The sequence below is a fragment of the Entelurus aequoreus genome, linkage group LG17 (assembly GCF_033978785.1).
Source record: "Entelurus aequoreus isolate RoL-2023_Sb linkage group LG17, RoL_Eaeq_v1.1, whole genome shotgun sequence".
Classification (NCBI taxonomy): domain Eukaryota; kingdom Metazoa; phylum Chordata; class Actinopteri; order Syngnathiformes; family Syngnathidae; genus Entelurus; species Entelurus aequoreus.
The window spans coordinates 36,136,917-36,209,005 of NC_084747.1; the positions used below are offsets into that span (position 1 = coordinate 36,136,917).

The 72,089-nt window shown below is 41.6% G+C and overlaps 2 protein-coding genes across 2 annotated transcripts; both read left to right on the forward strand.

Moving 5' to 3' along the window:
• The first annotated feature begins 10,980 nt into the window (after positions 1–10,980).
• letm2 (leucine zipper-EF-hand containing transmembrane protein 2) lies at positions 10,981–42,662 on the forward strand. Its single transcript, XM_062025607.1, has 11 exons — positions 10,981–11,233; positions 11,738–11,805; positions 24,191–24,686; positions 25,455–25,598; positions 28,731–28,865; positions 30,623–30,826; positions 31,114–31,233; positions 31,369–31,488; positions 31,674–31,751; positions 33,216–33,284; positions 40,565–42,662. The coding sequence occupies exons 2-11, from the start codon at positions 11,759–11,761 to the stop codon at positions 40,619–40,621; spliced, it is 1,470 nt and encodes a 489-aa protein (XP_061881591.1). The 5' UTR covers positions 10,981–11,233; positions 11,738–11,758; the 3' UTR covers positions 40,622–42,662.
• Positions 42,663–50,084: 7,422 nt separating this feature from the next.
• LOC133631801 (major prion protein homolog) lies at positions 50,085–51,263 on the forward strand. The gene has a single exon (XM_062023961.1). The coding sequence runs from the start codon at positions 50,085–50,087 to the stop codon at positions 51,261–51,263; it is 1,179 nt and encodes a 392-aa protein (XP_061879945.1).
• The last annotated feature ends 20,826 nt before the right edge of the window (positions 51,264–72,089 follow it).

A 72,089-nucleotide genomic window follows, 5' to 3' on the forward strand; every position in this document is an offset into this window, starting at 1 on the left:
TTTACTTCAAGAGTTCTTAGGTATACTTTGTAAACACCATCTGCTTTTACTGTTTCTTAAACTGTCTCATACTAGCGTGTTGTTTAAGTTCTTTACTCAATCCATTCCATAGTTTAATCTCACATTACAGATACACTAAATGCGTTCAAAATCGTGCGCGTATATAAATGCTTCAGGTTTCGTTTATTCCTGAGATTTTATTTCTCTTCATTTGTTGAGAAATACTGTTGTATATTTCTGGGTTATTATCTGGGTATATTCTGTTATTTGCTTTGTACATGATTTTTTCAGTTTGAAAATGTACGAGATCAGTTCATTTCAGTATTTTAGAATTAATGAACAGAGCATTTGTGTGTTCTCCATATGCAGCAACGGTGGAATGGTTCGAATCTGATGAGAAATGTGGGATACCAAGAGGTTCGTATATTACCCATTCATTTCCAATGGGAAAATTTTTTCATGGAAACCAGGCAACAGGTTGGCTTGAATTTCCAGGATGGGTGGAGTGTGTGGATCGTGGAACAGTTCGAATCGGGTATGAAATGTTGGAATTGTAGACCTTACATCATTTTTTAAATCGGAAATGTTTGAATTTCTGGAAAGACAGAAATTTTGTGGAATATGCGTCATAGCAAAATTGCCCTTATTGTACTGAGTGGGTTGGCGTTGGAAATTTTTCAAATCGGTTGAGAAATGTAGATGTAGCAACTATTTTTATGAGACAATAGGAGTTACGGAAAAACGGGAATACCAGGAAAACTGAGAATTGTTCTTCCTCTCAAAAATAGATAGCTTGACTGTTCTGACAAAGTGGAACGCTCTGGTGGTGAAAAGGTTGAAATCGGATGAAAAATGTGGGAGAAGTAGTAAAAACAGTGGTGTTTAAAATAAGTAATTCCTCGTAATCAGGGACATTTTTAAAACATGTTGGCTTGACTGTCCAGGGTGGGTGGAGTAAGTGGATAGTATAACGGTTTAAATCGGCTAAAAAAATTAGGAATTGTGCAAGTTTGAAAATCGGCACATTCATTTTCAAAGAAAAAACTGTCCTGGAAAATCTAGAATTCCTGGTAATCTGTGTGTTTTGTGACGATAAAAAATATGGTTGCTACGATGTCCCGGCCGAGCCGAACATTGTGATACTCAAACGGTTCAGATCAAATAAAACCTGGGGGAGAGGAAGGACGTCAAAGGTAAACACGCAGCAACGTCCAAACACACCCAACACAGAAATGAAAAAATACCATAAAACATGTGCCAATGGAAACAAGTGCTGGAATCACAAAAATGCTTCAAAATCAAAATAATGCAAATAAAAATACTGCAAATGTTAATAACACACACAGCCCCCCCCCCCCCCCCCCCAAAAAAAAAAAATATGCATGGAACAAATGTTGCATGTTCACAGAAAGAAAACAGAAGTTATCAAATATATCCGACTTGTTTTTAAAGACTGATGATTGATGCCCAGAAGAAAGTTAGCAGAGCATGGAAGACAACTGAAAAATATAAATCTCATCAAATGGGTATTGTCCGATACTTGATACTATTGGTATTTGGCTCGATTCACCCACACCCTACTCTAAATACTTAATTTAGTTTCTGTTTCAGTCCCTGTTTTTCTTTCCAGCTTCCTAAAGCTGAAGCCCAGCCCAATTTGACTCCCCAGCTCGTTAAGACTCAGGCTCCTGCACATCCTTAATTAATCTCCTCTGCAAACTCCTGTTCCTGTTTTCTCGCCTAGACCAACAAGAGCCCCCCTCCAGACTTCCCTCCTCCCACCCGTGACTGTTCCAAGGTGGTTGACAGCGTCTTTAGTCAGCTCCAGCGTCGCCTCCGCGACCTCCTGTCCTGCAGTCGCCTCCACAACCTCCAGCTTGCCTGCCTCGTCGGCCAAGAGTGTGACCATTTCACGGACGCCCTACGCGCTATCAGCAGCAATGCCCAGGACCTGGGCATGGACTATTACAGCTGATGGTGCGTCGCGGCCTCTCACGTCCACCTCCTTGTCGGCCACGAATGTGTCCTGTGCTCTTATTTTGGTGGCAATTCCTGTGTGTTTGTGTTTTTCCGTAACTGCTTCACATCTTTCTCTGAGCACTGATCCACCCACTTGCTTTCTGTTAGCAATTAGGTCTATTTCAGTTGAGTCTGAGTCACCTTTCTTTGTTGGCACTTTGTTTTGTACAAATGTACTTCCAACGCAGTAAGTTTGTTCTTTGCTCCAGCATTCCGTTTATTATTTTTGCAGTCTCCTTATGCTTCCAGAGCATTTCCCAGCTCTCGCTTTTTGTTATTGTTATTGTAAATCTCCACATTAAATACTTGAACTTGAACCTCCTCTGTCTTCTGCATCCTGGGAACACGGCAGTAATCGTCATGCGAGTGTCACATGAGCGGGTGCTAACTACTGAGCTAAAAGCTTTAGTCACCACCCCGATAGCTCTTGTGGTTGTCAGGTAGTAAAAGTTTACCAACGAACACATGGCCCAGCCACATTGGCTGGCCTCCGTTATATTTCCCCGCGACCCCGAAGGGAATAAGCGGTAGAAAATGGATGGATGGATGGATATCCACAGTATATACATTATTATTTGATGATCCAACACATAATGAAAAGTAATGCTTGTCCCACAAAAAAAAATATTGTGCATATTTTGCTAATACATGTAAAGCTGCAAATGAATGGGATTAAAATGAAAAAATACATGATTGCTGACCAGTATTATCCATGCACCCATCCATCCATCTTCTTCCACTTATCTGAGGTCAGGAGCGAAGTGGCAGCCTAAGCAGAGAATCCCAGAATTTCCTCTCTGCAGCCACTTCGTTGTGTCGGGACATCCCAAGGCGTTCGGCCAGCTGGGAGACATACCGTATTTTCCGCACCATAAGGCGCCCCGTGTTATTAGCCGCACGTTTAATGAACGGCATATTTCAAAACTTTGTTTACCTATTAGCCGCCCTGTGCTATTAGCCGCACCTACGCTACGCTAAAGGGAATGTCAACAAAACAGTCAGATAGGTCAGTCAAACTTTAATAATATATTACAAACCAGCGTTCTAACAACTCTGTTCACTCCCAAAATGTAATGTGCAAATGTGCAATCACAAAAATAGTAACACTCAAAATAGTGCAGAGCAATAGCAACATCAATAACTCAACGTTGCTCATACGTTAGTGTCACACAACACACAAAATAAACATTTAAAGCTTAATTTCTTAAGTTATTACTCATCTACAAATCCCTCGAATTATTCTTCTTCGGTGTGCTTCACTTGTTTTTTGACACCATCGATGATGTGGACGCGCATGCAGTCGTAGATCAACAGGGACGGCGCTGCGTGAAAAAAGTCACCCGGTGTCTTCGCGTAAACGTCTATCAACCACTCGCTCATTTTTTCTTCATCCATCCATCCCTTCGAGTTAGCTTTTATGATGACGCCGGCTGGAAAGTTCTCTTTTGGCAAGGTCTTCCTTTTGAATATCACCGTGGGCGGAAGTTTCTGGCCGTTAGCATGGCAAGCTACAACCACAGTAGGACGACTTCTCATTCCCTGTGGTGCGAATATTCACCGTACGTGTTCCCCTTTGTATCCACAGTGCGGTTCACATGAATATCAAAAGTCAGTGGAACCTTGTACGCGTGTCTCTTAGGAGGAGACATTTTTTTGTCTTTACAGAAACACACAAATGAAATTAAATATCCGCGAGCTTCTTCTTCTACGGGGCGGGTGCTCACCTTGGCGGTTGCTTACAGTAGAATAAGAAGCGCTTCCCCTTCTATGGGGGCGGTTGCTTACCGTAGAAGAAGAAGCGCTTCCTCTTTTACGGGGAAAAAAGATGGCGGCTGTTTACCGTAGTTGCGAGACCTAAACCTTATGAAAATAAATATGAATATTAATCCATATATAAGGCGCACCGGGTTATTAGCCGCACTGTCTGCTTTTGACAAAAATTGTGGTTTTTAGGTGCGGCTTATGGTGCGGAAAATACGGTAGTCTCTCCAATGTGTCCTGGGTTTTCCTCGTGACCTCCTGCCAGTTGGACGTACCCTAAACACCTTCCCAAGGAGGTGTCCAGGTGGCATCCTGACCAAATGCCCGAACCACCTCATCTGGGTCCTCTTGATGTTGAGGAGCAGCACCTTTGCCCTGAGCTCCTCCCAAATGACAGAGCTTCTCACCTGATCTCCAAGAGAGAGCCCCGCCACCTGACGGAGGAAACTAATTTCAGCTACTTGTCGTTTTGGTCACAACCCAAAGCTCATGACCATAGGATCGTAGCTTGACCGTTAAATTGAGAGCTTTGCCTTTCAGCTTAGCTTCTTCATCACCACGACGGATCGGTACAATGTCTGCATCACTGCAGACGCCTACTGATCTGCTTGTTGATCTTGTTTTGATACTTAAAGGGTTCTGATCGGATGAAAACTGGGGGAATAAAAGAGTGTCAAAGGGCTGCAAGAATATTAATAAATAGATGAATTTTTGTTGTAAAATTTTATATGTGTGAATGCTTCTCAGCATTTACACAATGGAACCTCTGATATTAAAATCTGTTTAGCTTACAAGGTCGGCAAAACAAACGGCCAACAAGTTATCTACAGTGGCAGACGAACAAAATTATTGGCCACAACCATCGAGTGACGGCAGGGACAGCCAATCACACGTTAGCACAACAAGTCAGAGCCAATCAACTGATAGAGGGTCCGCATCACTGCAGATGCCACATCGATTTGCTAGTAGATCTCACAAGGAACTCTTCCCTCACTTGTGAACAAAACCCCAAAGTACTTGAACTCCTCCACTTGAGGCAGGATCTTGTCCCCAACCCAGAGAGGGCACTCCACCCTTTTCTGGGAAACAACCATGGACTTGGACTTGGAGGTGCTGATTTTCATGCCAGTCACTTCACACTCAGCTGCGAACTGGTCCAGTGAGAGCTGAAGATCCTGGCCAGATGAAGCCAACAGGACAACATCATCTCCAAAAAGCTGGGACCTAATCCTGCAGCCGCCAATCCGGATCTTCTCAATGCTCTAACTACCCATAGAAATTCTGTCCATAAGAGTTATGAACTGAATCGGTGACCAAGAACAGGCCTAGCAAAGTTCAACCCTCACTGGGAACGGGTCCAACTTAATGCCGGCAATGCGGATCAAGGTTTGACACCGATCATACAAGGAGCAGACCGGCACAATCAGGCATTCTGATACCCCATCTTCTCTGAGCACTCCCCACAGGATTACCTGATGGACACGAGAGTATAGAACTTCTCCTCCTGAATCGGAAGTTTGACTATCCGCGTAGCCTCCTCTCTAGTAAACCTGAATAGACCTTACCAAGAAGGCTGAGGAATGTGATCCCACAATAATTGGAACACACCCTCTGGTTCCCCTTCTTAGAGAGAGTAACCACCATCCTTGTATGCCAATCCAGAGGCACTGTCCCTAATGTCCACGCAATGCTGCAAAGTTTTGTCAACCAAGACAGCCCCACAGCATCCAGAGCCTAAAGAAACTCTGGGCGGGTCTCATTCACTCCCGAGGCCCTGCCTCCGAGGACCTTTTTGACTGCCTCGGCAACCTCAGCCCAAGAAATAGGAGAGCCTACCAAAGAGTTTCCAGGCACTGAATTATCATAGGAAGATATTTCGGTGGGATTGAGGAAGTCTTCAAAGTATTCCCTTCACCGATCCACAACATTCCAAGTTGTGGTCAGCAGCACACCGTCCCCAATATTCAGGGTGTTGACAGTGGACTGCTTCCCCCTCCTGAGGCAGTGGATGGTGGTCCAGAATCGCTTCAAAGCCATCTGAAAGTTGTTCTCCATGGCTTCCCGGAACTCTTCCCATGTCCTCATTTTTGCCTCGGCGACCGCCAAAGTCGCATTCCGCTTGGCCTGTCGGTACCTGTCCACTGTCTTCGGAGTCCTATGAGCCAAAAGGACCCGATAGGACTCCCTATTCAGCTTGATAGCATCCCTTACTGCTTGTGTCCACCAGCAGGTCCTGGGATTACCACCAAAACCTGCATTAACCACCTTGCGGCCACAGCTCTGATTGGCTGCCTCGACAAAAGAGGCATGGAACACGGTCCATTTTGACTCAATATCCAGCGCCTCCTTCGTAGCATGTTTAAAGTTCATCCGGAGGTCAGAATTTAGACTCTCTCTGACGGGAAACTTTGCTAGACGTCACAGTGCGTTTGGGCCTGCCGGGTCTAACCGGCATCCTCTCCCTCCATCGGAACCAATTCACCACTAGGTGGTGATTGGTTGAAATCTCTGCCCCTCACTTCACACCGCAGTGTCCAAAACATAAGAACGCAAGTCTGATTATACAACCACAAAGTCAATCATCAAACTGCGGTCTAAGTGGTCCTGGTGTCAAGTGCATATATGGTCACCCTTATGTTTGAACATGGTGTTCATTATGGACAATCTGGGTTGAGCACAATATTTTAGTAACAAAACACCACTCGGGTTCAGATCCATGCGGCCGTTCTTCCCAATCATGCCTGTCCAGGTTTCACTCTTTGCCAATGTGAGCGTTGAAGTCCCCCAGCTGAGCAAGGTAATCAACTGAGGGAGCACTCTCCAGTACTCTCTATAGGGAATCCAAAAATGATAAATGAGTTATACTTGTATGGCGCTTTTCTACCTTCAAGGTACTCAAAGCGCTTTGACAGTATTTCCACATTCACCCATTCACACACACATTCACACACTGATGGCGGGAGCTGCCATGCAAGGCGCTAACCAGCACCCATCAGGAGCAAGGGTGAAGTGTCTTGCCCAAGGACACAACGGACGTGACTAGGATGGTAGAAGGTGGGGATTGAACCCCAGTAACCAGCAACCCTCCTATTGAAAAAGGGTGAGTACTCTGAACTACTGTTTGGTGCGTAAGCGCAAACAACAGTCTGAACCCGTCCCCCCACCTGGGGGTGGAGGGAAGCTACCCTCTCATCTACTGGGTTCAACTCCAACAACTCCAACATATAGGCTCTGAGCCCCCGGGGCAACAAGTATCCTTAGGCAAAACACTTCACCCACCTTGCTTCCAGTGCCACCCACACAGTGTAAATGTAGCTCAAATGTAGATAATGGGTTTCTCAATGTATAAAAGCACTTTGAGTTACTAAAGAAATAGCGCTGTCACTGTTTGCAATGCCAGAGTGTAAGAGAGTCCAGCCCCTCTCAAGAGGACTGGTTGCAGAGCCCTTGTTGTGCGTTGAAGTGAGTCAGACTATACCCAGCCGGTACTTCTCCACCTCACGCCCCAGCTCAGGCTCCTTCCCCTCGAGCAAAGTGACATTCTACGTCCAAGAGCTAGCTTCTGTAGCAGAGGATTGGACCACCCAGCTCACAATGCTTTATGGCGCCTTCTATAAGCGGTGAGCCCATTGGAGGGAGGACCCATATTGCCCCCTCGGGCTGTGCCTGGCAAGGCCCCTTGGGGACAGGTCCGGCCACCAGGTACTCGCCATCTAGTCCTACCTCTAGGCCTGGCTCCAGAGGGGCGCCTTGGTGACCCACGTCCAGGCAAAAGAAATCTGTGTCCCTGTTTTTGTTTCTTCATCGTGGTCTTTGAGCTGATCTTTGTCCGGTCCCTCACCTCGGACCTGTTTGTCTTGGCAGACCCTACCAAGGGCATAGAAGCCCCAGACAACATAGCTCCTAAGATCATTGGGACATGCAAACTCCCCTCCCATGATTAGGTGGCAGCTCAGAAAGGAGGACATAATTAATGGAAGGAAAATACCTTTTGACAAATACCAGGCATAATTAGGTGCAAGTGGTGCATCTGCTGCAGGCTTTATAGCAGTGGTGGAGGCCTTATAGCAGTGGTGTCCAAAAGCCGTCTATGTGGCCATTTACGGAACACGTCTTGTTTTTTATTGTTCTGCAGTGTATTTCAAACATATAATTAAATATGGCCTGCAGCAGAACATAACAAAGCATTGGTGATTAGGGCCACTCAAAAAATGCAAACATTGAAATTACCAAATGTTATGAAAAAATGTTTAGATAGTGAATGTTATGACTTTTTAAAATGTATGCCATTTATTTAGCATGTTATTTAGCATTTATTTAGCATAGCACTACATAAACTTTAGTGGTTGTTTTATTATTTATTACAACGTTGTAATACAACGTTGTAATGTTTACACAGCTGTTTTTACACCCAATTGCCGATCGCAATTCTTTAAGCCTACATATTAATTTTACACCGAATTGAACAGGGAAGTTTGCCAAACATGTAAAAATACAGTACAAACTGCGGTAAAATCCATATTTTTGAGGGTAATTGCAAATACTCTGTTACCTGGATGACCGTGTGCACGCACATATATTGACACTCCTTAACAAATACACACATCACAACACTTTTTTTTTGCCGCACAGCAGAGCGTTGATTGTGATGTAACAACAATCTTTTGTACTAAAATAATGCTTTAGTTGGCATCGATTAAAGCATACTATAACAGACTTATCCCTTTCGGGGTTGCGGGGGGTGTACTACTTAAACAGTTTATTTTCTGTCCTGTAAATACTCATCTTGACTAACTGGGTTAATACAAGTGCCACTGACTGTTTACAGAACAGTTGTCATTCACTTCAATTTCACTAAATATTGCTCAAAAATGAATATCTTTATATGGTATGTATAATTTCACAGAAATAATATATTGAGATGTATATCGAATATCGAGTTTAAGCAAAAATATATCGAGATATATAGTTTTTTGTCCTTATCGCCCAGCCCTTGTTGAAATAATTTGCAAATGAAATTGATGGTTATTGACCAGATTCTGTCTTTGCCCACAAAACAGTGGCAATATCACTCCAGTCCGTGGGGGACTGAATTTAGGCAAAATCACACCTCTGGCCAATCTTCTTGTTAAATTTTTGTGATGTCTCGCGGGCCGCACTGAAGACTCCTGTGGGCCGCATTTGGCTCGCGGGTCGTAGTTTGGACACCCCTGTTCTATGTAGTTTTGGTAATGACACCTTTCTCACTGACACTCATCGAGGGTGGACGCTCCCCTTTCCTCTCCCTTATCTCTCCTGCTTGCTTCTTTGTCTTTTCTTGTTTTGCCTTTTTTTGCACTGCTCTCCAAATCTAAACATTGGAACTATTTAACTGGCCTCAACGAAATTGACAAGATCTTGGTTTTGGGGGAACCTGCTTGTCGTGACGAAGCGGTTGTTACTGGACACACGACGTACTCTTGGGAAAAGAAGGAGTGCCGCGTGCCTGGCGACCCTTTCAGTCGAGGACGTGAAGATATCCACCTATTCGGAATTATGACAACAGGACATCTGCTGATTGGAGTAAGCGTTGCTCTGGTTTGTTGACAAATTGGAAGTTGCTGGCAGTCTTCAAAGTACTCCAAAGCTGCCACAAATGATTGGAGGATGTGGGAAGAACTGTGGACACTTTGTGATTTGGATAACATCGGACTGTCTGCCCCACAGGATGAATTTTGAGGACCAGTCACAGACAATTTTAGAGTGAAAAGCAAATTTTATTTTCACTCGCATACAAAACATTCTAACTTGGTGTGGAGGGGGTCGTGGTCGGCGCGCCTCCTGCAGGAATGGGGTGTGTATGGACCGGCCTCGAAGCACAGCTGGCAGGTGATTGTATTACGCAGCTGGGGCTGATCATCCAATCACCTGCCCTGCTTATCAGCAGCAGCCGGGCCGACACACGGGGGAAGGTTGGAGTTGCTGATGGGTAGACACACGCGCACGAGAGTCGGAGAAGAAGAAGACCAGAGAGACTGAAAAGTCACGGAGCAGGAACTGAAAAGTTGTGTGCTATCATAGCGTGTGTGAGCTGCCAATAAAGGACATTGTTGATAACACCAGACATCCGGACTAGCGTGAAGCTTTGTCAGCATCAGGAGGACCCACTAGGGAGAGAGACTTCCACACTTGGATTATTTCCCTGGCTTCGAGACTCTCCTGAAGGACAGTGCGGTGAAGACACAACAAACTCCCTTCTTGTCTCTCATGGACACACACCTGTTGTTGTTGACTTTGGACTGACTAGCGACTGCACGACACCAAGGCCGCGGAACAGAGACACGCGGCAGGCTTACACACACACATGCATCTACAAAAAATATACGCCACACACACATACCCCCAACCCCCATCCAACACCCTTGAAGTGAATCCCTTAGGGGTGATGGACGGATGGGCAGCGCCTGAAGAGCTGCAGCCTACCACCGTGGCCCCCACTCCCTCCCCTCTGTTGCTAGATATCTCTAGATGTATGTTGTAATGTGTATATGTGCTTTGCTATGGAGGTTTGTTCCCACTCCAGACTGGGCCCCCTTAGGAGCCCAGTCTAGATTGTATTTTTTTACTCATCCTTCCACAGCGTTGACCTTTTTCCCATCTTTTACGAGGCGCCATGTAGCGACCCATCAGCGTTCCTCTTCTGTAACCTTGTACACTGTTTGTTTATCTAATCTTGAATGGGTTGGTGCTGAAAACAAAGTTTTGTTGTACTTGTGCAATGACAATAAAGACCTATAAATGATAGCCTTTAGGTAGGTCGGTACCTACTTAAAGGGTATCATTTATGGAATAAAAACATCATTTTCGTTCTAAACAGTCTTTTTTTTAATGTACTTTATTTTGTGCCAAATGAAAAAAATCATGCTTCATTTGCAGAATGGAAATATGCCAGCTTTTTAAAAAAAACAACCTGTAGTGTAGTTCTCTACCTAACTGCTACGATTGTAAGTTTTTTGTCAGAAGAGTAAATTATTACAATACTTTATTGTTATTTTTAATCTACGCCCTAAAACGATATAAATGTCACACAATTTTGAGCTAATTAAAGAAATCTTCCCCTTCTTGGAGAATATGAAGCCTCCCTGAGTTCTAAAGGAGTGGTGAGCATCATACGCAACGCCAACGATCTTCGGCTCGTAAACGCACAACATTGACGCATGGTCAGAAGAGCTCAGCTCACAGCCAATGAATGCGATGCAGTAGCTTGCGTCGACCGCAACGATTCACACGACGACGGTGGAGGAAAACACGACGACTGTAAAGCGATTAATGGATTTATCACTACTTCGGCTGATGAATTTGTGGTCCCTGTGTACAATGGATGTGTGTTGAAGATGGATTATATGTTTCACGCCTCACCAAGAAGCCTTTTAACGCCCAGTCAGCAGCCATCGCTCGGTCATTGACGCTGGAGGTTAGTGGGCTCGCCATTTCTATCGCTAGCTTAGCAAAGCTAGCAAGACTAGCTGCCGGCTAAAGACTGTCACTGGCCATTACCATTTGATGATAGACTATGCGTTTTAAAGATAGTTGAAAATGCCGAAAACAGTTAAAATTGTATTCGACGTTGTACAAATGTCAGGTGGCCGCCGCGTAAAAATAACCAAAATGTTTAAAAAATGATTTCCTGGCAACTTCACCGTTGAGTCCAAGTTATTAGCGTAACAAGACTCAATAGCCTGCTATATTGTACGTTTACACTATTTATTTATTGTAACGTTAAAAACTTTTACTGTCAACTCCATACTGAGTGGCAACGTGGCTTGCTATTTGTACTGTTATGCCAATCACGCTTATCACCAGGTAATGTTAAGTCAACATGCCATAACAATCAGCAGTAAATGTGAAATACAGTCACTGGTTTTACGTTTAAAGCAGTTGTAATAAGAGACCCTCTCATGCTCCTGACCCCGTACAGTGACCGTCAACCACCCCTGCAATGGCAGTCTTCAGCCACCAGGTGCTCTTTGCGGTGACAAGATCCAGGTAAGTTTGCACCCTTTTGCACCACAAGTCAACGCGGAACGTGTCCCAACATTCAACAAATATCATATGTTGAAAAGTAAACTAAACTATTGTCAATGTTTGAGAGTCCTCATGCTTGTTTTTGTTTACATAGACAGTTATTTATTAACATTTCAAAACGTTTCACAATTGAATCAATTTAATGTATAGACTATATTGCCAAAAGTATTTGGCCACCCATCCAAATGATGAGATTCAAGTGTCCTAATCACTTGGCCCTGCCACTGGTGTAATTTAATTTGTGAAAGAATGGGCCACTCTCAGGAGCTCAGTGATTTCTAGCGTGGAACTGTCATAGGATGCCACCTGTGCAACAAATCGTGAAATTTCCTCGCTCCTAAATATTCCAATGTCAACTGGCTTTATTATAAGAAAAATGGAAGAGTTTGGGAACAACAGCAACTCAGCCACGAAATGGTAGGCCATGTAAACTGACAGAGAGGGGTCAGCGGATGCTGAAGCGCAAAGTGCAAAGAGGTCGCTGACTTTCTGCACAGTCAGTTGGTAAAGAGCTCCAGACTTCATGTGACCTTCCAATTAGCCCACGTACAGTACGCAGAGAGCTTCATGGAATGGGTTTCCATGGCCATACATCACCAAGTCCAATGCAAAGCGTCGGATGCAGTGGTGTAAAGCACGTCGCCACTGGACTCTAGAGCAGTGGAGACACGTTCTCTGGAGTGATGAATCACGCTTTTCGATCTGGCAATCTGATGGACGAGTCTGGGTTTAGAGGTTGCCAGGAGAACGGTACCTTTTCGGACTGCATTGTGCCGAGTGTGAAATTTGGTGGAGGAGGAATTATGCTTTGGGGTTGTTTTTCAGGAGTTGGGCTTGGCCCCTTAGTTCCAGTGAAAGGAACTTTGAATGCTCCAGGATACCAAAACATTTTGGACAATTCCATGCTCCCAACCTTGTGGGAACAGTTTGGCACAGCCCTCTTCCAACATGACTGTGCACCAGTGCATAAAGCAAGGTCCATAAAGACATGGATGACAGAGTCCGGTGTGGATGAACTTGACTGGCCTGAGACTGAGAGCCAGGCCTTCTCGACCAACATCAGTGTGTGACCTCACCAATGCGCTATTGGAAGAATGGTCAACAATTCCTATAAGGCTGAAACGACGCGTCGACGTAGTCGACGTCATCGGTTACGTAAATACGTCGACGCCGTTTTTGTGCGTCGACGCGTCGCATAATGACGTCACACTACCGTCATGGCGAAGCGCAAAGCAGACGATCAAAGAAGACGATGCGAGCGGTGCGAGCGAGGGGGGAAAAGTATGCCAAAAGTGGTCAAAAGTGTGGGAGTATTTCAATAAACGGCCTAATAATGTTGTTGTATGCACACTGTGTCGAGCGGAAATGGCCTATCATAGCAGCACAACGGCTATGAACGAACATTTGAAAAGAAAACCATCAACTAGTCAATCGTCCGCGCGAGCATACGTTGTCATCATTACACAAAAACATGAATGTGTCATTTGTATCTGCTAGGGGTGTAACTGTACGTGTTTTGTATTGAACCGTTTCGGTACGGGGCTTTCGGTTCGGTACGGGGGTGTACCGAACGAGTTCTAAGCTAAAGCTAAAGTCTTAACAAGCTGCTTTGCTCCGTCTGCCTCTGTCTCAGCACGCAGCATTGTCCCACCCACACAACCATCTGATTGGTACACACGCAGCATTGTCCCACCCACACAACCATCTGATTGGTACACACGCAGCATTGTCCCACCCACACAACCATCTGATTGGTACACACGAAGCATTATCAGCCAATCAGCAGTGCGTATTCAGAGCGCATGTAGTCAGCGCTTCAGCGTGGAGCAGATAGGTGTTTAGCAGGTGAGCATCAGGCAGCGGACTGAATGATAATAAACACCTCCCAGTCAACTACTAGTAACATCACTATGAGCCCGTTGACCTTCTAGAAACTTAAACTGTAGCTCAGCTCACTCGCAATCCTGGCTTGAGGTGAAGGCTAATTAGCTCTCAGTTCCAGCCACATCGACCCCTTCTGAGCGCCTATTTTCAGCTGCTGGGAATATTGTAAACAAGAAAAGAACCAAAGCATGTAGACATGCTAACCTTTCTTCATTACAACTGTTAGTCACTCACTGGAATGAGTAGAATTGGTTATTGTGTACTGTGTTGGACTGGATGTTTTTTTTGCACATTTTAAAAGCAATACTTAATGTTTACAGTGCTCCAGAATATTTAGATTGGCACTTTTTTGTATTGGATGTTTATCTTTATTTTTGCACATTTTAGCAAATAAGCAATACTTTCACTTTTGTTGAAATGTTTACACTGTTGTTACAGAATATTTCGTTTTACACTTTTTTGTATTGGATGTTTATCTTTAGTTTTGCACATTTTAAAGCAAAATAAGCAACTTACTTTTGAAATGCTTATACTATTGCAGAATATTAAGATTTGCACTGGATGTTGACTTTTATATTTGCACATTAAAAAGCAAATAAGCTACTTTTAATTTTGTTAAATGTTAAAAGTTTTAAATGTTTACATTGTTACAGAATATTTAGTCATGTTGTTGTCAATGTTGACTGAGTGGCCATACTTCTTTTTTTTTGTAAATAAAAGCCATGCCTTTTGAAAAAACGGGCCTACATTTATTTTTTTATCTTCATTTTGAATAAAAAAATAATCGGTAAAAGGAAAAATAATCTATAGATTAATCGAAAAAAATAATCTATAGATTAACCGATTAATCGAAAAAATAATCTATAGATTAATCGATAGAAAAATAATCGTTAGCTGCAGCCTTAAATTCCTATAAACACTCCGCAACCTTGTGGACAGCCTTCCCAGAAGAGATGAAGCTGTAATAGCTGCAAACGGTGGACAGACATCATTTTGAACCCTATGGGTTAGGAATTTGATGGCACTTCAAATTCATATGTGAGTCAAGGCAGGTGGCCAAATACGTTTGCCTCCTAATTATAAGTCTCAGCTGTCACAAGTGTAAAAAGAAGTTAACCTTCAAATGTAATGCAAAAAAGCCTTGTAAACACTCTACTGGCTCTTGTGTTGTATGTTGGCAATAACTACTGTGCTGCTCACTATGTAGTACTAATTGCTAACATTAGCAATTGACTGTAGTGCCTGGGCTTCAGTCTCTTCAGTTTCCCATTTTTGACTTGCTGCTCCTGCTGCGTAAACATATAGTTTACATGTTTCTTCTGCGCAAAAAAAAAAATCACTATATTAATTATGGTTGCATTTATATTTGTTGTGTTCAAGCAGTTACTTTAATTATAAATTGCTGTACATGTGTGTAAAACTTACATATACAATAAAACCAGGGACAGCTTTTTTGAAAGGTGCAGGTGTGGTTCAGGAGTAAAGTTTGAGAGATGCAGGGAGGTAGATATTATATAACTAATTTTACTTCTATAATGTTGCTCAATAACATAGAGTTAAGATTTAAATGATTGTGTCTATGTTTGAAAGCAAAGCTTACGTTTGTACTAGAGCAGGGGTGTCCAAACCTTTTCCACTGAGGGCCGCACACTGAAAAATCAAAGAACATTTTTTATTTCAAAAACCAATACAATATATGTATAAAAAATATACATTTAGGCCTCCACTCAGGCTTGATCCCGGGGACCCCAAAGGGTTTTGGTAAAAAAAATATTAAAAATATGTCATTATTTAGTAATATTATTATTATTATTATTATTATTATTCAAGGTTTAAATCTCTAGATCAGGGGCCGGGAACCTTTTTGTCTGAGAGAGCCATGAAAGCCAAATATTTAAAAATGTATTTCCGTGAGAGCCATATAATATTTTTTTAACACTGAATACAACTAAATGCGTGGATTTTTAAGTACAGTAAGACCAACATTTTTAGAGTATAATAAGTCTGTTATTCTTTTTAATAACATTGTTATTCTGAAGCTAACCAATTATTAATAAAAGACATCTTATCATTAATGCGACTTCTTGAAAAGGTGCGATAGAAAACGGATGGATGGATTAAAAAATGCATGAGAATGTTTTATATTTTGAACGTTATTTTTAACACTGTGATTGCCAGCGGAATTATTTATTACTTATTGTGTTAAGTAATGTCAGCTAAGATTTATCTGAGAGCCAGATGCATTCATCAAAAGAGCCACATCTGGCTCGAGAGCCATAGGTTCCCTACCCCTGCTCTAGATCAACATTAGGTCTATCTGTCAATATAAGGTTTTTAAAGATTTAAGTTGTATGCCCTTTTTGTCAAAGAAAATCCGTTTTTTTCTAATGGAAAAAAACACAAAATATGCAATATTTTCACCCAACAAAAAATTTAAGTGGGATATTTGAGATTATATAATAATTGGAGCCTTAAAAAGGTCAATAACTCATAATAACATTGATTTTAATTATTATTAAAAAAAAGTCCCACTAAAATTATTGGGATCCAAAAGGGTCCTACTCATTAAAGTGTTAAAAAATAAATTATATATATTTTTTTACTTTTAACACAATAATCTCGAGATCAACTTCAGATCTATCCGTCAATTATAAGTTTTATTGTTGTTTGTTTTTTGTTTGTTCGTTTTAGGCCCTTCTTTAAAAAAAAAACAGCTTAGTTTTTTTATATGGCAACACAAAATATGCAACATTTTACCCCAAAAATATCTTAAAGTGGAATATTTAATGTGACGTAATTGGAGCCTTGAATAGGTCAATAATTCATAATGACATTGATTTTGATTCATTATTATTTTTTAAAGAAAGAAACAGCCTGCATGGCAGCTTTGTGTTACTAGAGTCAACATTGCAATATTTTCTTGTTACATTTAACCTGTTTGCACTTTTATACCACTTTTTTTGTTTTTTATTGTATTTTTAGAATGTACCGTGGTGCCGTGAAAAAAATTACCTGCGGGCTGCAAATGGCCCCCGGGCCGCACTTTGGACACCCCTGTACTAGAGCAACAGCTCCATTTTCAAGAGGCTGTGTTTGGCTTGCAAATCTATAAAGATTTTTTGGGAGAATACTAGCATCTAGAGCAGGGGTCTCTACACTACGGCCAGCCAGCATCCCAAAAAATATATATATATTATTAAATAATCATTTTAAAAAAATCTTTTTTTTGTAATGCATATTCTACCGCTTGTTACTCTCGATGTCTCCTAGCTGCTCAGGCAAATCATATTGTCTAAAAATGCATTTTCCCATCGATAACGTTAAATCATCGCGCTCCCTGGCCAAATTTTTTAACCCAATGCGGCTCCTGAGTCAAAAAGTTTGGGGACCCCTGAACCGGACAGGCAACCACCGTTTGACCTTTTATCATTAAGACAATTAATATTCAATGTTTCTATTGCCAAGGAAAGTATGTTGTGTCTACCGTTAATTTATTGAGAATAATTCTATAAAACTCGGTTAAAAGATTTCAGCCTGTGTGGAAGTAATTTTTAGCACATTCAGCAATATTGTGATGATAATGATAACCATTCTGATTTTGGTCACAATAACCGTCATATGACATTTTTATATCATTACATCCCTTGTGTAAATGTATATTCAATAGATGGGGAAAAAAATGGCTTTTGACATATGTGGTAACTAGGGATGTCACGGTTATCATTATCGTGGTATTTTTAAATTAGCTAAAAAAAATTAAAAAGTACTTAAAATTAAATCCTTTTACCAAGTTTTATTTAAAAAACAACAACCCACAAACACATTCAAAATGATTCTTTTGAAGAATAAACATTATTGTATATTAGAACACTGTTTCATGTACCTTAAGTAGAAATTGAATGTGCATGCATATGAAAGCAACACAAACAATATAAACAAAGTAATATGGCAGAAACAAACAAATGTTATGAACATATATTATGAAGGTTGAAAAGTTACTTAGTGATGCTTTAATTGTAAAAAAAAAGTTATGTATTAATGGTGAGTGCTATTGACATTTTAACAATATCACACAATATTTTAACAAGTATCTTATTGTCATTTATTGCATACAATTGTTTTAGCAAAACAAAGTCAATAGAACTAAATGTTATGCATTGAAATCCCTTTTGCCCTCAGTCCATCCTGTGTCCAATGAATTATTACTTAAATCTGTAAACATTACAAAACAAAAACAATATTTTAAGGACATAAAAATATTGACTTAATCACTGTAGTATAGTATCTGTCATATACTTATATTACCCTTGGTGTTGACACCAACAATTTATCAATGGATCCGCTCTCCTTACGTGTTGTGCACTTCTGGCTGTGACAATGCAGACACATTAACAGTTAACAGCTGTTATATCATTCTTTCTGTAACTCTTATTAATCTAACTGTTAATTTTCTGTTAATAGCTGCTTGCTTTCTGCTGTTGTAAGACAGTTCCATCTACACTTATTTGTACTGGGGACGGCGTGGCGCAGTTAGGAAAGTGGCCGTGCCAGCAACCTGAGGGTTACTGGTTCAATATCCACCTTCTACCAACCTCGTCACAATCCGTGTGTCCTTGAGCAAGACACATCACCCTTGCTCCTGATGGGTCGTGGTTAGGGCCTTGCATGGCAGCTCCCGCTATCAGTGTGTGAATGTGTGTGTGAATGGGTGAATGTGGAAATAGTGTCAAAGCGCTTTGAGTACCTTGAAGGTAGAAAAGCGCTATACAAGTATAACCCATTTACCATTTACTTATTTCTTCTGTTGTTTCAATCTAGTTTAGCAGCTAGCTAGCTTGGCTAGCACGCCTGCTTCTGCTTGCGCTCTGTGTGTAACTTGTTCAGCATCGTTCTAATACTTGATAATGATACCTGATAATGATACTTAAAGCAGGAGTACTTGAATCTTGTGTCACCAGGCAGAATTCCAACTGTAAATCACGACTGTGCACCTTGCTGATAGTCCCTCCCAGTCTTCTCCCCTCTGAAATTGCACTAAATCAGTGGTCCCCAACCACCGAGCCACGGCTCGGTACCGGTCCGTGGATCGATTGGTACCGGGCCGCACAAAAATAAATAAAATAAATAATAAAAAAATAAAGATAAAATGTTTTTATTTCTTATTAAATCAACATAAGATACACTTACAATTAGTGCACCTACCCAAAAAACCTCCCTCCCCCATTTACACTCATTCACACTCATTCGCACAAAAGGGTTGTTTCTTTCTGTTATTAATATTTCTGGTTCCTACAATATACTGTACATCAATATAGTCTGCAGGGATACAGTCCGTAAGCACACATGATTGTATTTTTTTCAAGCGTTGACCGGTCCGCAGTTACAAAAAGGTTGGGGACCACTGCACTAAATGGCGCACAAGAGCTGTTTGTGGACAGTCTGAAGTTGCATCGAAGGATCTTCGAGTTCGTATTTTGTTGCAGACTATCGGTAACACACGTTGACACACAAAATATAGGAAAATAGAGCACTAGATGACCTGTTTAGAAGGAAAACAGCCACTTGCTCGTCCAAAGTTAGTCCAAAACCCTCCCGCAATGCTGAGGAGACCAGCAGATGTTCCTGGGGTTTTGGAGCCCTCTAGTGGGCACCTGCAGCAGCAGGACACATCCCCATAACGGGGCTTAGTGCTGTATGTCCTCGGCCTATTTTTATACAGTTTTCCATATTTTGGTGATGGGATGAGAACTGCAGGTGTGTCCGGGTCCGGGGTTGTGGAGCCTCTGGTGGGCAGGACACATCCCCATAATGGGCAAGCTGCGAATTTTAACCTTTTAAGGTCAAGGCAAGTGTTGCCTTAAAGGAGGGCTCATATTTTAGGGCCCCAAGGCACCGCGGACCGGTACTGGGCCGCGGCCCGGTGGTTGGGGACCACTGCCTTACATGAAGATGAAGTCTAATAAACAAGCTTTGTTCTTCTCCAACGCCTCCCTAGTGTTTCAGTACAACAGTTTGGCCAACAAAAAAAAAAACGTGCGTGTGGCTGAATGATTGCTGAATGAATAACACCTGCGCCTGCCTGTGAATCCTTTTGTCTTGTATAGAGAGAGAGTGAGGTAGGGTGCCGTTATTTCTGTTGACCACAACAGGCTATCTTTTTCCATCATAGTCTGGTCCATATAGTCCTGTAAATCCATCTGCATGTAATGTATTGTTTTTTACTCAAAGGAAAAATAAATCACCCTCAAAACTGCAGTAATGACTTCATGTTGCATCCTTGGACCCAGCGTGTCAGACAGAGCCTTGCTTTCTACTTTCAATTACTAATTTGTTTCTGATAGTCACACAACACTAAGTATGTCATTATTATGACTTAGTAAGTCAATATTTTGACTTAGTAATTTACTAAGTCAAAATAATGATGAAATAATGACTTACTAAGTCAAAATAATGACTTACTAAGTCAAATGATTAAGCGTTTGAAAAAAAGAGTTAAAAGTTGGGCCACATGCTGACATATGCTCAACTCGTCATGCTTAACTTATTACAGCATTTGGGAAGCCTGTAGTTGATTTTTATTATGTAAATGTTATATTTTGATCAACATGTGATAGCAGGGATCCTGCCATTCAAAACTAGGCTGCTACATTACTAATGATTAATGTAAATAGCTGAAAAAATTGTACAATAGCAATAGGAGAGACTATTCATCCCTGAACACCATGGAGTTCATGTAGGCTTTATGATGCAGTTGCATTATTATATCAACTATCAGAGACAGCTTCAGGAAACTCTTCATTTAACATAATGTCGTTTTTTGCTGCTTCAACACAGAAAAAGGTCAAGTGAAATAACTTAGTTGTTAACTGTAGGTCAATAATGATTGTCTTTTTATCTGACAGACAGGGCTTTGCTGTCCGTAACACACACGCACCAACGCACGCACACACACCGCACAGTGAGCTAACGTTACGCTAAAAGCTAATTAGCCTTCACCTCAAGGACTGCGAGCGAGCTGAGCTGCCGCTTATGTTTCTAGAACGTCAACGGGCTCATAGTGATGTTACTAGTAGTTGACTGGGAGGTGTTTATTATAATTTGGGGGGAGTCCGCAGCCTTATGCTTACCTGCTAAACACCTTTCTGCTCACCACACCGCAGGAGCACTGACTACATGCGCTCTGAATACGCACTGCTGATTGTTACATGCGCTCTGAATACGCACTGCTGATTGGCTGTTACATGCGCTCTGAATACGCATTGCTGATTGGCTGTTATCGCTCTGCGTGTAACCAATCAGATGGTTCTGTGGGTGGGACAATGCTGGGTGCTGCAGAGACGTACTGACAGAGACAGAGGCAGAACAAAGCAGAGCAGCTTGTTAAGACTTTAGTTTAGGCGGTGGCTCTTTGTTGTTAAGTCGGCCGCCTTAACAACAAAGCGCTGCGGGAAACCCTGACATACTGTAACAGCAAGAGCAGGTATTGCAATCTTTCCAGGTGGGTGTTCGGCAACCGTGCTTTACTAAGAACAGGTTTGCACCGTGCATGTAGTTCACTATATATTGCGTCAGCAGGCCTAAAATTGTAACTTTTTAAGGTCAAGGCAAGTGTTGCCTTAATGCTAGCCTACCTGGCCGTTCGAGGGGGCATGTGCCTGACCTAAGTTCACCGAACACCTGACATCCTTCCAGACCCTGATGCAACTAGTGTATCTCTCGGAAAATCTCAGAAGAACTCAGCTGTTCTCGTCGTTGGTAAACCTTTGACTCACACTTCCAAAATGGCTGCACCTATGTTTATACCGATTAACGTTAATTATGCGATGTCTTAAACAGTTGAAAATGCAAGAAAAAAAGTAATTTCGGGTTGTTTTTATCAATTTATTCGATGAAACAATTACGTTACAATTGTCCATTATAGGGATGTCAAGGTATGAACAGTTCTTATCATAGTTATTGTGACCAAATTATCAGGGTTATCCTTATTATCACGATAATTTTAAATGTGCTAAAAAAAATTAAAAACTGCTTATATTGAAATCCATTAACCAACTTAAAATGTTTTTAAAACAAAAACACATTCAAAATGTATATATGTACCTCAAGCAGAAAGTTGAATGTGCATATTAAAGCAACACAAGCATTATAAACAAAGTAATATGGCAGAAACAAAATAATACTATAAATATATAAAACAACAAAATAAAGAGTGATACCTCTCACAATTAACACACAATCTTTGTGCCTCACACAACTCAGCCAGCGTTCAATTCAATGAAATGACAAAACATTTTAACTATTGATGTTATTGGAACACTAACAAAGTTAGCAGTTAAAGGCCTACTGAAACCCACTACTACCGACCACGCAGTCTGATAGTTTATATATCAATGATGAAATCTTAACATTATAACACATGCCAATACGGCCGGGTTAACTTATAAAGTGACATTTTAAATTTGCCGCTAAACTTCCGGTTCGAAACGCCTCTGAGGATGACGTATGCGCGTGACGTAGCCCGACGAACACGGGTATGCCTTCCACATTGAAGCCGGTACGAAAAAGCTCTGTTTTCATTTCATAATTCCACAGTATTCTGGACATCTGTGTTCGTGAATCTGTTTCAATCATGTTCATTGCATTATGGAGAAGGAAGCCAAGCAAGCAAAGAAGAAAGTTGTCGGTGCGAAATGGACGTATTTTTCGAACGTAGTCAGCCACAACAGTACACAGCCGGCGCTTCTTTGTTTACATTCCCGAAAGATGCAGTCAAGATGGAAGAACTCGGATAACAGAGACTCTAACCAGGAGGACTTTTGATTTGGATACACAGACGCCTGTAGAGAACTGGGACAACACAGACTCTTACCAGGATTACTTTGATTTGGATGACAAAGACGCAGACGTGCTACTGTGAGTATGCAGCTTTGGCTTTTTTTTGCGTATGTACGTAACTTTTTTAAAATATATAAGCTTTATGAACCTTGGGTTAGGTGAACGGTCTTTTGGGCTGAGTGATTGTGTGTGTTGATCATGTGTTTGAATTGTATTGGCGTGTTCTATGGAGCTAGGAGCTAGCAGAGGAGCTAGGAGCTAGCATAACACGTACCGTACCGTAAGTGCGCGTCACGTACGTAACTTTTTAAAAATACATAAGCTTTATGAACCTTGGGTTAGGTGAACGGTCTTTTGGGCTGAGTGATTGTGTGTGTTGATCATGTGTTTGAATTGTATTGGCGTGTTCTATGGAGCTAGGAGCTAGCAGAGGAGCTAGGAGCTAGCATAACACGTACCGTACCGTAAGTGCGCGTCACGTACGTAACTTTTTAAAAATACATAAGCTTTATGAACCTTGGGTTAGGTGAACGGTCTTTTGGGCTGAGTGATTGTGTGTGTTGATCGGGTGTTTGAATTGTATTGGCGTGTTCTATGGAGCTAGGAGCTAGCAGAGGAGCTAGGAGCTAGCATAACAAACACGCAGGTGTTATTATGCAGGATTAATTTGTGGCATATTAAATATAAGCCTGGTTGTGTTGTGGCTAATAGAGTATATATATGTCTTGTGTTTATTTACTGTTGTAGTCATTCCCAGCTGAATATCAGGTACCGTGAGTATGCAGCCTTGGCTGCTAAACATTCGATAACTTGACCGTATGTGCGCGTCACGTACGTAACTTTTTAAAAATATATAAGCTTTATGAACCTTGGGTTAGGTAAACGGTCTTTTGGGCTGAGTGATTGTGTGTGTTGATCAGGTGTTTGAATTGTATTGGCGTGTTCTATGGAGCTAGGAGCTAGCAGAGGAGCTAGGAGCTAGCATAACAAACACGCAGGTGTTTTTATGCAGGATTAATTTGTGGCATATTAAATATAAGCCTGGTTGTGTTGTGGCTAATAGAGTATATATATGTCTTGTGTTTATTTACTGTTGTAGTCATTCCCAGCTGAATATCAGGTCACCCCCGGCTCTCACAGCATCTTCCCTATCTGAATAGCTTCAACTCCCCACTAGTCCTTCACTTGCACTTTACTCATCCACAAATCTTTCATCCTCGCTCAAATTAATGGGGAAATTGTCGCTTTCTCGGTCCGAATCTCTCTCACTTCATGCGGCCATCATTGTAAACAATAGGGAACTTTGCGTATATGTTCAACTGACTACGTCACGCTACTTCCGGTAGGTGCAAGCCTTTTTTTTATCAGATACCAAAAGTTGCAATCTTTATCGTCGTTGTTCTATACTAAATCCTTTCAGCAAAAATATGGCAATATCGCGAAATGATCAAGTATGACACATAGAATAGATCTGCTATCCCCGTTTAAATAAAAAAAATTCATTTCAGTAGGCCTTTAAATTAAAGGACGAGGGAGCATCCCAGTCAACAAACTACAGACTTTGTTGAAAAGTTCACTACTTTTTACAATTACATAATATCTGACCAGTTTTTCTTGTCGTCTACAGAGGATCATATTTGTTATCCAAGCGGCACAGCTGCAGCTCTGTGTCTTCTAGAGCCTACTTCCACATAGAACCACCACGCAACATCTCTGCGTCAACAAACCCACTCAGGCACTCCCACTATGGACAGCTCCACAGTTATCGAGGCCACAACCTGGGCCCTGTCCCCCTCACCCGCTCTCTGCACAGTTCATGCATTTGGCTCCAAGACGTAAAACACGACGAGAGTAAAACGCCGTCCCCTGCCCAGAATGTAGCATCAATTGAGAACAAGGACAATGCGTCTGCTGTAGCCCAACCAACAACGCCGCAGACATCCACCGATGCTGCAGCCCAGGAGAGGGCTGTGGTGAAGAAGGCTCTGCATCTGAGGATTGTTGATGAGTTGAAGCATTACTATAATGGCTTCCGGTTGCTTGGCATTGACACCAAGGTTGCAGGCAGGATGGTGTGGAGGCTGCTGCATGGACAGATCCTCACACGCAGAGAAAGGAGACGGGTAAGATGTCTTGCACTTACAAGTCTTTGATGCATTAAGCAGTCAGTAGTCAATTTTATATCAGTGTTTATAGCCAACATTAAAAGACTTGTCTGTTCACAGGATTTTCAAATATCTTTTACTGCTCTGTTGTCTTGTCATGAGATGCCCTCTGTGTTGTTTTCATTGTCTGAAAGGCTGCTCCAGAAGCAGTTGCCCCCTGTTTCCCTCCTGTCAGTATTCCTTTGGGTGCATTACTGGAAGGCAAAAACTGAAAAGTTTTACACATTTACTGTAAATGTCAAAAAGGAAATTGCATGGTGTTTTCCAAAGGGATGTGATGAAGTCTTCCTGTTGCTCTGTCCTAATGGTAACAGTAACGTGTAATTGTGAATCACTTTTAGTTGTGTTGTCCTTCAATTATTCTTACGTATTACATAGTTAGTGCCTTTTAAGAGATTACAACTTCTATTCAGAATCAGAATTGTTTGCACAAAAAATGAAACACAGGCACAGCATATACAGATTTTCCTCAAAACAGTTTATACTATACTAGTCAATAATACAATGCAGTGTGTTGTGCATGAAAAGGTTCACCCAAGGAGACTTATTCATGGAGCCAGGAGAAGGCTGTAAGACTATGCAGCACATGTACAGTATGCATTCTTGTGAACTCATGCTGCGTAGATATCCTGTTTATTTTTAGACTATTGCACTTACCAACTTGTTCATAACGTCACACCTCATGTGAGCAGGGTAAAAGAGTGGTGTTTGTTTTTGTGTTTACAGCTGATGAGGACCTGCGCCGACCTCTTCCGTCTGGTGCCCTTCGTGGTGTTCATTATTGTGCCCTTCATGGAGTTCCTCCTTCCAGTCTTTCTCAAGCTCTTCCCAGAGATGCTTCCCTCCACCTTCGAGACAGAATCCAAAAAGGCATGTTGACACATATACACACACACATACACAGACAGACTTGCACATCGAGACACCGGCATGACCTCAGAGCCGGGTTCACCCTTGATTATGTAATGTCAGAATTACAGCCAACTGACTGATCTTATCAAAGCAATGTTCTCTGGAAGTTATAGTAGATTGTGCCCACCCAGAATTACTTATAATCTTTTGGAATGTATAAGCAGCAGCGTGATGACTGATATTTAGCACAGCTCAGTGAATCTGAGATATGAACAGCCCTCCACTTGCAGGTGCCTGACCCCTGAAGGCACAGCCTGTTATAATGGCTTGTGTGATGGTAGCAAAGTTTCACAAACAGAGCTGCAGTAGCTGACGCCAACGTTTTAAAGTAGCCGTGACCTTTATGATTATGGTGTAAACATGATGATCCAACAGGGGTGTTCGCAGGCGTTTCATAATTAAATTGTATTCATCCTTTTTCTGGACATTATCTGTTGCATAGCTTTCACTCTCAAATATAATCTAACCAGGCATGTTGTGAACAGCACTTTCTCTTTAGATAACATAAACGACAGGTGCCCAGTCTACTGTGCAGGTTGTGTGTGTGTAGTCGTAATGGCTAGTCCAACATAAACGACAGGTGCCCAGTCTACTGTGCAGGTTGTGTGCAGTTGGGGTAATTTCATCACACCTAGTGTGTGACTATCAGTGGTACTTAACTTTAACTTTAATGGCTAGTCCGGGGATCGGCAACCCGCAGCTTTAGAGCCACATGCGACCCTTTAGCCCTAGTGGTTCTCTGGAGCTTTTTCAAAAGTTAAGTTAGTTAAAGTACCAATGATTGTCACACACACTAGGTGTGGTGAAATTTGTCCTCTGCATCCCCTTGTTCACCCCCTGGGAGGTGAGGGGAGCAGTGGGCAGCAGCGGTGGCCGTGCCCGGGAATCATTTTTGGTGATTTAACCCCCAATTCCAACTGAGTGTCAAGCAGGGAGGTAATGGGTCCCATTTTTATAGTGAATGCACAAAGGTGAGCTTTGTTAATGTCATTGACTTTTTCGAGTGCTAATCAGGCATATTTGGTAAGTGCATGACTGCAAGGTTATCGATGCTAACAAGCTGTTTAGGCTAACTGTATGTATATATTGCATCATTATGCGTCATTTGTAGGTATATTTGAGCGCATTTAATTTCCTTTACTTGTGTCCTCCGTGTATTTAATTAATATTTGCATGTCCCATGACACATTATCTGTATGTAATATTGACCGCATTTCTGATAGTTGTTTGTCGCCGTTATACACCACAGCAAACGTTGCCCAGCATGCAAAGATTGTAATGAATCCATTAGAAGAAGACAGCCAGCTGTTTTTTTAACTTGGACACACACATCTATACCTTTGGCCATTCTAAGCCAGTAATTTTTAGGAGTTATCTCACCCTCTGAGAAGTCTCCTTTTTACTAATGTTTTCCAATGTTGTAAAAATGTGTAAAATAAATATTACATTTCAACATTTCTGTCAACGAAGATTTGCGTCAGTCTGCGACACATAGGAATTTTAAAGGCCTACTGAAATGAAATTGTTTTATTTAAACGGGGATAGCAGATCTATTCTATGTGTCATACTTGATAATTTCGCGATTATTGCCATAATTTTGCTGAAAGGATTTAGTAGAGAAAAACGACGATTAAGATCGCAACTTTTGGTATCTGACCAAAAAAAGCCTTGCCCCTACCGGAAGTAGCGTGACGTAGTCAGTTGAACATTTCCGCAAAGTTCCCTATTGTTTACAGTGATGGCGGCCAGAAGTGAGAGCGATTCGGATAGAGAAAGCGACGATTTCCCCATTAATTTGAGCGAGGATGAAAGATTTGTGGATGAGGAAAGTGCAAGTGAAGGACTAGTGGGGAGTGGAAGCGATTCAGATAGGGAAGATGCTGTCAGAGGCGCTTGGGACCTGATATTCAGCTGGGAATGACTACAACAGTAAATAAACACAAGACATATATATACTCTATTAGCCACAACACAGCCAGGCTTATATTTAATATGCCACAAATTAATCCCGCATAACAAACACCTAGGTGTTTGTTATGCTAGCTCCTAGCTCCCGTCCATATAACCCGCCAATACAATTCAAAGTCCTGCACAACACACACAATCACTCAGCCCAAAGGACCGTTCACCTAACCCAAGGTTCATAAAGCTTATATATTTACCCAAAGTTACGTACGTGACACGCACGTTCGGGCAAGCGATCAAATGTTTGGAAGCGCAGCTGCGTACTCGCGTTAGCACGTCTATGTCTGTGTATCCAAATCAAAGTAATCCTGGTAAGAGTCTGTGTTGTTCCAGTTCTCTACAGGCGTCTGTAGCGAAGTCAAAGTCCTCCTGGTAAGAGTCTCTGTTGTCCGAGTTCTTCGATCTTGACTGCATCTTTCGGGAATGTAAACAATGAAACGCCGGCTGTTTTGTGTTGCTGACTTCCCTCGCAAAATACTCCGCTTCGCACCGACAACTTTCTTCTTTGCTTGCTCAGCTTCTTTCTCCATAATGCAATGAACAAATTGCAACAGATTCACCAACACAGATGTCCAGAATACTGTGGAATTATGAAATGAAAACAGAGCTATTTTGTATTGGCTTCAATGGGCTACCGATTCTCCTGTTTCACTGGCTACATCACGCGCATACGTCATCATCCAAAGGCGTTTCCAACCGGAAGTTTAGCGGGAAATTTAAAATTGCACTTTATAAGTTAACCCGGCCGTATTGGCATGTGTTGCAATGTTAAGATTTCATCATTGATATATAAACTATCAGACTGCGTGGTCGGTAGTAGTGGGTTTCAGTAGGCCTTTAATAGTTGGCTAATATAGACACTTACATCATGTGTTGCCTTCATTATAACACTGTATAAGGCTTTTAAATTTTTGCGGCTCCAGAGAGATTTTTTTTTGTACTTTCGGTCCAATATGGCTCAACATTTTGCGTTGCCCACCCCAGGGCTAGTCCATTAGTGGCACCACAAGGTTAAAACATTAGCTGGTGTGGCGTTCATTAAAAAGTTCCAAGGTGCATGCTGTCAATTTGAGAGGGGGTCACTATTTGAGGAAATAAATTGTATTTGTGTCCTCCACTCTGCAGGAGGAGAAGCAGAAAAAGGGTCTGGCTGCGAAGCTGGAGCTTGCTAAGTTTCTCCAAGAGACCATTGCTGAGATGGCTCGTAGGAACAAAGCCACGGAAGATGAGACGCAGCGTTTCTCCACATACGTCCAGCAGGTATTGTACATAGTAGAGATGTCCCAAATATGGAATTGGATTGTGGCCGATATGTGCCCCATTTAAAGGGGAACTTTTTTGGAATTTTGCTTATCGCTCACAATCATTATGAAAGACATGACAACAGATGGATCTTTTTTATAATGCATTCTAACTCGTAAACAAAAGTCTCTAGAGACCACTCGACCAACCGAGCTACGCCGCCCCTGTTTTTGCTTCTGTTTGGTTAGTGTGCACTAGCCACTTTATTTTGTTTAAAAACATTGTATCTAGCATTCATTGTAATACATCATCTGATTTACAACAATATTAGTACCTAAATAAGTTCATAAAAATGTGTTATTGTGTTTAGTGTAGTTACTCGCTATAAAACATTTTCAGTGTCTGTGGACTATTGTCAAATTATCGCATCGGGACTGAAAATCGGATCGGCTCTGATGCCAAAATATCTGATCGCAATGTTGACAGGAACATCACTAATACATAATGATAATCATAATACATTTTACATAATTTATTGCCTGAACTATTTTGTTTTCAGTGATGTGCGGTGAGGTTCATGGCTGATGACTTCATCACAGTCAGATTTACAAACATATGAACCCTAAAGAGTATCTTATTCACCATTTGATTGGCATCAGTTAACAGGTTATGTTTAAAAGCTCATACCAGCATTCTTCCCTGCTTGGCACTCAGCATCAAGGGTTGGAATTGGGGGTTAAATCACCAAAAATGATTCCCGGGGGCGGCGCCGCTGCTGCCCACTGCTCCCCTCACCTCCCAGGGGGTGATCAAGGGGATGGGTCAAATGCAGAGGACAAATTTCACCACACCTAGTGTGTGTCAATCATTGGTACTTTAACTTAACTTTAACTTTACACATACAAACTGTAGCACACAAAAAAGCACATTTAATTAAAAAAACGTTATTATGGTCTTACCTTTACTTTATAAATGAAGTCCATGTGCCGCTCCTTCTGAACAAAAGCATAGATAACTTGTTTATAGAAGTCTTCCTTATCTTTCTTCAGTTTTAAAAGTCTCTCTGTCTCGATGGAGATCTTCCTTTAATTATTACCTCCTGCTGCGATTGAAAGTCCAGTTTAGAAAACTGTTTTATTTTAGATATGTAATCCTCCATGTTAAAAGTCCAGGCGAGAGGAAAAAATAAACGATCGCTAACTGTTGCTGCTTGTTGTCACTTATTCTGCAGCCGAGTAGTCGCAAAAATTATCCCTGGGATCACTAGCGCCCTCTACCACCATGAGGCGGGATTCTGCGAGCCTCAGCCAGTGCGTCTTCGCAGCCGTTTTATGATTGCTCAGCACAAGAAATATGTTACACACATACAGTTGTTGACAAAATACACTGTACATTATATACCTCAGCTAACTAAACTATGGAAATGTATAATATAATTCATATAGCAATACGGTCTCACTGCACAGCAGGCCAGCAGTTAGCCGAGTCATTGCGCAATCCATGGTGAGGCTCAACTGGCTGCTGATCACCTCAAGTCTCTTCTCAGTATTTGAACGGCAAATTTGAAAATTCAGCGATTTTGAATAAAAATAATCTAAAACTGATGAAGTTAAATGGAAAATAACTTTATAGTATAATCACTGGATACATATAACAATTTAATTAATTTTTTTTCTTTTTACATTTTTTTTCTTTCCATGATGGCACGTGCCCTGCCTCCCCTGACTGCACGTCACTGCTTGTTTTATGTTCATTAAATCGTGTGTACTCGTTAGGTTCGAGGCACTGGAGAGCAGCCCACTACAAAGGATATAGTTCGTTTCTCCAAGTTGTTTGAGGATGAGCTGACGCTGGAGCACCTGGAGCGCCCCCAGCTGGTGGCCCTGTGCAAACTACTTGAGCTGCAGCCCATTGGCACCAACAACTTGTTGCGCTTTCAGCTGATGATGCAACTCAGGACCATCAAGTCAGATGACGAGGTGATAAGATAAATGACAGGTCTTTATGTAATAGTTATTTTCCTAGACATAACATTCTCTGATGGATGATCTAATGCTTCAGGCATATTCGCTGAAGCAGTCAATGCTGGTATTAGGCTTCAGTGTCAACTTCTCAATACTAATCACTCTTAGGGAAGCCTTCTAATACTTCTTAGGGCAATACAGCCTTAACATCTGTACAGTCAGTTGAAGAACTATATAATATATAATATTATACTCTAGTATTTCTGAAGGAGATAATAAAGTTTCTCACGTATTTTGTGTAGATGATTGCAGCAGAGGGTGTAGCAGCTATGAGCGTGTCAGAACTGCAGGCAGCTTGTCGCAGCCGTGGAATGAGATCTCTGGGACTCACCACTGAGCAGCTACGACTGCAACTGCAGCAGGTAAGCAAAGCCCTTCCTCAGATCGGAGTGCTTTTTTATAATGGGAATCATGTAAACATTCATTAGAAATACACACCCAAACATTGCATTAATTGTATAATGTAGACTATCAATGCTTTTGTCTCCTAAATCCAGTGGCTGGACCTGCACCTAAAAGAGAATGTTCCTCCATCACTACTGCTGCTCTCCAGAGCAATGTACCTGACTGACCTCAAACCCAAGGCCCCAGTCATCCCACCTGTACCCAAGCTTGAGGTATGAACTTTGCAAGCTCCTTACAGTGTTAATCACTTGAATGCACAAATTACAGAAAGGGGTACAGCATTTAATGTTATGTAGTTGTTATGGTACATTGGTACATTCCGTACAGCACTGGGTTTCCCTTTCACTACTTGTTTTAAGGCACATACAGACTAGTTATGGGTGTAATTCTTTCACAGAAAGTCGTGGAGGCAGACGGAAGCTTGAACAATGCTGACATGCTGGCGGACTCTGCGTTCATCATTAAAGACAGTCCGGTTCGTACCACCCTAAAACAAAATAATAGATGCCTGGTCAAACATTACGCCACCATTAAGAATCAAAAATTTGAGAAAATGTGAAAGTTTGTCAAAACTTACTAGATTTATAGATGTGTTTGTAGTTTGCAATAGGTTATAATTTAACTGCATCACAATGTGAACTGTTTGTAATATTTGGATCATATTTGACTACATTAGATCATCCAAATTAGAAGGTACAATTGTGACATTAAAGGCCTACTGAAACCCACTACTACCGACCACGCAGTCTGATAGTTTATATATCAATGATGAAATCTTAAAATTGCAACACATGCCAATACGGCCGGGTTAGATTAGTAAAGTGCAATTTTAAATTTCCCGCGAAATATCCTGCTGAAAACGTCTCGGTATGATGACGTTTGCGCATGACGTCACGGATTGTAGCGGACATTTTGGGACACCAATGTGGACAGCTATTAAGTCGTCTGTTTTCATCGCAAAATTCCGCAGTATTCTGGACATCTGTGTTGGTGAATCTTTTGCAATTTGTTTAATGAACAATGAAGACAGCAAAGAAGAAAGCTGTAGGTGGGAAGCGGTGTATTAGCGGCCGGCTGCAGCAACACAAACACGTAGAGAACTGGGACAACAGAGACTCTTACCAGGAGGACTTTGAGTTGGATACGCGCTACCGTGAGTACGCAGCTGCAGCTTCCAAACATTTGATCGCTTGCCCGTGCGTGTGTGCCGCTATGTGCATGTCACGTACGTGACTTTGGGGAAATATATGTGCTGTATGAACTTTACAGAGGTGAACGGTACTTTGGGCTGTGGGATTGAGTGTGTTGTGCGGGTGTTTGATTTGTATTGGCGGGTTATATGGACGGGAGGGGGGAGGTGTTTGTTATGCGCGATTAATTTGTGGCATATTAAATATAAGCCTGGTTGTGTTGTGGCTAATAGAGTATGTATATGTCTTGTGTTTATTTACTTTTTTAGTCATTCCCAGCTGAATATCAGGTCCCACCTGCCTCTCACAGCATCTTCCCTATCTGAATCGCTTCCACTGCCCTCTAATCCTTCACTCTCACTTTCCTCATCCACAAATCTTTCATCCTCGCTCAAATTAATGGGGTAATCGTCGCTTTTTCGGTCCGAATCGCTCTCGCTGCTGGTGGCCATGATTGTAAACAATGTGCAGATGTGAGGCGCTCCACAACCTGTGACGTCACGCTACTTCCGGTACAGGCAAGGCTTTTTTATCAGCGACCAAAAGTTGCAAACTTTATCGTCGATGTTCTCTACTAAATCCTTTCAGCAAAAATATGGCAATATCGCGAAATGATCAAGTATGACACATAGAATGCACCTGCTATCCCCGTTTAAATAAGAAAATCTCATTTCAGCAGGCCTTTAAACTGTATTGTCTTTCATGTAATTTTTTCTTCTTATTCATGTATCATCATCCTTGTCTTATAGGCAGAAGCGATAAGGAACAACGCTCCTGTCATATCAGACAAACCTCTGACTGCTGCTGAAGTCCTCCAGGTGAGCCGAAAGCGATACAATAAAACGTAACAATTATAGTTGCTATAAGTTTGGATCTAAAAGTTACTATTGTGATAGATGAATTGGTAAACAGACTAGTTTTTTCTTGCTTTGGTATTTCTTACATGACGCTCTCAGTTAGGAAAACCATTAATATTTTGGGTTTAGCACCTGCTACATAATGAAAAGAAAACAAGCCTAAAACAGTGAGGTTAGTGGGAGATCGTTTAAGTCCTGTTGTAATAATAACAAATGTCTACTCGCCGAAGAGTGACTTTGATCAGTTTGGGATTTCTAATCTAGCAGGTATTTATAGACGTGTCGCTATCACGCATATTCAAGTCTAAAGTTCAACTAATTAAAGCTGCTCTGTGGTTCCCTTAGTGACCAAAGTTGCCAATCTGTAGGTGAGAAGGCTACATTAGCTTGTATTTTTTCTTCAGTCGTTTATTTTGGGATAATGATTGCAATAACAGACATCTAAATGTCAGTTCAACATATTTTTCATTCCATATACACTACCAGTCAAAACCTTTGAGACACCTTCTCTTTTGTAGCACTGTGTCCAAATATTTGAAATATAACAACAATATTTACCGCTTAGATTAAAATAATTTGCAATGTTATTGAAGCCTACGGACATCATCAAATTCCTTGTAAGAAAATGCTAATTACGTTTTGTGTCAACTGTCTAAATACTGCTGAGCCACTCAAAATGGAAATGCTCTATTTAGAATACCAAATTCCTGTATGTTACCGTAATTCCCGGGCTATAGAGTGCACCTGAAAGAAAGTCGCATCCACAATTTTATTTTGTACCTAATGTATATTGTCCGTGCTGAAGGTGTACATATTGAAACATAAAATATTTACACAGGCATTTGCGTTAATTCGCAAATTTAACAAGACTGTTCCTAAAGCATAGCATAAAGTAGTCTCCAGTAGCGTTGGTTTCGTCATTTTCTTTCTGCGTGCTAAAACCGCTGAAGTCATCTTCTTCAGTGCACGGCGGTCCAACCCTCGGAGTCCGCTAGTAGTGGTAGATTTACGTTCTGTGCGGCGGGTTTATTTTTTTTGATGGCCGGGTCAATCATCTCCAGCCAGTTGGCTGCGTCATTTGCATTTCATTGTTTCCTCTCCATGACGATTGGGAGTCCGTAACGGCTGACTGAATGATTGTGTGAGTGCGTTTGATTTAATGTGAACAATTTCCTTGGTCCATTGTGACCCGTTCGGCAATTTGATTGTTCTGTTGTCATGAGGCTAAATTTATTGGTGGCATGTAAAGCTTGTGGACCTGGAAAAATCCATGAATTAGCCGTGGCATTGCATGAAGCGCAGGGTTTAAAAGTGGGGGAAAAAGTAGAGCCCTATAGACCGGAAATTATGGTAAAAATGTTAATTCTCCACTTCCATGACATGCTGATTGATGCATTTTAAATCAATTCTTAGTGTATTAGGCAAACATAATAAGAACATGTCACTCCAAAACTTCTGGGCTTTACTGTAATTCATGGTAAAGGGTACTATGATTTTCCTCTTTTCTGACTTATAAATGTTGTTACAATGTTCAGGGTTCTCTCTCGCCTCTAAAGCATCTAAGGCAGCAAGAGAGTTCACTCTGTGGATCGGTTTTAGCATCTGGTCGCGTTTATTTCGTAGCGAGCATATTTGACCATTTGGGATGGGAGATTTTGTTAACAATGTTGGTCAGTTTTGATTTTTTTGTCCATATGTGACATGTATCAGATTTTTTCATGTCAATATGAACAGTGCAATTACTTTTATTTCAAATCCGACCTAGGTTGCTTTCGAATTTGGATATAAATCAGGTATGTATCCAATGTGACTGCTGTCTGAACGATCGGGTCACGTTCATCCGACCAATACGTCATCGGTAAGCGTCAGGGTTTCCCCTTAATGTAACTGAATGTGGCCAATCGCCACGGCAGTATCATAGCTGCCACACCTTGAAAATAAGGGTTTTTTTACATGAAAAAGTATTATTGGATTGTATTGTAGCCTCCAGAAGAAGTCACACAAAGTCTGATGCTGTTTTTAACTTTTATTGCCAATTTTATGCTAACAAATGGCACTATTTAACAGGTTTTACCTCCCGTGCAAATACTTTCGTTTCTGTGCTTCCCCCGACACACAAGAACACTTTTTCATTTTCAGCCAATTCGCTTTCAGGCAGAGACGGTGTTGTTGTGATTACGGGAAAAATTAACAGCAACTCAAAACCACACGAACATAAAACATTACCAGCAGTTCGTTACAGTATGAATAAATGTGTATAGAAAAAAATACTTTGATCATCAAAAACAGCGCTGCCAAAAGCGCATGCGATTGTCTAGAGAGTAGTCAGAATCTCTGCAATGTGGACATACCTTTGATATATCCCAGATGTACCCGCAGACAGCAATCTACAAAATGTGCAATTATCAAGAGGACAGTGGCGAATTTAAGGGAGAGAAAGTCCAACTGGAGAAAAGTACATTGTACAATAATCAGAATCAGAATCAGAAATACTTTATTAATCCCTGAGAGGAAATTTAAATTTTCAGCACAATCCCATTCAAGATCAGACAAACATTACAGGGAGACAGAACAGGATCGCTGACGGGTCTGCCAACTTCCGGCGCCCCTTGAAAAAAAGGTGAGATACAGGTATACAATGGGGGGATGGTTTACAGGGTAAGAAAAAAAAAATCGGTCTAAGCCTGGGCCCCTGGAGAGGGGGCCCAGACTTAGGCCAAGGGAAAAAAGAACTCATAGCCATAGTACACATCCCTCTTACATGTGTGTAAGAGGGAAATAATAATAAGCATCAGCAATTGAAAATATGGCAAAACAATATAAAAATATACGTTAATATGATATAAAAATAAATATTAACACTAATAATAAAATATTTGTCATTAAATGTATGTATAGATTTGTTGAGATTTCTTAAAGAAAATCATCATCATAGCAGTTTATGCAAATTCAAACTCTGAGCGTCATAATTTTTCGCCAAAATAAACGGTTACAAAATGAAATGTTGATAAATTAGCAGAAACCAGACAAAAATAATGTTTGAGGGACTGTTGAATGTTCCACCACTCCTGTCTTTGACTGCTCGCCCACGCGTTCTTCTGAGCAGACATCGAAGCAAAAGTCCACTAACTGCAAGCGCCAAAATGCTTGCTCTCATCCTTCTTGATCGTCTACCCGCAATAGGTCGGTTCAGAAAAATGTTGACTTTGATTGCACACAATCATTGAAATTCCCACAAATGCGGTAGTACTGAGACCTACTGAAATTGGAGTTATGCTTACTTCCGTACGGTAGGACTGAGACCTACTGAAATTGGAGTTATGCTTACTTCCGTAAACACTGCAACATGTCTATGTCTAAGTTGTGAGGACCGAAAATATATTTTGCATATTTTGAAAATATAAAAAACTCAAGCGAAAAATAAAAATGTATTTTGTGCACAACAAAAGTGTTTGCATGTTTGCTAATATCGATATACACACTCAATAATTACTGCTTTCTGCACAGTCAAACTGATGCGCTTTCTCTCTCTCACCTCTCCCCTCTGCTTTTCAGCTTTTTTTCTACACTTGCTCAGATTTCTGTTGTGCGCTCAGATTGCTGTTGTGCGCTCGCACAGGTTTTGACACACCGTTATGTTTGTGTCAAAAAGAGAACCAATCAGAGAACTGGACAAATGTACTCTCTGATTGGCTGCCTGCTCTCCAATTACATCGCTTGTTACGTTATCCTGGAAGCATTAGTTTGTGCCTGATGGCGTCAATTGTAGTGTCCCAATTCGGCTTTCCCATCCTTCCAAGGACCAAGCCAATGGGGTCGAAGAGGTGTGGGCCCTGGAGAAAGTCCTCCAGCCGCAGCAGGCAATGTTAATTAGGACGGTCTAGCCTTCACAACACTTCCTAGTTGTGTCATGTGTTCACATCCTCCAGCCCGGGTCAGGTCCACAAAGTGGAGAAAAGAATAAAAAGGAAAGACTTAAACAAAATATTAAATTATGAAGCAAAAGTTGTTTGAGATGTATCGTGTGTATGCGTGTTGCTGTCAGTAAATGTATGTCCTGCTCAGACTATTCTTTTTTTTAATTAACTTTAAATAGTACCCTTTCTCTACAATATAGCAGTTGAGGATTATTTTTATTAAATCCTGTTGGAAATGTTTGTACTTTCAACTGTACTTGTAAATATTAAGTGGAATATCATTTGAAATAACTCAATATATTCCCCTATTTTGGAATAATTGCTATGAAGGCAAGAAATTAATCACAACAGCAGTAGTTTCAGCCCTTTGTTTATTAATTTATACAGGTTGAAAAAATGCTTTCAGATGATCAGACAAACCTGCATATATGTTATTATATCCATTTCTTTTTGCTCTGTTGTCCTATAAATTGTCTTGGGGAGTCCATTTCCTCCGTGGTTGCCATAAACCGAACAGCAGAGCAAACATAAACACAAGATCACATTAACTGTGGTTCAAACACATATAAAAATGTACATTTTCCAATGAAATAAAAATGTACATATCGTCTACAAATAACTGTTATTTAAAATGTACAAATAGTTCTATTATAGTCACACATTAATAATATATATAATAAGACATCAGTCAAGCTTTTTAGATGTAAAAAATTAAAAGAAGAAGAAGAGGTAAGGCTTTTTACCTCCAAACATTGAAAAAAGCTCCGGCACGAAGCAATCTGCAATGGCCGACCGAATATGGAGTTCTTTCTCGGGGTAAAGAGAGGAGCGAAGAGGACGTAGGTTGCTCAACATTACGATAGTCGAGGTCTCGTATTTTAACAAATTTATATCACTACTGTCACTGGTTTTAGATGTTTTAAATGAATAAATAAAGGTATAGTCACAGTTTAAAGTCGTTCTTTCCGCTCTGCATAGCGCCGCCATGTGGAAAATATTTCTTCAGGGCGATCTAATTGGACACCATCAGTCAATCAAAGCGTACATTTGTCCGGTTCTCTAAATTGGTTCTCTTTTTGACACAAACATAACGGTGTCAAAACCTGCGTGGGCGCACAGCGGAAAACTGAGCGAGTGTAGAAAAACAAATCTGAATGCGCAGATGGGAGAGATTAAGAGAGAGGGGGAGCGAGAAAGCGCATCAGTCTGACTGTGCAGAAAGCACAAACATAATGTTTGTGCTTGCAAAATATATTTATCTGTCTTGAAAATCTTGCTTTGTGACCTTATAATTAAGACACAAATAGAACTCCATACACATTAGACATTGCATTATTTGTAGTATTGAACGACTACATAAAAAGATCGGATTTTCTGTTGTCCGAGTTGCCTTTCCAATAAAAAAGGTGATTGCAAAGCCAAATATCCTAACGTGGGAATATTTATGTAGGCTTTAAACAGAACGAGTAGGGTGAGCCAATCAACACAGACAATCCAGTCACGGGTGTCAATGTGAAGGGGTAAGTAGGGATGGTGTACAGAAGCCCCTAGGCTTTTGTAAAGTTTGAAAAATGTTTTTGTCTGTCAGTTATAAAAATAAGAATAAAACGTCAAACATGCAAAATAGTTTGGTCCAACTGGATAGCGGCAAACTCTGCATTAAATACAACACAGATAGATTACGTGAGAGAATAAACATAAAGATTCACTAAATCTGCATTTGGCAGTTTAGGAAAAAGTTATGTATACATTTTACTTTTGTATCTCATTGCATGTGACAGTGATGCTTTCAAGGGCCCTCTGTAAAGTTAGAAACAGAGACGTCACTAGTTTTTATTTCAGAAGGCGGGGCCTTGTAAAAAAAATAATTGTATGTGATTGGATAAACCACTTGTCCGTTATCTTGAATGACATGCTACTTCAGCCACTCACATCGAAATCAACCCGTGACGCTGATGAGAGCGACGCTGGGAAATCCAAAACAGAACAGCCGACATTTGATAACAACAGAGCGAAAAGTTCTGTTCATCTTTTAAAGAATTGATATTCGATAGATTCAACAAAACAGTTGCAATAGCAGAATCAATGTCAGCACACGACTCCTTGCTGCATGCTGCCGTTGTTTGTCACATCTATGAAATCCCGCCCGGCGATCCTGATTGGTTCATTATTTTTTGCTATCTTGAAGGAGTTTGCATTGCCCTCGATCCCAGATCCTTTGTGTGGAGCTCAGCAAACTACAAGGATCTGGCGAGAGTCAGGTTAGGCTTAAGCAGATGTACAAATAAAATAATAATAATAATGTATTATGATTTGTGGTACCCACAGATGATAATCATCTGTGTCAGATAATATTTACTTTGCATGACAAATACAAGTGAAACTTGACATATATATATATATAAAAAAAATAATAATAAGGGAATTATATATGATTTATAAACATAAAACATATTAATAATACATTTTGTTAAAATAGCAACATTTGGAAATTGTGTGAATTACCTTAGGAATATCTGGGGCTTTAAAGGCCATTAATTGCAGTATTTATTGGGGGGGGAACTGTTTCGGTTTCAGTTTTTTGGGTGTTTTCCTGATAACATACCAGGTGAGGCGGGGAAGGTATCATTTGCAATCAAAAGGAAACCCCTCCAACAATTTGCAGACAGACTCAGAAAGTGGGCTATAAATGTGGCTGGAGCAAAATTTACACCAATGCATATTCAATACATATTATCTTGACACAAGGACACATGTATGTACCTGCAGTAAGGCCCAGAAGTATTTGGACAGTGACTTGAGTTTTTTTCTTCTGAATAATAACAAATGGTGGTTATATTTACAGTGCCAGTGAAATGATTGGTCACACTGATATGTTTTTTTTTTTTTATATTCAGACAAGTTTGTCAGGTGTAACAGTAAAGGTCACCAATTCCATCCATTATACCCTACAAACATGTCTGAATATAAAATAAGAAGTATATTCAATAAGAAGAACAAATGAAGCTATTAAAAACACATACTTCTACTAATTTTAATCGTTGGCTGGTACTGTAGAAAGATACACACACACATCCTCTCACACACTAGAAAACAATGTGTGCCATTTGACAGAAGAAAAACCTTTATTCTTCCTGTTTGTATAGACCGTATAATTTCATTGTACACATCAGCTGCTGTTGATTTCTTAACTATTTCTAATAAATTAATTTTGGTGTTAACTCTTTGCAGATGGGCTATCAATGAAAAGTTCAGGTTGAATTCTAAGATAACATAAGGAGACTCACAATACTGTTGCTAAGCTTTTTATTGTTTATATGGCAGGCTAAAGCGGCCACTGAGCTGTCCCAGAAGAGCAAGATGAGCGCCAACGGTGTCTGAGGAGCGTGAGTGTCTGGACTGCAAAGGAGGGATGAATTAAGGCATGCGTCAACAGAACGTAGGGAGATGACAATGATACATCTGTCAAATGTTTACATCTCTCTAACTCCTACTTGATGTAGAGTAAGTAGTCGCAGTGTCTGTTTGCCATTGATGTTGATAACTAGATGATACAAGATGAACATTGGCCACTCCATAATACTCTGTATTCTTCCTCTATTATTTAAGCAAATCAGCTTGAGTCATTGAATTGGTCCCATGGTGCTTTTTTGTTCCAGACCCTCTCCACCTCCAACTTCTGTAAATTTGTAAATGTTGTGTATATTGTGGTTTATGTCCAACACAGCAGCAGCAGCAGCAGCTTTGTACAGTTTGCTGTGCAAAGTCATGACATTATTAAGCTTCCTGTGTCAGCATTTCTGGTGCACCTAGTAACCGTAACAAAATAATGGTTATCCACTATTCCGATATACTTTCGATTCACTTTTATTCTTTTTTTTTTCTCAGCGAACTCGAACCATCTTCAAACTTGCAGTTTCCACTAGTATTCAATCTGATGTAATTGACCGGAACAAAACAGTACTTGGCGAAATAAGACTGGTGTGTTTAGAGAGGGAGAAAGGAAGAGAGATAACTCCTTTCATGCAGACGAGATTGAGGCAAAGTGCAGTCTTCTTCCCCCTGTTTCAAACTACGCTTTGTGTGTTTTTTTAAAAACTACATAATACAGTATGTATTGTGTTTTTAACAGTGTGATGCTTAGATTTCATTAAGCTGAAGAGAACATACTTGATATCATCCATAAATAAATTCTATTTATAAGAGAATCTTAAAAGCTATAAACTAATATTTTAAGACATTATTTTTTAATGGGAGTTAAAAAGATGTAAATGTGTGACAATATGACTGATTAACACAGTTGTTCTTCTGCATTACTCTCTTAAATATATGAAGTTTAAAATATTGTGTATTGTGTTGATGCACTTTTCTGTGATTTGGCAAACCCTAACCACATCCATTTTTAAATTATTACTGGATGAAAGCATTAGTATCTCCTGACTATTCATACCAGCAGTGGAATCCATAGATACAATATTTTTTTTGGGCAAATGAAGATTCATGTTTTTGGTTTTACAAATGTGCCTAAAGTTAAATAATATGTTTGGTTTCTTGGTTTTCATTATTGTATCGGTAACTATATTCAAAGTGCCCATTTTCACCTTTTTCCCTTCTTTGGACAAATGTCTCACATTTACTAATCCAATTGTATCCTTAATTAACTGTTGAATAATGTCATGTTCAAAAACACCACATGCATATTTGCTCAATTTTTATGTGCGGTTTGTTAACTTTTTGGACTAGAATCGTTTTGATTCCTTGAGTTGCAAACTTTTTGGACTAGAAATGTTTTGATTCCTTGAGTTGCAGACTAGTGATTTGTTTGGAGAGAGGAGTCATTGTGATGTGATGCACCTGAAGTGATCTTCTATAAGTTGTCCTGATTTAAATTTGATAGTACTGCGTACTGCTGGATCCAACCATACAGTTGACTAAATCTGTGTCTAGAGTTCAGTTATGTTTCAGCTTTTTGGGAATGTAAATCATATTTACAACATGGCTTTTCAGTCACTTTACAAATGCATCACGTTACCATGGAAAATAGAGCAGAATTATTAAAATCATAAAACCCCTTGCACACTGGTGTCCTATTTACTTACAACGTTCTGCATACCTCCTAATTGTGTGTGTATGTATGTACAGTCGCGATCAAAAGTTTAACATACACTTGTAAAGAACCTAATGTCATGACTGTCTTGAGTTTCCAATAATTTCTACAACTCTTATTTTTTTGTGATAGAGTGATTGGAGCACATACTTGTTGGTCACAAAAAACATTCATGAAGTTTGGTTCTTTTATGAATTTTTTATGGGTCTACTGAAAATGTGACCAAATCTGCTGGGTCAAAAGTATACATACAGCAATGTTAATATTTGGTTACATGTCCTTTGGCAAGTTTCACTGCAATAAAGCGCTTTTGGTAGCCATCCACAAGCTTCTGGTTGAGTTTTTGACCACTCTTCTTGACAAAATTGGTGCAGTTCAGCTAAATTTGTTGGTTTTCTGACATGGACTTGTTTCTTCAGCATTGTCCACATGCCAATACTTTGGGAAGGCCATTCTAAAACCTTAATTCTAGCCTGATTTAGCCATTCTTTTACCACTTTTGACATGTGTTTGGGGTCATTGTCCTGTTGGAACACCCAACTGCGCCCAAGACCCAACCGCCGGGCTGATGATTTTAGGTTGTCCTGAAGAATTTGGAGGTAATCCTCCTTTTTCATTGTCCCATTTACTCTCTGTAAAGCACCAGTTCCATTGGCAGCAAAACAGGCCCAGAGCATAATACTACAAATCCCGTTTCCATATGAGTTGGGAAATTGTGTTAGATGTAAATATAAACGGAATACAATGATTTGCAAATCCTTTTCAACCCATATTCAATTGAATGCACTACAAAGACTAGATATTTGATGTTCAAACTCATAAACTTTTTTTTTTTTTTGCAAATAATTAACTTAAAATTTCATGGCTGCAACACGTGCCAAAGTAGTTGGAAAAGGGCATGTTCACCACTGTGTTACATCACCTTTTTTTTAACAACACTCAAACGATTGAGAACTGAGGAAACCAATTGTTGAAGCTTTGAAAGTGGAATTCTTTCCCATTCTTGTTTTATGTAGAGCTTCAGTCGTTCAACAGTCCGGTCGTATTTTACGCTTCATAATGCGCCACACATTTTCGATGGGAGACAGGTCTGGACTGCAGGCGGGCCAGGAAAGTACCAGCACTCTATTTTTTACGAAGCCACGCTGTTGTAACATGTGCTGAATGTGGCTTGGCATTGTCTTGCTGAAATAAGCAGGGGCGTCCATGAAAAAGACGGCGCTTAGATGGCAGCATATGTTGTTCCAAAACCTGTATGTACCTTTCAGCATTAATGGTGCCTTCACAGATGTGTAAGTTACCCATGCCTTGGGCACTAATGCACCCCCATACCATCACAGATGCTGGCTTTTGAACTTTGCGTCAATAACAGTCTGGATGGTTCGCTTCCCCTTTGGTCCGGATGACACGATGTCGAATATTTCCAAAAACAATTTGAAATGTGGACTCGTCAGACCACAGAACACTTTTCCACTTTGCATGAGTCCATCTTAGATGATCTCGGGCCCAGAGAAGCCGGCGGCATTTCTGGATGTTGTTGATAAATGGCTTTTGCTTTGCATAGTAGAGCTTTAACTTGCACTTACAGATGTAGCGACAAACTGTATTTAGTGACAGTGGTTTTCTGAAGTGTTCCTCAGCCCATGTGGTGATATCCTTTAGAGATTGATGTCGGTTTTTGATACAGTGCCGTCTGAGGGATCAAACGTCACGGTCATTCAATGTTGGTTTCCGGCCATGCCGCTTACGTGGAGTGATTTCTCCAGATTCTCTGAACTTTTTGATGATATTATGGACCGTAGATGTTGAAATCCCCAAATTTCTTGCAATTGCACTTTGAGAAACGTTGTTCTTAAACTGTTTGACTATTTGCTCACGCAGTTGTGGACAAAGGGGTGTACCTCGCCCCATCCTTTCTTGTGAAAGACTGAGCATTTTTTGGGGAGCTGTTTTTATACCCAATCATGGCACCCACCTGTTCCCAATTAGCCTGCACACCTGTGGGATGTTCCAAATAAGTGTTTGATGAGCATTCCTCAACGTTATCAGTATTTATTGCCACCTTTTCCAACTTCTTTGTCACGTGTTGCAAATTCTAAAGTTAAACTGTTGTTTTTTTTGCAAATAATCATTATCAGTTTGAATATCAAATATGTTGTCTTTGTAGCATATTCAACTGAATATGGGTTGAAAATGATTTGCAAATCATTGTATTCCGTTTTCATTTACATCTAACACAATTTCCCAACTCATATGGAAACGGGGTTTGTATCACCACCATGTTTGACGGTAGGGCTTGGTTTTCCTGGGATTAAAGGCCTCACCTTTTCTCCTCCTCACATATTGCTGGGTATTGTGGCCAAACAGCTCAATAATTTTTTTCATTTGACCACAGAACTTCCCTCCAGAAGGTCTTATCTTTGTCAATGTGATGTCAGGATGAATTGAGGGCATACTTTATTTAAATTGAAATATATAACATTACATTTCTATTTATCAATACCTTTTTTGTGTCCAAATCGGTATATTTTAATGTGTGGTGACGTAGTCACCCAAAGAAGCCGCAAGAATTACAGTAATAAAATAAAATAGAAGCCGCAAAAATTACAGTTATAGAATAAAATAGAAATCGAATATATCACACCTGGGCAAATTAAGGCCCGGGAGCCATTAAGCTTTTCAACCTGGCCCGCCGGACATTCCTAAATATAAATGTTTTAGATGTTTAATATGTAAAGTGTAGCTGCCATCATGATGTGCGGTGATGTTTTCTAATGACCGTAAGTCTTCAACTATACTAAGTCTTTCAATGGTTGGAATCTGCGCTTTGGCATGATAGACCTGTTACTATGGTCATCTAATTAGTTACTAATGTAAGTCACAGCAGGTCAGACGAGGCACCAAGCATGTGTGGGTGGAGAGCGTTTCCACAGAGTGTTTCCAGAGCCTGAAATTTTCAGGGACAGACGCGGTAAGGAGATTTTTACAACAAAGTTCTAAAGCTTAGTGATATATAACATATATCAGAGTGTAGGTGGGTTTTTTTTTTTTTTTACCTTTTGCGTTCATATTTTGCTGTGTTTGTTGCGTTTCGCTTGATTGTAAGGGGAGAGGGGGTGTGACGCTCGTATGTTGTCACTATTCAGTGTTTTATTGTTCATAGTTAATATTGTAAATCCCACATTCTTTATTTTCATGTACATTCTGGGTGTCTCATTCAGTCAAAAAATGTACAATTTCATTCCGTTTTTTTCAGGCGGTCTGTCATAACGTTTTTAGCATTCAATCAGACATTATTGTGAGGTTTTGTATTAGTGTTCCTAAAAATATATATACGGCCCCCAGACACATTTTCTTACCTAAATTTGGCCCCCGAGTCAAAATAATTGCCCAGGCCTGGAATAGATGGATACATACAGCAACCCACGTTCCATCCATGTCCCTGATTGGTAGTTATATGAATAAGCCACGCCCATACCTCAGTGGTCATTACTCCAGACAGCGCACAGCTGGTGTAACTAAATTCAACACTTTCCAAACAAACAAACAAGTGTCGAACCACCGGCAAGGAACCTGATTTAAAGACAAGCAAAAGTACCCACTCGCGGTAAGGATAATCATCTACTTACTAAATGACTAAGAATTTTAACGATTAGGTAAGAAATTAAATATTTACACATTCGACGACTGAATTGCCGAGCAACATACGCCATCTTTAAAAAGATCAGAGGGCAGCCGATGAATATCTAGCTCAGGGGTCACCAACGCGGTGCCCGCGGGCACCAGGTAGCCCGTAAGGACCAGATGAGTAGCCCGCTGGCCTGTTCTAAAAATAGCTCAAATAGCAGCACTTACCAGTGAGCTGCCTCTATTTTTTAAATTGTATTTATTTACTAGCAAGCTGGTCTCGCTTTGCCTGACATTTTTAATTCTTAGAGAGACAAAACTCAAATAGAATTTGAAAATCCAAGAAAATATTTTAAAGACTTGGTCTTCACTTGTTTAAATAAATTCATTAATTGTTTTACTTTGCTTCTTATAACTTTCACAAAGACAATTTTAGAGAAAAAATACAACCTTAGGATTTTTAAACATATATACCTTTTTACCTTTTAAATTCCTTCCTCTTTTTTTCCTGACAATTTAAATCAATGTTCAAGTACATTTATTTTTTTATTGTAAAGAATAATAAATACATTTTAATTAAATTCTTCATTTTAGCTTCTGTTTTGTCGACGAAGAATATTTGTGAAATATTTCTTCAAACTTATTATGATTAAAATTCAAAAAAATTATTCTGGCAAATCTAGAAAATCTGTAGAATCAAATTTTAATCTTATTTTAAAGTCTTTTGAATTTCTTTTAAAATTTTTGTTCTGGAAAATCTAGAAGAAATAATGATTTGTCTTTGTTAGAAATATAGCTTGGTCCAATTTGTTATATATTCTAACAAAGTGCAGATTGGATTTTAACCTATTTAAAACATGTCATCAAAATTCTAAAAGTAATCTTAATCAGGAAAAATGACTAATTATGTTCCATAAAATTTTTTTTTTATTTTTTCAAAAAGATTCGAATTAGCTAGTTTTTCTCTTCTTTTTTTCGGTTAAATTTTGAATTTTAAAGAGTCGAAATTGAAGATAAACTATGTTTCAAAATTTAATTGTCATTTTGTTCGTGTTTTCTCTTTTAAACCGTTCAATTAAGTGTAAATATCATTAATTATTAATAATAACAGAGTTAAAGGTAAATTGAGCAAATTGGCTATTTCTGGCAATTTATTTAAGTGTGTATCAAACTGGTAGCCCTTCGCATTAATCAGTACCCAAGAAGTAGCTCTTGGTTTCAAAAAGGTTGGTGACCCCTGATCTAGCTACTTTAGCTAAACGAAGCATCGTTTTTGTTTGACGTGTATGTATGTTTCTCTTCGAAGGCAGGTGTGTCTTTATCTGTGCGTGTGTGAATAAACGGTTAATAAATACTGAATGTGTGAATATATGGGTGAGGGCGGACCTACGTCACTTCCGCCTACCAATCCCCTAGCAACCGGGAATTCGTTGAAAACAAACCAGCTCACAGCGACCACAGCATTGACAGAAAAAGCATTTAACGAGCGTTGTGGCTTGGAAGTCGGCGTTAAATCCTTCATTTACGCATTTTTACTTATTCGCGTATCGTGTGAAAAAACGAAAATGTATTATTTGCGTCAGACTCGTCTCAGTGAACTTTAAAGCTTCTCAGGCTTAGCTTAGCTTGCTAGTTAGCTTAGCCTGCGCGCTACTAAGAAAGAGACGCGGAAGTTATCAACAACAAGATCAAGTGTTAGTGTATAAAATATTGAGAGATTTGAGGGCTACATGTGTTGTTTAAGTACAACTGTTCTTCGCCAGGTGTTCTTTGGCCGCCCTGGCTTACGTTTTCCCGGTGGTGTCCATCTTAACGCTGCCTTTGGTATCCTCTCGTTGTCCGGTTTTCGAAAATAGCTAGCTAGGCTATAGACTATATAGTATATACCGCATGTTATTTTTGTACAACAACAACTTCAGCTGTCGAACGTTATAAGGTAAAAATTCAACAAGTACAACATTAGCACGGACGGTATAGCCAAGTTGTGGTTAAGAAGGTGGATTTTTGTTCCTTATATTTACCAGAATTGAAGTGATCCGAACACACGACCCGGGACTTTGGGGGACTCCAGTGAGAACCGTCCTCGTTTTCCCAGTGTAAAGCTGCGAGCCATTTGTCTCGTCTCTGTGGGCTTTTATCACGCTTTGGCAGAACAAAATACAACCTTTGTTTTCCCTGTTTCCAGTTGTGGTTAGCACAACCAAAAACAACACAGTTTTTCGGCATTTTGGAGGCAGAATGACGGGTTTAACCAGCGTAGGTTGACAGGTTAAAGAGTAATGGCAACGGTTTGTTTTCAACGCCAGTCTCGTTGCTATGGCTCGAAGAACCCGTATGTAGCTCAGTTGCCCGGATGTCGGCCCTCACCCATATATTGCTTTCTAGCCACACCTGTTACCAGAGCCGTATCAAGACACTTTGGTGTCAGGAAGGGTTTTACTTTGGTCGTCTCCGTCTTTCCCCTTGCGCGATGAATGACTTTAATTTAATTATACGAATACAACGTAATATAATGTAAACAGTTGTGGCCGTAAGATACATGAATGAATATTTTACAATCTTGCTGTACATAAACGATTGAGCACAGTCAATAAGGTTTTGATTGATTGATTGATTGAAACTTGTATTAGTAGATTGCACAGTACAGTACATATTCCGTACAATTGACCACTAAATGGTAACACCCAAATAAGTTTTTCAACTTGTTTAAGTCGGGGTCCACGTTAATCAATTCATGGTAGATGGTAAGATATAAAATGACAGAGTGGGCAAAAGTTATAAAATGTTAAAAGTCATTGAGTGGCTTTACATGAGTAAGGATTGTGTCGTGCACTTGTAGAATCCTATTATTTACATTGCAAAAACAAAATATAAAATAATTTACAAACCCCATCTCCAATATATATTTCTCAGCCACAATATAGAATAGAACAGAAAGTACTTTATTGATCCCTGGGGGAATTTCAGCAATATAGCAATATTCAGCAATATAACCTTCACAACAGCAATATAATGCTATGTTGTGAAGGCCATCCGTCTTTGTTTCCTGAAAAAGTTTTTTTTTTATATAGTAACAATGAACCATCCATTTTCTACCGCTTGTGCCTTTTAAAGTAGGTTCACTTAGCACATGGTTCACCCACATCCATGTTTGAACCAGAAGGATGAGGTGGGGTCGCTGGAGCCTATCTCAGCTGCATTCGGGCGGTAGGCGGGGTACACCCTTGACAAATCGCCGCCTCATCGCAGAGTAACAAAGATACTCTTTCTGAAAAGATGATGTAATCAATACCCACAGCACTAATGGATTGAAATGGTTTGAACATCCTGTATCCCAAATGGGTGCCCATCGTCTTTTCACTCTCTACACCTAATATTTCTGATAAAGGTTTTACAATATAAGTATATAATAAGTTTTTATTTTAAATGTTTTATGTTTGTCTGATTAAAACGGTTGCTGTAATTCCCACAAAGCTGGTATATGTCTGATCAAATAAAAAAAGTAATATCATTTGTTCATGTAGGTGCAAAAATATGCCACATCTTATTATGATAATTAGTAAAATTCCAACTACAAGAATGTCACTTGTGATAAAAATATATATCATGTTTTTTCTATTTGAATCAGTGAGTAGATCAATTATAGGGGTAATTTGTTCATAGCTTCCAGAAAAAAGCAATAATAATATTATGTGACTACATTGTCTTCTGCAAATGTATCGGCAGCAGTAAAATGCAATTTTCAAATCAAATGCAGTCGAATACTCTAATCAGTGCCATAGACAAATCTATCTCAACTGACACTTTTAAAGTAGGTTCACTTAGCACATGGTTCACCCACATCCATGTTTGAACCAGAAGGATGAGGTGGTGTTGTGCAAACAAAGGTCCAGGCTGTCACAAAGTAAAACAGATTGCACGAAAGGGAATACAACCCCTATCAATGTTGTAATTAGTACACCAATGTGCCCGAGAATAGGCTTATTAAAAATTTGCCTCATGAAGAATAGTAGTTTAGCTGATTAAATTGCAATCTCATTGTATTGCCCAACCTCTCCCTGTATTCCCTCCCTGCCATCCCTCCCTGCCATCCCTTCCTGCAGGGTCAAGATGAAGCTGACTTCATTCGCCCTTCTGTGTCTGATACTTATTTTCTTTCATTTGTCTTTGGCTAAGAGAGGAGGTTTTGGTAAAAGCTTCGGCTTTAAAAAGCCCTCTACATCGAGCCGAGGCAACAGCCACACTAATACTGGCAACAAAAACAATTGGGGCAGCAGTTCTGAGGGTTCATACCCAAAACAGCCCTCACAAACTAATCAAGGAGGCTACAATCAACACCCAGGGAGACCTGGTAGTTACCCCTATCAGCCAAGTGGAGGAGGATACCATAACCAATACCCAGCACCTGGCTCCCCCTATGGAGGTAGTTATGGTGGGTATGGCTATGGGGGTGGTAATACCAGATATGGCGGTTATCCTGGTGGATACATCAATCAAAACCCAAACAACCCTGTCCTGAACCCTCGATATGGCAGCAACTTTGGATACCAGGGCCAAGGTTATGGGGGAGGCTCTCCATTTCCCCGTTCCGTTCAGGCAATGAATGTGATGCCCAACGATAAATCCAGAGGTTTTGGACGCAGTGCGGTCATGGCAGCAGCAGGAGGGGCTGTGGCTTTAGGCTACGGTTTGGGAAGATTCCCTCGTCCTCATTTCCACTTTCACAACCCCCAGGAGGAGTACTACAACAACCACTATAATATGTACAGGAAATACGGTGTCAGGTCTATGGATGCAAATGATTACAGCAGAGACTACAGGTACAGCTCTCCCCCTGAGACTTACGATGACTTCATGGACTCCTGCATTAAGAGAATCAACATTCTGCCTCCAGCTACTCATCAAAACAACAAACCAGCAGCCACCACTGCAACTACACTTGTGACCTCCAATCCAGTTGCCAGCCCAGGTGTAACCAACCACACCGGTCCTAGTAATTCAACATTAGCACCTCTCTCTACAAATCAACCTCAAGTTGATGTGGTGCCTCCCTCTCCAAAGGCCGTCAGCAGTGAAACAGGTGATGACACAGTCAGTATCGTGGACATTGGATATCCAGCACTGATTGAGCAAGTTAAGGCCAGGAGATGCTTGGAGCTCTACCTGATTTACTCGGACAAGTACATGACTAGACAGACTGGTGGCACATCCGGGCTGGAGATGCCCATGGGCAAGCTTTTAATTGTTCTCACAAGTGCTTTTGTGGTGCTGATTAACAGTAGCACATGAATGCAACTTGCCTTGGTGCCAAAAATGTTGGCGACAATATGCAGGGCAAGAAATACATTGTTATTGTGGTCTTTGTTCATTTTTGCTTCAGGAAACCTACTGTATGCTCAATGACAACATGGAGTTTAGGGCTGCAACTAACAACTAATTTGATAATCGATTAATCTGTCGATTATTACTTCGATTAATCGATTTAATAATCTGATAAAAGAGACAAACTACATTTCTACCCTTTCCAGTATTTTATTGAAAAAAAACCTCATACTGGCACCATACTTATTTTGATTGTTTCTCAGCTATTTGTAAATGTTGCAGTTTATAAATTAAGGCTTATAAAAAAATTTTAAAAAAACAGTAGCCTCTGTGCATGCACATAGCATAGATCCAACGAATCGATGACTAAATTAATCGCCAACTATTTTTATAATAGATTTTAATCGATTTAATCGATTAATTGTTGCAGCCCTAATGGAGTTGTAACAATTATTTGCATGATTCGTACAAGGGAACATATGCAGTATGTCATGTTTTAGCAACCATTTTTGGTATATCTTCTCGCCTTGGAAAACTGATATAAATTGGCAAATCCGTATGCAGGCCTGTACGCTTAGCTTTTTCACTTGTAGCACTAAGGTGCTACTAAATGGAAAAAATATTGTAGCACAGGAAGTTTTGTAGCACAGAAAAAAATTTGTAGCAATATGGCAGGTCTCAAATATCACCATTTCATTATTAACACAATGTCATCATAAGGCCTACTGTAACACTCAAACACAATGTGCAACCCTAAATTGTGCTCGCACTGTCGTTAACATGAGTGTAGGGCTAGCGGTATGGATCAAAATTCATATCCTGATATAATTTGGCCCATAAACTAACCCATACTTGAAAATATCTGTTGACGTGACTAAATATCTCCACTATGCCTTGATTTAAATTTTTCAGGACTGATAGGGATCTCAAATACACAAAAACAAGTACCAACAAGCAAGAAAAGTAATTTTTGCATAATAGGATCCCAACTTAAAGGCCTACTGAAATGAATTTTTTTTATTTAAACGGGAATAGCAGATCCATTCTATGTGTCATACTTGATCATTTTGCGATATTGCCATATTTTTGCTGAAAGGATTTAGTAGAGAACAACGTCGATAAAGTTCGCAACTTTTGGTCTCTGATAAAAAAAAAACCTTGCCCCTACTGGAAGTAGCGTGACGTTGTCAGTTGTTCACTCCCTCATATTTTCCTATTGTTTTATTCATTACCCCATTATTTGAGCGAGGATGAAAGATTCGTGGACGAGGAACGTTAGAGTGACGGACTAGAATGCAGTGAAATAAAAATTTTTTTTCACTCTGACCGTAACTTAGGTACAAGCTGACTCATTGGATTCCACACTCTCTCCTTTTTCTATTGTGGATCACGGATTTGTATTTTAAACCACCTCGGATACTATATCCTCTTGAAAATGAGAGTCGAGAACGCGAAGTGGACATTCAGTGCCTTTTATCTCCACGACAATACATCGGCGAAACGCTTTAGCTACGAGCTAACGTGATAGCATTGTGCTTTAACTGCATATACAAACAAAAAAAATAAACCCCTGACTGGAAGGATAGATAGAAAATCAACAATACTATTAAACCGTGGACATGTAACTACACAGTTAATGCTTTCCAGGCTGCCGAAGGTTAACAATGCTGTGCAAACGACGCCATTGAAGCAGCGATCGACGGGAGGACGAAGGACTTCACCCGATGCGTTTGGCGGCCCGGAGACGTAGGAAGTCAAGGTGAGGTCGCGGCTAGTGTGACACCCACAAAAAGTTGTTATTGTGTATTTTTATAATTTGTTTTGATAATATTCAGGTGAATAATATTTAATGGTGACACTAGGATACCAACAGATTGTTAAACAACAGCTAATTACTGACAGCAGGGGGCAGTGTAGGTCTGTTTCACCGTGGGAGTCTCCTGTACTCTGACGTACTTCCGCCCAAACTTCACAATCTTGTGGAATTTGGGAAAGCGACAACACGTTTCAATTTGTGATCCTTGTGTCCATACTGCAGGATAATTATAAGCTGTAACCAGGTACCCAAGCCGGGACCTGTAACAGTTTCTTGGGGGCTCGTCCGGGATTCGGCGCCACCTACAGGCCAAGGTTGGAAGCTGATCCACTACAATAGATGACATCGAGAGCTGCGCGGCCGCTGCAATTGATGAATGCTGGGGAAGAAGGACAGGTGTGATTGTTTGACAGAAGTAGAGACTGCGTCGACTTGCTGGACTGTGGGTGTCTGACGTGAGGAAGAGGAGAAGAGGACCAATGGCTGACGGAGAAAGGAAGAGATTAATGTGGGACATTAAGAAGAGCCTGTTCTGCCTGTCACCAAGCAACCTCTTTGACATTGCCAACAACGTGGGCCCAGGGCCAGGAGAAGAACAGCCAAAACTGGAGAAAGAAGATCACGAGGGTTGCTTTGATCACATCTGTGAGTTTATTTATAGCGAGCATCACATTAACAAAGAAGACAAAGGTATGACAGATTTTTTGCTTCTGAAAGATATTGTTGATGCTGCATTACAGTCTCAAAAAGTGGTAAAATTTGTAAAACCTGTTGAAAGTAATACCGTTGATGCTGATGCTAGTGTTCATGTGGGGTCAACTGATTCTACTCAGGCAGTGGTAACCAGTGCAGCCATGCCTGCTCAGTCAAACGACTCCATTAACACTACTACTGTAAATACAGACCATGTTACCCCAAGCAGTGATAACATTGATACTGCTATGCCTGACTCAGTTGGTGCTTCACAAAATGTTGAGCTACAAAGAATGTTATTAAGCTATGCAGAGCTTGGGGAACAACTTAAACAATATATTGACACACCTACCACACAGTCACTCACCTCACAACATTCACTCACACCACCAGCTGTACGGAACAAAGATTTATACACACCACACATTTCATACACACCACACACTCGCTACCAACCTGGACACAATACTCATCAGCCAGAAGAGAAGGTGGTCTCCCTCAGAGAACTCTCTTATCTTCACCGAAGAGAATTCAAAATTCAAGGGGGTCAAATTGGCAATAACACATCAGACATTACATACGGTAATGTGTGCCGACAGATTGATGAGGGAATCCAAGAGGGTTTCAGTGACTCTGAAATTGTCAGGTCTGTGCTCAGGATTATTAAACCTGGCAGTTTCAAGGATATGTTGAGTAACAAAGATGATGTGACTGTGGAGGAACTGAAAGGGTTTTTGCAATCACACCTCAGAGAAAAGGATAGCACTGAACTGTTTCAAGAGGTAATGTGTGCGAAACAGAATGACAATGAAACACCCCAGCAGTTCCTTTACAGAGTAATTGGCCTCAAACAGAAGACACTGTTTACATCACGCCTTCCGGATGCAAACATCAAGTACAGCAAAGAGACTGTCCAAGACATTTTCTTACACACAGTGTATCAGGGGCTGGGACACAGACACAATGACATCCGCCGGGAGTTAAAACCCCTCCTCTCAGACAACAATGTGAAAGATGAGGTGATCCTTAAGCATGTGATGAGAATAACCACTGAAGAGAGTGAGAGGCAACGGAGGTTGGGCTCAACCCCCCGCCAAAACCAAACTAAAGCCCACAGTGCACAACTCGAGGCAAACGCAGCACAAGCCCAAGGTGCTAAGCAGCAGAATGTTGAACAGGCAGTTGGAATGGACATTATTCAACAGCTGTCAGCAAAGATTGAGGCACTTACCAAAGTGGTTGACTCACTAAAACAACCAACACAGGTACAACCACCAGAACAGTCGTGTCAATGTCCCCAGAGGAAATCGACGACTGCTGGGAGAGAGAGGACTAGTGGCTGTCCTAAGTGTGTGGAGCAGGGCCTGTCACTTTGTCGTCATTGCTTCATCTGTGGTGAAAAAGGTCACAGGGCTGTGGGGTGTCTAAAAAGACAGAAGAACCAGGGAAACTGGAGCCGGTCACTGCAAGGGGGAAACCAGTGATCGGACACCAACCGCCCCAGCTCCGTGGTGTCCAAGACAGCCAGACTAATACAGAGGACACGACCAAAACAAAACCTTCACTATGTATCTCTCCAGTAGTAGCCTGTGCGAAACAGAGACATGGACAGAGAAATATAACCGCTGAATTGCCATCATCAGACCCACTGAATGCGAAAAATGAACTAGTTGCAAGACTAATTGGGAGAAAAGCGCTAATTCAATGTCACCTGAATGGGCTAGCTGTGAATGCTTTGTTGGATACTGGGGCCCAAGTGAGTATGATCGACCGGGCGTGGAAAGACAAACACTTCCCTCATCTTGAGACCCAGCCGCTCACTGAGCTGATGGAAGAAGAGGATGAGCTGGGAGTATATGCAGTGAATGGAGACCTCATCCCATTTGATGGTTGGGTAGCAGTAACAGTAAACTTACCTGGTAATGAAGACCCTAACCTGTTGATCAGTGTCCCATTCCTCGTGAGTAGCATGGCTTTGGAGAGACCGCTGCTTGGTTTCAATGTCGTGGAGGAGCTGATCCGGGGGCAACCAGAGAAACTCATCCTAACACTGATTACTTTACTCTGCGGGGCCATCTCCATCACAAATGACAAAGCAGAGGCCATAGTGAGCTGTGTATCCATCACAACACCCAGCATGCAACACGGACGCCTGAGGCTAGGCCAACATGACATGGTCATCCCTGCTGGTCAGGTTTCATGAATAAAGTGCAAAGTCCCACCCAGCATGAGTCCATCTAGCCCTCTCTTGTTTGCGCCAGACGAGTGCAGCGTGCCACTAGAACAACTTGATGTGGGTGAAGGCTTGGTCGAAATACAGAACCAGAAGCGACCATATGTGACAGTGCCAGTTGGGAACAATACTAAGCATGACATCACTCTGCCTCGAAAGACTGCCCTGGGAAATGTTCAGACAATAGCAAAAGTAGTTGAAACATACTCACCTGACAACACTGAAACGGACCGGTTGGGGGTCGATGTGAAGATAAACAGTGACAGCACTTCATCGGCTGATGAAAGTCCATCCTTGTGGGACCCCCCAGTTGATATCACCCACCTAGAAGAGAAACAGCAAGAGACAGTAAAGAAGATGCTGTATGAAGAATCGGCAGCTTTTTCACGAGACAGCGACGATATCGGCTGTATTCCAAGTTTGGAGATGGCGATCAATCTCAAAGACGACATTCCTGTTCAGAGAGCGTACTCTACCATCCCAATGCCATTGCTCAAAGAGGTCAAAGAATACATCCAGGATCTCCTGGCAAAGGGGTGGATAGTGAAATCCACATCCTCCTACTCGGCACCAATGGTGTGTGTTCGGAAAAAAGATGGAACTCTGCGCCTCTGCGTAGATTACCGGCTTCTCAACCAGAAGACCGTTCCAGACTGACATCCGTTACCCCGTATCCAGGACCTAACAGACTCCCTTGGTGGCTATTCCTGGTTTAGCATATTGGACCAGGGAAAAGCCTACCACCAGGGGTTTGTGGAGCAGAGGTCCAGACACCTGACGGCCTTCGTCACACCCTGGGGGCTCTACGAGTGGGTACGTATCCCATTCGGCCTCACTAACGCACCCGCAGCCTTCCAGCGGAGCATGGAGGAGATGCTAGGCCCCTTGAGGGACGAGCACTGCATCCCCTACCTCGACGATGTCCTATGCTACGCAAGGTCATTTCAAGAACACGTGGAGACAGTACGCAAGGTCCTTAAAGCGCTCCAACAACATGGCGTGAAACTGAAGCCTGAGAAATGCGAACTGTTTCGTCGAGAAGTCCGGTATGTGGGGAGGCTGGTGTCAGCAGAGGGAGTCAGAATTGATCCAAAGGATCTGGAGGCAGTGGTGTCCCTTAAGACCAAAACTCCACAGACAGTGGGAGACATGAGACGCCTTCTCGGATTCCTAAGTTACTACAGATCGTACATCCAGGACTTCTCACGGATTGCCAGACCTCTTTATGAACTACTGCAAGTAAAGCCTGAGATGCAAGGGTCCCTGACACGCAAAGGGAAGTCCAAAGGACCGCAGCTATCCTCCAGAACTCCTGTAGAGTGGACAAGAGAACATCAGATGACACTTGAGCGACTCGTGGACATGCTCACAAGCCCACCGGTACTGGCCTATCCTGACTTCAACCAGCCGTTCGTGCTGCATACCGATGCGTCCGAGCAGGGGCTCGGAGCGATCCTGTACCAGCAGCAAGAGGGGAAGTTGAGGGCCATTGGGTATGGTTCGAGAACATTAACCCCTGCAGAGAGAAACTACAACCTACACAGTGGGAAGTTGGAGTTTCTCGCCTTGAAATGGGCAGTGTGTGAGAAGTTCAGGGACTACCTGTATTACGCCCCTCACTTCACGATATATACAGACAATAACCCGCTCACCTACATCATGAGCAGTGCCAAGCTAAATGCTGTAGGGTATCGATGGGTAGGGGAACTGTCTGATTTCCGTTTTGATGTGAAGTATCGCCCGGGCAAGGTAAACATCGATGCAGATACGCTGTCACGGATCCCGCTAGACATTGACAGATACATGTCCGCTTGCACTGAGGAGTTAACCCAAGATGTGGTGTGTGCAACGTGGGAGGGAAACAGAGCGGCTCAGAGGAAAGATGTCGCCTGGATCGCTGCCCTACACATCTCCTCTCTGAACACCAGACAGCAGCCACCTGCACTCCTGCCAGCGATAAGCCATGATGAGCTGGTGAGAGCACAGCGAGAAGACCCGGCTATTGGAGAGATCGTGAAGTTCAAGGAGACAAGTACAGCACTCACTGATGAGATGCGGAAAGCAGCCAATGTACATACCAGGAAGCTCTTACATGAGTGGAGTAAGCTACACTTGGAGAATGAACTCCTGTACAGACGGAGTGATTCCAGACAGCAGCTTGTCCTACCTGCAAAATACAGACCTGTGGCATTGAAACATCTTCATGACGAGATGGGACATGTTGGTACGGAGAGGGTGCTCAACCTGGCTAGAGAACGGTTCTACTGGCCCTATATGAAGAGGGAGATTGAGGACTATGTTACCAGGAGGTGCCCATGCATCAAACAGAAGAAACCTGTTGCTCACATGCGGGCTCCTATGGGGAGTATAACGACAAGCTTCCCTCTAGAACTCGTCTGCATTGACTACCTACACCTTGAGACTAGCAAGGGAGGTTATCAATACATCGTGGTTGTAATTGACCACTTCACACGATTTGCACAAGCGTACGCTACGAAGAACAAGTCAGGTCATACCGCAGCAGAACGCATATATAATGACTTCGTCCCACGTTTTGGTTATCCGGCCAAGCTGCACCACGACCAAGGTCATGAGTTCGAGAATGAACTGTTTCGGACGTTGCAGAAACTCTCAGGAGTGGGACATTCCAGAACGTCACCATATCACCCACAAGGCAACCCAGCAGAGAAGTTTAATCGCACCTTATTGCAAATGCTGAGAACGCTGGCAGACCGAGAAAAGGAGCGCTGGAAAGACCATCTACCACAAATGGTACATGCGTACAACTGTACCCGGCATGAGGCCACTGGCTACTCGCCACATTATCTGCTCTTTGGCCATCACCCACGCCTGCCAGTCGATCTGTTATTTGGGTTGATGGAAGAAACAGACCCAGTCACACCAAAAGGGTATGCACAGAAGTGGGCGAAGAGAATGTCCGAGGCTTATCACATTGCAAGCGAGAACAGCAAGCAGTCAAGTGCCAGAGGCAAGTCATATTACGACCAAAAGATGAAAGGATCTGCCCTGCAACCTGGAGACAGAGTCCTTGTGAGGAGCCTCAGCGAACGAGGTGGTCCTGGAAAGCTAAGGTCGTATTGGGAAAGAGCCATATACCTAGTCAAAGAACAGGTATCAGAAAACCCTGTGTACATTGTGTATCAAGAAAGTGGAGACAAGCAGAAAACAAGAACCCTGCATCGTAATCTGTTGTTGCCTGTGAGTGACCTACCCATCGAAACTCTTCCTGGTCCAGTGAACTCAGCACCTGAGGGAAGACAGAAAAAGATGTTCAAGAGCTAGTGATGCAGAGCAACAGATGCTTGAGAGTGACAACTTGGAGGATTCAGAGGATGAACAGAGCACTGGACGCTATTGGCTAAGACTGCCTTTGAATAGGACAGAACGGAAAGACTCAGTCCATGAACCGACTTCAAGTCGAAGACAATCAGATAATGAACCTGTAATGGAGGGAATAATGAGTGAAGAAGAATTCTTACCTGGTAGACTCCAACAACCTGTGAGGGAAGAAAGACACTTACCTGATCCAGTGGGAGTACCTGAAAGGGAATACCGAGGACAACTACAAGAACAAAATGATGAAGAATACATGCCTGATCGAGTTCCATCACCTGCAAGAGAAGAACTGAGGCAATCAGAAGGAACAAATGACGATGAACACTTACCACTAAACAGTGATGTCAGAAGATCGACCAGGGAGAGGAGACCACGACACATATTTACATATGATACACTTGGTCAGCCAACAGTAAACACAGTTGAGGCATACATACTATTCTGGGGTACACCCTACCGTATTCCACTAGCATACCCACCCGCACCTTACATGCCACAAACATATAGTCCATACTTTGCACCCATTCATTGATTTCGAGTTTTGAAGAAACATTTATATTGAATATTTTGAGAATGTCAGGAGCCATTTTTATTTTGTCGGGGAATGTGTGACACCCACAAAAAGTTGTTATTGTGTATTTTTATAATTTGTTTTGATAATATTCAGGTGAATAATATTTAATGGTGACACTAGGATACCAACAGATTGTTAAACAACAGCTAACTACTGACAGCAGGGGGCAGTGTAGGTCTGTTTCACCGTGGGAGTCTCCTGTACTCTGACGTACTTCCGCCCAAACTTCACAAACTTGTGAAATTTGGGAAAGCGACAACACGTTTCAATTTGTGATCCTTGTGTCCATACTGCAGGATAATTATAAGCTGTAACCAGGTACCCAAGCCGGGACCTGTAACACTAGCGCGTCTGCTCTCCAACAAAGTCCTCCTGGTTGTGTTGCTGTAGTCCGCTGCTAATACACTGATCCCACCTACAACTTTCTTCTTTGCAGCCTTCATTGTTCATTAAACAAATTGCAAAAGATGTCCAGAATACTGTGGAATTATGAAATGAAAACAGAGCTTTTTGTATAGGATTCTACGGGGTACCATAACTTCCGATTAACTGACTATGTCACGCGCATACGTCATCATACCGCGACGTTTCAGCCGGATATTTACCGGGAGATTTAAAATGTCACTTTATAAGTTAACCCGGCCGTATTGGCATGTGTTGCAATGTTAAGATTTCATCATTGATATATAAACTATCAGACCGTGTGGTCGGTAGTAGTGGGTTTCAGTAGGCCTTTAAGAGGTGTTTTGAGATAAGAAAAAAGAAAACGCCTTGGAAATAATATAAGAAAAGTCAAGTATAATCTCCGATCTTCTTTAAAAAAACATTTAGCTATGCTCAATTCTTCAGCTAACAAAAACACAAAAGAACAAAATGTGAAATAAAGTGCCCTGGTTTAAATGGACATGTTTAAACGTCTTCAACATGAAAATAATTGACCTTTAACCATGGTGTTTTTATATGTAAACATTATTATAGGACATACACACAAAGATTTTAGCCAGAAACACCAACCTGCCAACTGCTTCATGATGCTGTGTGACAGGCTGTGTTCTGAAAATTACTTGGGAAAAGTTACTTGGTGTTTGGTTACTAAAGTTGGTTACTTGTTACTTTACCAAAAAACAATTGAATTACTAATTAACGCAATTACTCTTTAATAAATGTAATTAATTACGAGGGAAAGTAATTATTTTGCTACTTTAAAAAAAAAAAAAAAAAAAATCTAATATCTGGCATAATGCAGTTGAGATAACTTTGATATGAGCAGTGTGTGTGTGTGCCTTTTAAAAAGTGGTGCCTGTTTCCTAGTGACGTGTGACGTCAGCTAGTCCACGCTCAGTAGTTTGAGCTGTTTTGGTTAACTTAGCAGGCTAGTATCGGCAGTTTGTCGGCTATGACGGCAGCTCTTTTTAATCATTCACTGGTTAGTGTTATCTCTACTTAACAAATAGATTGAATGTGAACCATGGCATACTTGCCAACCCTCCACGCCCCCTCCAGCTCCATGCGGACCTGAGTGAGGACAGCCTTTTTTCATGTCCGCTTTCCCACTATATAAACAGCGTGCCTGCCCAATCACGTTATTCCATACGAGGCGTCTGGCATACCGCCGATGAGCATGGTGCAGATGAAAAAGATCTTCTCGGCGTCCGTGTTGGCGCACACGTGTAAAGCCGACGCTGGTCAGGCTGCTGAGGGTGAAGTAGAGGGCGGCGATGTACGAGCTGCGCACCGACGGGCCGCCGACCGTGTTGTTGACGTAGGGCAGTGGTCCCCAACCACCGGGCCGCGGCCCGGTACCGGTCCGTGGATCCGCACAAGAAAAAATTTTTTTTTTTTTTTATTAAATCAACATAAAACACACAAGATACACTTACAATTACTGCACCAACCCAAAAAACGTCCCTCCCCCATTTATACTCATTCACACAAAAGGGTTGTTTCTTTTTGTTATTAATATTTCTGGTTCCTACATTATATATCAATATAGATCAATACAGTCTGCAGGGATACAGTCTATAAGCACGCATTATTGTATTTTTCTATTAACCTCCGTCGGACAAAATTTCAAGCGTTGACCGGTCCGCAGTTACAAAAAGGTTGGGGACTACTGACGTAGGGCATCTCCAGGCGTTTGCCCAGCTCATGGAGCCATCCTTGGGGAAGAGACGGGAGGACAACAAGGTGACAAGAACTAAATCATCCAGACTAGAGATAAATTGTATTATGTTTATCTTACCTAAAAATGAATACATTTATTTATTTAAAAAAATTAAATACATTTTCACTATATTTTGCTAAAAACATCAAAAGTAATTGTATTTTTATTTGTATTTTTTCTGACTCCTTATTACATCCAGCCATAGAATTATACATTAAAATAAACATATTTGAAGTAGTTAATTTTAAATGATCATAATAATTAATTTAAAATGACCATAATTAATTATTAAAATAATTGCTTGCTTAACAACTTTAGCATTTCATACTTGCCAACCCTCCCGTTTTTAGCGGGAGGATCCCGATATTCAGCGCCTCTCCCGACAACCTCCCGACAGAGATTTTCTCCCGACAAACTCCCAGTATTCAGCCAGAGCTGGAGGCCACGCCCCAAAAAAAAAAGTCTGCCGCAGCTGCGATTGGACCTGACCAGCCTCCGGGTACAAGTACTGGAGTACCAATTGCTTGCCAGGGAAGATCTTCCCCAGGAAGCAAGGATTGACCGGTTTTGGGCCATGCTAGGGAGAGATGGAAGATTCCACACTCTCGTGCATTTGATGAAAGCACTTTTGTGCGTGCCACACAGCAATGCATCATCAGAGAGGGTGTTCAGCATGGTTAGAAAAATAGTGACAGAGAATAGAAAGAGGATGGACAATTCAACCCTTAACAAAGCATTGTACTTTCAAGTACAACAATGAGTAGATGAGTGTTGTGTGTGTGTGTGTATAGATGTGTAAATAAATGAACACTAAAATTCAAGTATTTCTTTTATATATATATATATATATATATATATATATATATATATATATATATATATATATATATATATATATATATATGTAACGGTGTAGAAACAGACGTTCATTATGCTTGATTAAATTATGAATGAAGTGTTGCAACAGCGCCTGTTGCTGGCGAGAAGTGGTATGTACTTTACCTGCGAGAAGTGCTCAGAACTGTGTCTTCCAACTGATAATACAGTGACCCAAGTGGACTCACAGTCTCACAATTTGCACTGTTTTGCAGGACACTGTAATAAAATAAATTCATAATCCACCTGGTGCCAGTGATATGTTGAAGCGACAGCAGTGTGGAGCTGCATTTTGCCACATACAGTTGTGGACCGTCATATATATATATATATATATATATATATATATATATATATATATATATATATATATATATATATATATATATATGAAATACTTGAGTTGGTGAATTCTAGCTGTAAATATACTCTCCTCTTAACCACGCCCCTAACCACGCCCCCTGTCCCAACCACGCCCCCACCCCTGACCAAGCGCCCCCCCCACCTCCCGATATTGGAGGTCCCAAGGTTGGCAAGTATGGCATTTTATTCATTACGTTTTGAAGCCCTCAGAAGCCAAGTTATGTTATATTCCTTATGATTTATTTATGCAAGTTTGAAGTATCAATTATCTAAACACGGTTTTGTTTGCATATTTTCAGGACGTATATATATATATATATATATATATATATATATATATATATATATATATATATATATATATATATATATATATGAAATACTTGACTTGGTGAATTCTAGCTGTAAATATACTCCTCCCCTCTTAACCACACGCCACATCTATCTTGGGAGCTAAATGCGGTGAAAGGGTTTTTTCCCCCAAAACTTGTACGACCTATTTTTATTCGCAAATGCGACTAAAATGCTTGCACTGTACTGTGCTGGTATGGATTTACTATTCATTGGAAATGAGTCCGCACACGGTAATTGTTTGTAGAACACAAGTACACTGCACAGAAGTGTCAATATTTAATATGAGCACATTGTTTTCCATCACCACCTAAATCCTGTTAAGTATTTAATTAATCAGAGCTGCAGAGGTTGTTACTTGAATCCTATTCCACTCCATAACACCACGGACCTGGTGGATGTTGAAGGATCTGGAGATATACTTGACCCCTCCATCACCTCCAACTTTCTCAGCAAGGCACCTGTTATCTTGGAGGTGTGTTTGCATTTGGTATGTTAAAAAACTGCCATGCGGTATAGTTTTTCAAAAGGGGATTATGTTCTGCTTCTTAATGGAACAGTGCATATTGGGATTTATTTTTTCTTCAATGAACCGCAGCACCACAATGTTTGTTTTTTTTGTCATAAAGAAATACAATCATGTGTGCTTACGGACTGTATCCCTGCAGACTGTATTGATCTATATTGATATATAATGTAGGAACCAGAAATATTAATAACAGAAAGAAACAACCCTTTTGTGCGAATGAGTGTGAATGAGTGTAAATGGGGGAGGGAGGTTTTTTGGGTTGGTGCACTAATTGTAAGTGTATCTTGTGTTTTTTATGTTGATTTGATAAAAAAGACCAAAAAAAAATAATTAATTTTTAATTTTTTTTTTATTTCTTGTGCGGCCCGGTACCAATCGATCCACGGACCGGTACTGGGCCGTGGCCCGGTGGTTGGGGACCACTGCTCTAAAGTGTATCCAAGTTTTATTTCCATAGTCTTTTCCCTTGAGAAGTTATACTTTCAGAATATGGTTGTTGAAATGTGTACAGGATGTATATAATACTTGTCTTCCCCTTTAATTTCATCGAAGGTTTCCTTAACACTCATCATTAAGGTCTATGGTATATGGGACTTGTTAGATGTTTAGAGGAAGCAACATGTTCCTGTGTGTTTGCATTCATGCTAGGGGTCAGCTGGGTTTAACCACTGGGAGCTGAATGAACAATAGACAGGCTTTGTTATATGTTTTGATGTGGCTAAAGTACAGTATTTATACAAGTATTTATTTGAGCAGTAGGGTTTGCAATGTCACTGTATTTTTTTAAATCAACAATTATACAGCAATTGCTATCGATAATCACAATCATCTATGTATTTCAAGTCAAAACCTGTAAAGACAGGCTTCTCAATTCAAACCAATGTGTAAGCAAACCAAATCTTTTTATAATATAGCTTCAAATGTAGCAATCGTTGCTTGGCTCTAACAAGCTGCCTCAGTTTGAGATGCCTGGTTTCGGCATATCTCTGTCCGTTTATTTTACGCAATAAATGAACTCTGATAGGATTATGACACGGATGTTTTATTCAAACCATATTAATCAAGCATCTTTTCCTTTCAAACTGGAATATAGTGTTGCAAATACACTTTAACCAACATATAACTGTGCCTCCATTGTTAAACAAGACGTTTTTTTCCATTAGTTAGTAAGAGTCTGCATATCAATACATAGGAAAGACGGCTTTAACTAAATGTTAATGTGTGCTGTTTTTTATGTAATGTTGTCCAATGTGTGTTTTTATATACTCGCCTCAGCTTCCTCAGTGGTGTCCGTTCAAGTGCTCTTACATTAAATCCCTCTTGATGCCCTGACATTTCTTCCAATGTGTGTATATACTTTGGTACATTTTAGCCATCAATTATCTAAATGTGAAACCATAATTTTAAGATGGAAGTTTCAGCTTCTTGAGTCTTTATCATGTAAATTGAATGAAATATTTAAATAGAAAGCGCAAACCTCTACTAAGGTAGAATGATTGTGGGCTGCCTATTGATGCAAATGATTTGTTTACCTGTTCAATCACTTAACAACTTTAGATTACTTATAGTGGTCTTATTTATATTGCTCAATGTGGCCGTTATTATTAACTGGTGGAGGCAATGATCACATTAATCTACAATACTTTCCTGTCTGGTTTTTTTTTCTGAACCGAGTGATTAACTATAATAGGATACTTTCACGGGCAATGGCCAATTTGTAACAAACGCACCCAAGTTCCCCGGGTGTCTTTGCCACTACGCAATTAAGGAGTCACGGGTGGGACCTGATATTCAGCTGGGAATGATTAATATATTAAATAAGCACAAGACATGTATAACTATTAGCCACAAAACGATCAGGCTTATATTTAATATGCCACAAATTAATCCCGCATAGCAAACAACTCCCCCCTCCCGTCCATATAACCCGCCAATATAAATCAAACACCTACACAACACACTAAATCCCACAGCCCAAAGTTCATACAACACATATATTTCCCCAAAGTCCCAAAAGTTACGTACGTGACATGCACGTAGCGTGACATGCACGTACGGGCAAGCGATGAATGTTTGAAAGCCGCAGCAGTGTACTCACGGTACCGAGACTGCGCATCCAACTCAAAGTCCTCCTGGAAAGAGTCCCTGTTCTCCCGGTTCTCCACAGGCCAATGGAAAGCACACCAAAAAAGTCAAAAGGCAGATTATTCCAAGAAGTGGCTCCGTGGCAAAAAACACTGCGTCTGACAGGTGCTCCAGGTGGTTAGTGACGTCACTTTCCGCTTCCGCCTGGTCTGATAGAACCGGATGCCTTTTATATCCCCACATATTATTTACGTACATATTTAATATTAACAAGATTATTAAATACGCCTGTAACAGTTTATAATAAGTAAATGGATGACAATAAGTATATATATTTATTTATTTTCCCAGCTGAGCACAAGTTAACTGTGACTGGCAATTTATTATATATATATATATATCGATGGACCCCTATGGCCATTACATTCCCCCCCCCCCAGCCAGCGGCTTATGGGGACCATAATAGGGTTTCATGTTTACCACATTAATAGTATCCACCTTACACTTATCAGTCAACCAACGAATACTGTAATTTACAGGACCCAACTTCTTCTCTACCCGCACAGGACCTAACCATCTGGGTGCTAGTTTGGCAGAGAATTTACTTGAAGCTTTGGAAAGTGGGTGCGCCCTAATCCAGACCAGATCCCCAACTACAAAGTGTACATCTTTGTGTCGTGCATTATAATATCTGGCTTGTCGAGCTTTGGACGCGCCTACATGTCTCTCCACTTCCTCCTTTAGGTGTGTGTGTGTAAGTATGGTGTGATATGCAGATGTGTGTGGTGGTGGAGCTTTGTGCACCAGTCGTTCCAGGGGTCCCATCAGATTCCGCCCGAGAGTCAACCTGGCAGGGGTTGAACCAGTCGTCTCATGGACAGCGGTGTTAAGGGCAAACCGGAATTCAGGCAGCCACTTATCCCAGTCTTGATGATGGTTCCCTACGAAGGCGGCAATCATAGTCTTGAGGGTGCGATTGACTCGTTCTGTCATGTTGGTTTGGGGGTGGTAAGCTGTGGTTAGTTTATGGGTTACCCCCCAGGATTCGCACAGACGGGACATCAGTTGGCTTGTGAACTGTGGCCCTCGGTCAGACACAAGATATGTGGGAACTCCCCAGCGAGTGAAAATGTCATTTTTGAGAATTTGGCAGACCTTGGGAGTTTTGGCGTCTTTCAGGGCAAAAAGCTCTACCCACTTGGAGTAGTAGTCCACCACCACCATCAGCACAGAGTTCCGGTCCTTACTGAGGGGAAAAGGTCCCATGAAGTCCACCCCCAGCATCTCTCCTGGGGCGTTGACAGTAGAGGACTGGAGTTGTCCAGCTGGCTTGTCGTTGGGGTTTTTGTATTGTTGACAAGTCCTGCATGCTTGGACGTGACTCCAGACGTCTTTCCTTACTGTCGGCCACCAAGCTACTTCCAGAATCTTCAAGAGCGTCTTCATTCTCCCCAGATGTCCTCCGAATGGACTGTCATGAAAGTAGGCCAGGAACTGCGGCACCAGAGACAATGGCACTACCAGCTGATAATTGAAGCCGCCATACTTAGATGGTACTCCCCGGTACCACACCCCTTGCTGAAGTTGATAGTGGATCCGGCCAGGCGTAGGTTGGTCAACAGAAGGTCCACATTCCAGACATGTTATATCAGTTTTTTGAGCCTCAGAAAGATCTTGCAGTGTGCTGGGGAGATCTGACCAGTAGGTTTTCGGAACAACAAGGCAAATCTTCCCTTCTGGTGATTGGGGTGCCCGTGACAATGCATCCGGTACCACATTGCAGCAGCCCTTCTTGTAATGGACTCTGAATGTGAATCCCTGTAGTCTCAGCGTCCATCGTGTAAGTCGGGACGAAGTCTTAGGGCAGTTGAATGCCCAGGCAAGAGCACTGTGGTCCGTGAAGACATCAAAAGTTGTTCCCTCGAGGAAATGTCTCCACTTCTCAACTGCCCACACCACAGCCAAGCACTCTTTTTCGGCAGTGGAGTAGCGGACTTCAGCTCCTTGGAGCGCTCTGGAGGCAAAGGCAATTGGCCGTTCTTCACCTTCAAGGCGTTGCATCAGGACCGCGCCAAGGCCCAAGTCACTGGCATCACAGTGAACCTGGAAACTGATTTGTGGATGGGGCTGAGCAAGCACTGGTGGAGACTGTAAAAGGGATTTGAGGTGGTCGAAGGCCTCCTGGCAGGTAGGACTCCACTCCCAAGGAACATCCTTCTTCTTTAGTTGGTTTAGAGGAGACGAAATGTCGGCCAGCCTGGGGATGAACTTGTGGTACCAGCCGACCATGCCAAGAAACCTCTGAAGACTCTTCAGGTCTGTGGGAGGGGGGTATGCAGTTATTGCTGATATTTTTTCCGGATCTACTTCCACTCCTTTGCCTGATATTAGGTGTCCAAGGAAGGTGAGCTGATCTTGAAGCAGGTGGCATTTCTTGATGTTGAGTGTAAGGTTTGCTTGTTGTAATTTTGCAAACACCGCTTCAAGGTCAAGCAGGTGTTGTTCTTCTGTTTGTGAAAACACAATGATGTCATCAATGTACACGAAACAGATCCTTCCCCTAAGCTCACCCAGAACTGTCTCCATTAAACGCTGGAAGGTCGCCCCAGCATTGCGCAGTCCAAATGGCATGACTTTAAATTGATATAGGCCCAGATGTGTGATCATGGCAGTCTTTGGCTTGCTATCCTCATCCATGGCAACCTGCCAGTAGCCACACTGCAGGTCAAGGGAGCTGAAATATTTTGCACCTTGCAATGACTCCAGGATCTCATGTATGAGGGGCATGGGGTAGGCGTCATGCTGGGTTTTGGCGTTCAAGCCCCTGTAGTCCACACAGAATCGGGGTGTTCCGTCCTTCCTGGGTGTCAGAACAACAGGAGAGGCCCACGGAGATGTTGATGGCTCTATCACTCCAGTGCTGATCATTTTTTTGATTTGTTCCTCGATTATTTCTTGTTTTTGACTGGACACTCTGTAAGCCCGCTTCCTCACAGGCATCTCATCCATGGTGGTGATTTGATGTTTAATTACCCTGGTGGCCCCAGTAGTCTCAGTCCACACAGTTGGCCACTTCTGCAGCAGTGGTCGCACCACCTCAGGTTGGGATTCGAGGAGGGGGATGGCAGACTGATTAACTTGGGGTTCTTCATTTATGGCCATGTAAAAATTAATGGAGGAACCAGGGTGAGTCCAGCGAAGCATTTCTCTGCCTTTGGGGAGAAATTTGAATTCTCCCCCTCCGGGCATGACATACCTCCTGAGATGAGGTTTGAGTACCATTTGTGATGTGGTCATGAAGTCGAGACCTAACAACAAGGGCATACATAAGTGGCCATCAGCCATCACATGAATCTGTAGGGTGGTATGACAGTCATGCAGATTGAGGAGCAGGGTGGCTTTTCCAACTGCTTGGTTTATTTGTCCATTTGCCATGACAAACTTTGGAATGCCGCCTGGCTCCAGAACCTCGCCGCACTTCCTCACAGCCTTCCACAGCGTATGACTCATTAGTGAGTACGTGCATCCGGAGTCCAGGACTCCATCTCCTTTAGAGCCGCGCATGCTAATAGGGACCACCAGGAGGGATTGTTCGCCCATAGCAGCAGCAAGGTCGGCCCCACTTCGACTCGGCCCATGCTCCATCTTCTTGCCAGATCTTTTTGGAGGGTTGCTTTGTTGGACACGACTCCAATAGTCTTTACTATTTGTCCAATCTCGTTCAATCAGGGATCCCACCTTGACCAGCTGTTCTACCGTTGTCACGATTCCACGTAGACTACTGGCCAACCTGGGATTGCAGGCACCGAGTATGCGACGCACGATCTCGGCTTCCTCCATGTCATGTCTCCACTTCAGGCAGAGGGCACGATAATCATATGCGAAATCTCGCAAGCACTGATTAGGAGTTTGAAGAATGGAGTGGAGCTGCATCTCAATCTCGGATTGGTAGTCAGTTGGCAAAAAGGCTTCCAGGAAAGACTGCTTAAATGTAGACCAGCTGGTTATGGTACTGCGGGCTGCCGACCACCAACTCCTGGCAGGACCTTTTAAGACAGCATTGAGTGTTCCCACCAGCTCAGCATCGCTCAGAGGGCGGAGTGCTAAAAAGTTTTCACACTGTTCGATGAAATCGGTGACATCGGCTGAGCCTCTGGACTCTCCAAACTGGGGAAATTCCATCCTGATGGGTGGTCTGGCGGTGACAGCAGGTGTAATGGCGGTGACAGCAGGTGCAGTGGTGGTGACAGCAGGTGCAGTGGTGGTGACAGCAGGTGCAGTGGTGGTGACAGCAGGTGCGATGGTGGTGACAGCAGGTGCGATGGTGGTGACAGCAGGTGCGATGGTGGTGACAGCAGGTGCGATGGTGGTGACAGCAGGTGCGATGGTGGTGACAGCAGGTGCGATGGTGACAGCAGGTGTAATAGGGAAGGTGATGTCTCTGACAGGCGGGTGGTGGCGGACTGGTATGGCGGCTGCAGGAGTGGAGAAGCTAGCTGGTCGCCAAAACCTTCCTGTTTTAGCAAGGGTATTTTTCAATTCCTCTCCCCACCTTTCATCTCTTCGACGCAGACATGCTGCGACAGCTTGGTCGAAGTTCTGCACCTTCGTGTCCACATACGCTTTCATCCCTGCCGCCATGGCCTCCATCGCTGCCCTAAGTCCATCCTCCCGGTTAAGGGTGCTGTCGACCGCTTCTGTGAGCCGGTTCTCCAGAATGTCCACTCGTTGTTGCAGCGTTAGAAGTTGCTCCAGGACAGCTTCTGGTTCCACCCCATCCTCTTCCTCTGCTGCCGCCTCCTGTCTGGACTGTTCTAAATACATAGAGTCCAGCAAGTTAGTCAGCTCAGCAACACCATTTGGATTGGGCCTACTGGTGACATGGCGGAAAGGGTCAAGGGACGGAGTTGAGTCCTGGGCTGCATCAGCAAAGTCCTGTCTGTCATCTTCCTCCATTAGGGAGTGGCTGCTGGTTGACATTGCTCCAATTAACCTAATTATGTGTAAGTATTTATTAACTGTCGTATATGTAAGTGTCTATGTGTGTAAATGTATAAAAAAAAAATGGTATGTATTTATGTACCAGAAAATAGATGTGTGTGTATATATATATATGTATCACAATGTAGAAAAAATGGTGACAATAGGAGTGTGTGTCACACTGCTGACTATTTAGGAAAAAAGTGAACCCAATATACATTTATATTCAACAAGACAAATAATGTTTATGTACTACTTATTCCCCTTAACGTGTTTCTCAAAAAAACAACGAAAATATGAGCCGCTGATATCAATGATACACTAAGCCCCGCTTCCCCCGTACGGGCCACCACTCTGTAACAAACGCACCCAAGTTCCCCGGGTGTCTTTGCCACTACGCAATTAAGGAGTCACGGGTGGGACCTGATATTCAGCTGGGAATGATTAATATATTAAATAAGCACAAGACATGTATAACTATTAGCCACAAAACGATCAGGCTTATATTTAATATGCCACAAATTAATCCCGCATAGCAAACAACTCCCCCCTCCCGTCCATATAACCCGCCAATATAAATCAAACACCTACACAACACACTAAATCCCACAGCCCAAAGTTCATACAACACATATATTTCCCCAAAGTCCCAAAAGTTACGTACGTGACATGCACGTAGCGTGACATGCACGTACGGGCAAGCGATGAATGTTTGAAAGCCGCAGCAGTGTACTCACGGTACCGAGACTGCGCATCCAACTCAAAGTCCTCC

Coding starts and splice junctions, on each gene's coding strand:
- letm2 (XM_062025607.1), top strand. CDS start 11,759: ATGGCAGTCTTCAGCCACCAGGTGCTCTTTGCGGTGACAAGATCCAG. Junction 24,687..25,454: donor CACGCAGAGAAAGGAGACGG/GTAAGATGTCTT, acceptor TTGTGTTTACAG/CTGATGAGGACCTGCGCCGA. Junction 25,599..28,730: donor TCGAGACAGAATCCAAAAAG/GCATGTTGACAC, acceptor TCCACTCTGCAG/GAGGAGAAGCAGAAAAAGGG.
- LOC133631801 (XM_062023961.1), top strand. CDS start 50,085: ATGAAGCTGACTTCATTCGCCCTTCTGTGTCTGATACTTATTTTCTTT.